Below are 62,047 nucleotides of genomic sequence, written 5' to 3'. Positions count from 1 at the left end.
AACATGAAAAACTCCGCAGACTTTCATCAACACAGTCTTCCCACCATCACGATGCACTCCTTCTTATGGAACCATGTTATTTGGAATTTAAAACTTCCCTTCTCAGAAAAGCCCCATTGCACAGTGCCATCTAGTGGTGGATAGATCCTGCAATTTCTTGGATAATACCATATTATCTCTGGTTTTTTTTTAAATGTGTGATTTCCAGGAGACAGTGCGGGAAACATCCTGGCTGTTGATGACGTAAGGTAACGGACTGTGAGTGGCTGAACACAAGCGTGCAATGAATCACTTGTTTAGAGAAACTCTGTCTCTTCCCTTCAACATACCAGCTTTTCATTGCTTTTGCACTGGGCTCATGAATTGCTGCCTTCTGACTGGTTGCCATTGTCCCTATTGTCTTGCAACTTGGGGTAGAACAGTTTACCAAAGAGGCTCCAGGGTATTTTGGATCAGCAAGGTATTTAGGAATGCTGTAAAGTATTAGGAGGGTATTAGGAACACTCTAGAGTCTACACAGTTACTTTAGAACAGCCTTCCTGAACCTGCCACCTTCCAGATGTGTGTGGACTACACCTCCCATGATCCCCTGCCACCATGAACATAGGCGATGCTGAACAGAAGATGATGGCAGCTGTAGTCCAACCCATCTGAAGGGCACCAGTTTGGGCGAAACTGCCTTAGATACCCACAAGAGTTTCTGAATAAGGAGGAAAGAGCCATCATGGATACATAGAAGGAGCCAAGACTCAGCATGTGCCATAATTTAGGCTGCCGCCGCTCTTTCTCTTAGAACAGGCTGAGGACTGACGGTGACTTCAACTTTGGTCCCAAAGCAGGGCAGCCAGGCTGCATCCAAGAGATTGCTCCAGCTTCAAAAGCTGTGATGAATCAGGAAGTGCAGGCATTCATCTGCCCCCACTACTTCCCAGCCCTTTTGTCTGAACCCCTCCAGCCCTTGCTGTGCAACATACCCAGCTGGAAGCAGGGTTGGCCTTTCCTGGCTTTTTTATTTATTTATTTACACAATTGTACCAAATCTCCCGCACTAAACAGAAGGAAAGTATCCATTCATTGCACTGCTCAATTCTGGACCCGATAGAGGCAGCTGCCTCTGGAGCCATTTCCTCTGCTACCGTCTCCTGGGGGACAGAACAGCAGCTCTAGGAAGCTTAGCAAGTCTAGTTGGGACAGCTGAGCTAGGATAAGATTGTCACCTGTTTATGGGCAGCGGCTCTGTGCCAGGGATACAGAACTTTTTTCAGCCTGAGGCCCAAATTCCATTTCAGAGCTCGAAGAGGGGGAGGTTCATCCCAGTGGTGGGTGGGGCCAAAATACCAAAAAAATACTAGTATGTGTAGCTTAAAACTCTTTCTGCCAATAACTGAGCCTTAGCAGAGGGATTTAGAAGGCAGGGGGAAGTGCACAAAAGCTAGGAAAGCACCAAATGAAGAGTGGGTGGTGGAAAGTGGGCGTGGCCAACCTGGGGAACTCCAGAGGGCTGGATTGGGACCCCAGGAAGCCCCTAGGCCTGAGGTTCTGCAAGCCTGCTTGAGAAATCATGGTGGGAGTGGGGATTCACATGTTGGTTTCTGCCTGTGGTGCTATTGCAAAAGGCCCAGAACCCATGTCAGTTGAAAAGGCTGCATCCCTAATAGGAAGGAAAGGACCTGTTCTAGTCAGTGCCTCAAAGGGAGACCACCAGGGAACGCCCTATATGCTGTCTTGAGTTCACGGGGGAAGAAAGGCAGAATATTTGGGTGGGTGGGTGGGTACCTTTAGTACCTCCTCTTATCTGCTACCTTCTTTCATGTCATTCCTCTATTAGACTCCCAGCATAACACACCCCTCAGCTCTTCAACCTACTCTTTTGGACAATCCATCCACATGTCTCAGAAATTTACCCTTTGAAATTTCAGGTGCTATTTACAATGGTCTCTAGTCATAAGAACGTAAGAAGTGCCATGCTGGATCAGACCGAGGGTCCATCTAGTCCAGCACTCTGGTTCTGCAATCCGGCTTTTAAAAAATCTCTATTGGCATCAACGGAAGCTTTTACAAAGCCTGATTGCAGCAAAGGAGAGGTGATCTTCCAGGGTGGGTTTTTGGGGGGGGGGGGCAACACTGGGAAGGGAAGGGCAACACTTTACCTTTCCAGCAGTGCTGTCCCCAAAATGTAGTGCAATTAGGCATTTAAAGGCTAAATGAAGTGCAGGGAGCAGAGAGTTCCCCATTTGGTAGAAAGGGGCATGGTCTGGGGAGAGGTGGAGTGGCCTGGGGAAAACATGGTAGGCCAGATGGGGAACCCTCCCCCTGCCCTATAGGTTTGTCAGGAAGCATGACGAGGACTTGTCCAGAACATGCTTGCAAAGAGAGAGAGAAAATAAAGCGAGCACAGCTCCTGGAGAAAGCCTTTTATTTGTTAATACAAGAATAGAAATTCTGCAATAAATACAATCTAATAAATAACATCTGAAAATAAATAAATATTAATACGGACAAACTGAGAATAACACAACCTGACAGTGGAGAGGAAAGGTGGAGTGGACGAGAGCGGAGAGGAGAGAGAACTGAGGATGGGGCCCACATGTGGGAAACTCCTCCCCTTCCTCCCTTGCTGGTGACAGTGTAAACCACACAGCCTCACCAGGCCCGCCTGCCACAGCGTGGAGGGAGAGGTACAGGCAGGCGGTGACCACTGTTGGGGCTGGCTTGGATGACGGCCCGACCTAACTCTGTTGGTGTAGCTGCTGGCTTGGATGAATGCGGCACGAGTGAAGGGTGGGTAGGGAAGACTTTTATTTGGCCACGGCAAAAAAAGAAAAGGAAAAAAGGGGGGCTGAAAACTTAGCACCGCTTGCGTTGAATCATGCCCTTTATGTTCAGAGTCCCATTTGCCCTTTCTGCTTAAGATTGTCCCTAGTGTTTATGGCCCAAGTTGGCTGATTGGCCACAAAACTGCAGGATCAGTAAAGCTCCTAAAAGAAAGAAAGAAAGAAAGAGAGGGGTGGGGGAGGGCAATTTAAGGAAATCAGAGTTGTGTCAGAGGTGTTGGGTTGCCAGATTTGCTGCCCTGCAGCCAGGGCTTTATTGCTCATCACTGAGGTGGGAGAGAACAGGGTTCTTCCTCTCCTTGTGGAAAATTAATGCCCCCCTCTGGGAAGAATAAGAGAAATATAGGAAACTAAGGAGGAGGAGGAGGGAGGGAGGGACGAAAGAGAGAAACAGATAGGTGGAAAAATAGGTGTGGGTTTTGCCCAGAGGCACTGCTTCGTAACAGAGAGCAGTGGAGCTGCACCATGAAGGTGTGGGGCCGGGGGAACATTGCTGAGGCGGGTCAGGAAGGCGCTGTGGAATCAAAGGCTTTGGAAATACTAAGGCCTCGAGATGGCAGGTCTGACGTCAGTGGATGAGGTGAAAGGAGAGAGAGAGGGGCTGCTTTTGAGCAGGGGTCAGAAGCCCCTGGTCTCGAGGTGCAGCACAACGGCAGAAGGCGGCACCCTCTTGCGTAGCCTGTTGAAGTCTTTGGCCGAGCGCCACAGCCAGGTCTGCAGCTCTTTGAGCAGCCAGAAGTCATCCATCTTGCGCAGGAAGTTGCCTCGAGGGGCGGGCGTCACAGGAGGCTCCGCTGTCGGAAGCGAGTAGCCCAGGGAAGCCATGATGCCGCCGATAGAGCCCAGCAGCCCTTGCAGGCTGGCACGGAAATGATCGAGGCTGTGGCGCAAAGCTGGCATGGCAGCTGGCACAGCTGCTCCATCCATGGTCCTCAGGTAGGTCAAGAGGTGGCTGTACGCCTGGTAATTGGCTGCTAGCCGTGCGTTGTCATTCAGGCTGTGCCACTCCTGAATGTCCACAGTGGCACTCGGCACAGCCTCCACCCCGATGATCCGGGGAGGGTCAAAGTCTGGCTCATTGAACGGTGGCCCCAAGTAGTTGAGCTGAGGAGGAAAGACAAGAGGCTGTTAAACTCACTGGTATAGGAGGAGCACATTTCCACATCCTCCTGCTCCCACTCACAGAGGCAGTGAGGTCTGACAGTACAGGAGCAAGCCATTTGAATTCCTTACAGATATGCAGCACAGCCGGTATGCTGACATCCTTGATTAGCATGAAGAGCTACACGGCACACGTCTTAGATGTGTACTGGGGCACAGAGGCGAAACGTGCACCAGCGGCTGACTTGCCCATGCCAAGGCGTGTGCAGACACGTCAGTCTGCATGCAAATATTCTTGCATGCAAATATCCACCAAGGTGATAATCATCTTTTTTTAAAAACCCGGCAACCTGATATACTGCAAGACATTGGCAGGTGCCTGCTGAGAGATCCCTGCTCCCCCCTGGACCTTTTGGTAGATGCGCGTGCAGACACACACTTTTTAAACACCCGCCTGCCCTGCTGAGCTGCGTTCCTGGGATTCCCCACCCACCCCCCTGCCAGCATTGGTGCCCTGCGGGACCGCAGGATTGCCCAGGCAGCAGGGTGAGCGGGCGGGGTGAAGCACAGAGCGGAAGGGAGGTGTGTCAGAGCCTACGGGTGTGTGAACAATCTGACAAGCTCAGGAGACAAATTAATTTCCTCTGTGTCGCCCGGGGGCCGGTAGAGACGGTTCTCCCCAAACACAACAACGCGCCAGCAGAAACCAACTAACAGGGCAGGCTGGGACGTGGCCAACGCCATGAGACTAGCAGGGGTGAGAGAAGCCAGGAGGGAGAAGGGGAACATGGGCTTTGCAGGCCACCAGGAGCAAGGAAGGGGGAGATGGTGCGAGGCAGCCAGATGGGAAGGTAGCTGATGATGTAGTGTTGGGGGGGGGGCTGCTGAAGGGTTGTGGGCCTCCAGCAAAAGGCTTCCCTTTCCCACTTTGCCCATTTTGTGGGGCTTTTTCGAGACAGCACCACTTCAGGCAAGCCCCCGACCCACATATGCCCCATTTCCATATAGGGGCTGTCTAAGAGCTGTAGTCATGTTGCTGACTCTCCCAAATGCTGCAGTTAATGACTTCCCCGTCTCATCACAAAATCACAAGGAAGTTTCAACATATTTAGGTTCTTTCCCTTTTGGAATTCTGAAAGCACAGGTTGCGGTCAAGCCCTATTTTTTTAATTATTATTTTAGGTGGTGGTGGGGTGGCAACTACAAACCTAGGCTGCTAAAACTAAACAAACGACCAACAATAGTGCATCCAGTTTATATATAGACACACAAATAGATCTTAAAATATGAAATGTTTCAGTATAAAACACCAGCTTCAGTAGTTGTTTGTGCATCGCATCACCTACATGTCAGTTTATCCCTAGGAAGGACAAAACAGGAATGGATCTGAAGAAGAGACTGAGTTCCCTAATGCTTCCCTGAGTATGAATAGCAAATGCTAAAAGTAAATCACGTGGCAGTTCCTGGCTGGAGTATCTGAGAGCTGCCCTTGAGGTGTAAGATGGGTAGAAGGAAGTGGGAGAGGTCAGAGGAGAAGAAAGCTAAGAAGAGCAGCAGTACTCAAAGGACTTCATGATAATGACCCAGTTCAGACGACACGCTAAACCTTGCTGGGCTAACCACGAGGGCTTAGTTTGTCATGTGCAAAGTGTTTGTGTAACCACAGTCACTGTATAACCACATTCTAACCATCTTCACTATGGCTCCATGGTTGTGTGCAACAGAACTACACATGGTTTGTGGTAACCAAAGTGTCGTCTGACTGAACAGGGTCTATGTTATCTTCTTGACACTGAAGCTTTACTATGTTTGAAAAGTTTATTGATACAGTGAGCAGTACTTTACACCCTGTGCTGATAGATAGATATAGATAGATAGATAGATAGATAGATAGATAGATAGATAGACAGACAGACAGATATCAACTCAGATTTTTACTCCAAGAAATGCTGAGATCATAGATCTGTATAAATTAGCCTTTTTACTGTTTACTGTTTCGGATAGTCAAGTGAAAAGATAAAAAAACTGCACAAAGCACTAAAGCCACAGATACCCAAATCAGATTACACTGGTTATAGGGCTGTTTGTGGTCCCAGGTAGAGGCTATAGGCTGCTCAGTGCTGGGAGCATGGGAAATGCCCTAGGAAACGGCAGCTATTTTTCCTCCTTTGGCGTGTCCTTGCTTAGGGTGACCATATGGAAAGGAGGACAGGGCTCCTGTATCTTTAACACTTGTATAGAAAAGGGAATTTCAGCAGGTGCTATTTGTATGCAGGCAGCACCTGGTGAAATTCCCTCATCACAACAGTTAAAGCTGCGAGTGCCCTGCCCTCCTTTGTATTTGGTCACGCCACAAAAGAGGGCAGGGCTACTGCAGTCTTAACTGTTGTGATGACACCTGCTGAAATTCCGTTTTCTATTCAACTGTTAAACATACAGGAGCCCTGTCCTCCTTTCCATATGGTCACCCTAACGCTTGCTCACCTCAGCTGTGCAGACGGCATCCCCTCTCCAGTTCCTCCCGTCCTCCCAGTTAGACTAGGGCAGAATCTACACTATTGCTTTACAGCGATATTGAAGTGCACTGACAACTGTTGGGGCCCATTGACACATTCCATTACCGTTTTCAAACCGCTTTCATAGTGTGATATCCTGCATGGTGTAGATCTGGCCTAGCGCAGTGGTGTCAAACCTCTTTCAGCCAGAGGGTTGGAATTCAGTTCTGGATAAGCTCTTGAGGGGAGGACATTCCATAGAACCGCCCAGAGAGCTCTGGCTATTGGGCGGTATAGAAATGTAATTAATAAATAATAATTAATAATAATAGATGTGCAGAGCCATAGGAATGGGCCTTACTGTCTGTAACTAAGCCTTAGAAGAGGCACATCAACCTTTTAGAATGGGAGGGGGGAACTATGCAAAAGCCAGGAAGCCCCCAAACCACTAGCGGTTGGGAAAAGGGGGAGGTACTGGGGGAAGGGGGCATGGCCATCTGGGCAACTCCAGAGGGCCGGATTTGACCTGTGGACCTCAGGTTGAGCACCCCGGACTAGTGGAATAGCAAGGAAGGAATGCTGTGGGTCTGTAGACTGCAGCGATTCAATGCACTTCAAACGACACAGCACCTTCTGCCCCCCTAAGTATGTCCCATGTGGATATGCCCCTTGTGCCCCTTAGCTGTCAAGATGTTTTATTTCATTTTTCCTGGCAGCTTGAATAACCTTCCCTATCCACAACTTACATGGCCAGATATGGGAGCAGCTTTGCTTCGATAGAAATCCCTTGGCAGAAATTTCACAACATCTCTCAAAGAGCAGCCAAGAAGGCAGCAGAATCAACTGGTTTCTATCCCTGTAAGATAGAGTCCCTGTGGCTATGTGGCAGCGTACAAGCATATACAAGCGCGGGTATCTTCTCTCTCCTGCTGAACCGCTCACTTGTTGCCAATCATTATGCATCAGTGAAGGCTAACTACTTAGGGGAAAGCAGCAGGTAAGGAGATACAGAGGCGTAAAAATGTAATGGCTGCACGTGTTACTATGGTGGGGTTACAGCACGAAACATTTTCAGGGGAAAGCGCTGGGCCTGTGTCAGTGAAGAAGGTCTGGCTTCCACTGGAAGTAACAGAACCTCCATAGAACCTCCAATCAGAGTCAGTGTCATGGGTAGGCATAATTGGGCACTTGGCAAGGACCCACACCCCAGCAAGGACCTACTGATGAGAACCCCCTGGACTTGCTCATCCTCTTCACCATTGCCACCTGCTTGTTCACCTTCCTTTTGTTCTAGCCCAGACAATGGTGGTGGCAAGAAGGAGGAGCACGAGGCACCACTGCCTACTTGTTCCCTGGCTCTCTGCCTGCCAAGCAAGCAGGTGGCAGCAACGATGAGAAACAGCAGGAGGAGCGATAGCAGCGGGTTACAATGGCGCTGAGAAGGTCGACTGACTGAAGGAGGTGCCCCATGGAGGGTGTCCTACCCAATGGCCCTCAGAAAACTGGAACCAGCACTGCCTCCAATAGGAGACGATGCAGTTTTCCCAATGCTTAACAGCAGCCACCTCAAGCCACCAGGTATACTGTACCCCTTTTTCACTGCCCAGGTTTCTCTACCACTCCTGTCAGTATTGAGCTGCCTCTCTTGGTTAACTTCTGACTTCTTCCAAAGAGAGGACAATTTCTAAAAGAAGAATGTGGTGAGGACAAGACAGAGCTGATCCAGTGTCCGACTTTGATCTGAATATATGTGTATGGCAAGTTCTGAAGAACCCACTGTCAGGTCTGTTAAGAATGTTATTTTATCTACAGAAAACTAGAGCTAATCCAGACATATCATTCTGGGGGCTGCTTCACATGCAATAAATCCATGCACAGATATTACCTGCATGTGAGAAATTGGATGCCCCCTATTGTACACCATTGTATGTTCTGAATGCATTCCATGTACACCCCAGGGGAACCCAATTGTATTTGGAGTAGTAAATACCTACAGTGAAATAAAAACATGTGCCTGCATCCTCTTGGCTTCATATCCCAGGGCAAGCCTTTATTGCATCTCCCCCTCCGCCATTCTATTTGCTAAAATGACCAGGAATCAGCGGTTAATATTAATGATCCAAGTATCAACATTTGGACAGTCCAGGCAATATCACCCTACACTACCACACGGAAGCCTTTCAATCCCTTATTTTAGCAACAGGATAAGGTGAAGATGGACACAGTGTGGCCCATAAGTGTTGGTTGCATGTCAGACGTGCATTCAGCTCCCACCCAGGAGCTCATGAAGTGAACTATTTATTACTTCTGACAGCCTACAGCCACTGCCATTTGAGAATGCAGCACAGTTCAAAGGCAAAGTTTATCATTAGTTAATACATACAGCGAACTCATAAAATGGACACAGGTTGCTGTATAATGACCCAGTTCTTCGTTTTCCAGACCGTGAGGATCTGGGCTTCTCAGCCTGTATTTTTGAAAAGGACGTTTCTGGAACCCAGATCTACGCTAACTAGAAAAGATGAGCTCTGGGGCCCAAATCAACCGAATCCCTTATTTTCACTTCCATGATTACTCGTGGCACTCTATGCCAGGAAGCCCAGCCAAGGGGCAGGGCTTGAAATGCCAGGTAGGCCAGGGAGCAGGGATACCGCGCAGATGGATGAGGGGGCTGCCCCCAGCCTCTGCTCTCCACGCAGCCGGGCGTTTCCCCGGCGAGTTCTGACAGACGAGGCCTCGCCTCACCTCGGCAGCAGGAGATGCACAACAGATTGTAAACAGGGAGACTCCACCGGTGCCTGGAGGCAGGGAGGGGGAAGCATGTAAGACACTCTGCCAAGCGAGAGAGAGCAGAAGTTTCGCTATTCGCCATGCATAAGGAAATTTCAGATGCTGGTGTGTGTGTGTGTGTGTGTGTGTGTAGTGCAGATGGTGTTGTCAGAGGGTGTTGCAAGCAGCTGAAAGCCTTCGCTTGTCTGCCTTCCCCAAATGCAGAGCAGACACACAGCCCCGGTCACCTTTTGATACCCTCGTCTTTGCACCGAGCCTTCAGGACTCAAGATGTGCGCGTGTGTGTGTGTGTGTCTGCGATTCATTGAGCTTTCAGCCCAGCCCCAGAGTACAGAGAGAAACACGGCCTGACCTCACCTTGCTACGCAGACATCAAAGCCGAGAGAGGCAGCGAGTCAAAGTTTGCAGAGCAGTTGGGGATTAGAGGCCGGGCAGGAAGCGGAAGAGGAGAGGGCACAAGGAAAGCAATGAGAGCCGGGGGAGAGGCAAAGGCGGTTTCTACTCAACTCAGTAGTCTCCAACTCTCCCAAAGCTTCTACACTCACATAAGTGGCCGCAAGCGTGTGCAGCTGGTGTTCCAGATAGCGAGTGAGGTCGTACATCTGCTGGATGGACTGTCTGGTGGTCACTTGGTCCGTGCTGTTCAGTGCAGGCACCACAGGCAGGTTCCAGAGCGTGGCACACAGGAAGGCAAGGATCCCCCACGAATCTCCTGCAGGGAGCACACTTGTAAGGAGCTGTGGGCGAAGGGAGCATTGTGACAGGGGGAGCAAAGCCGCATTGCCCGACCCCGACCCGCCGTCCCCAGGAAAAGCCTCACGAGCCAGGTGCGCCCAAAAACTGCTTCTACAGCCCTGGCCCATCACATACATACAAACATACATACATACATTTATCTCCCCACCCTCCAAAAAAACCATGACCTGATCCTGATCCTGTGTGGCTCAGAGCTCCGGGAACAGAACGAGAGACTTAGGTGAGAGTAGTCCAGGGTAGTAGTCTGATACTAGTCATCTTTTGAGGAACCACTGGGGCAAAGGGAAGGACAAAGCTACAGAAATAGTTTATCAAATGTCATTATCCCACCCCAGGGCTGCCACCACTGTAGTGCCAGGGCACTACCACCTTCTTCACTTCTTGCAAGCAAAATGTCTCTCACTGCCCTCTAACCGTTACCATCTAATCAGAACGTTTTCTCTTTTCCTCTGTTCCCCACTATCGGATCCTACCGAGGCTTGACATTAGAAATAACCAAGACCAGTGGAAGATTCCATCCCAATACAAACAACAGTTTTGGGGTGTGTACATTTTCATCAGGACCACAGCAGGGAGAGAAAGGGTTAAGTGTGCACTCCCCTCTCACAGCATGGATCTGCTCCATTTTGGGAATGTTAGCTGCTACTAACATTCCCCAAAAGGTACATGTTAATTGCATTCACGCAATTAATGTCACCTCTAGTTTAGTCTCAAAATGAAATGGAAACTGGAGATGGAGACCATCAACCAGACTGATCCCAGGAATAAAAGCTTTCACGTCATGATTTCTTTTCTTCACTGCCTCCTTCCCCCATGCTCTGCCATGCTGCTGATAGGTTGTGTGAGATCCTGGGGGAACATGGGGGTCTCTCTAAAGATCCCAACCAAATTCACGGTGACCTGGGTTGCATGACATGGCACCCCATTGTGGGGTAATTTACCCTTGATTTGCTCAGGAGCTTGACATGGCTTGTGTCATACAAACCCAGCTGGAGAGGGTTATTCAAGGGTTAAACAACTCTCACATAACCTATAGGCTGAGTTCAGATGACACACTAATCAACTGGGGGGGTTAATAGGAACAGAATGGGAAACAAACAACCGTTGATTAGTGTGTCATCCAAACTCAGCCATAGTCTCTTCTAGAGTTATGTAAGGATTGTTTAACCCTTGAATAATTCTCCCCAGCCAGGTTCACATGACGTAAGAAGCCACGGCAATCCCCGATTGGTGGTTGCATACCCATAGTGATGAATGGCACATGATGCCGCACCTCGAGGTAAATTGATCCACAATGGGCCATGTCGTCTGAACTGGCCCCCTGAGAATTTAGAGCTGGGGCAAAGGCCTGTGCTGCTGCTGTTTTTAGTTAAGGCTTGGTTTTAAGTTATGTCAGTCTGCCCCAAACTGGTGTGTTCCAAATGTGTTGGGCTTCAACTCTTACATGTTGTAAGCATGGCCATTTGCTTTACATAGATGGAATGGGCTGGTGGGAGATTTGGGGTCCATGGTTTAGGCTCATTGCTGTGCCCTTGATCTCTGACTGTCTGTTTAATAGATACAGCAGCTAATTGCTCATTATAGCAAGGAGGAGGAAGTTGGAGTATATTCAACATGTACCCAAAGCTGGATATTTTCTGCCAAACTTTAACTGTTTGTGCTGAAACAGTGCTACCAGTCTAACAGAGGAACTGGATTTCACAAGCGTTTCAGTGTGTCCTGAATTCTTTAATTCTAAATATTGTAGCATTTCAAGGGAGAGAGGTTGGATAACAGTGAATAAGGTATATATGACCATGGGTGCATAAGTATACAGCTAAACACACTCTGGGTTGCACAGAAATTGCATGTGTGGAAAGAATATTCATTGTCTGGATATTTCCACATTTCTCCGGAGGGCTTGCCACAAATGTGGCTTCTTCGTTTGGCTTGCTCTCTTGAACACGCTTCCTTCTGTCCAACACTGAAGCACCTCTGTGTATCTTCTGATTTCAGCACGCCAGGACTGGGGAGGCGGTCATGTCGGCATAGCCACCATTGAAGCCAACCCCGTTACTCATGCCAGTGCCTCCCACATGTGATGATTCACCCATGAAACACGCAGCCCGGCCCTGGCCGCTCGCGCTTCATTAAAGACTATCCCGCGGCATTTTCCTGTTCGCACCACGCCCAGGCCCAGCCCAGCCTGGATGATTCCCTCCTGCTTCAGTGCTTCCGCCTTTCTCCCCATCAGGGACAGGGCCCACCCATTCCCTCTCCTACACACTTTACACGATCTAATGTGTTTCTTCTGTACAGATTCCTTTCCAGATTTTAAGGGGAGGAGGAGAAATCAACAATAGGGCCTGAAAGGCCATGTACATCTAACCACTGCAGTGGGTGCTTTCACTTCCTGACGGGTGTCTGGTAAAAGAAAGAAAACCAGTGTCTTCTGCCTAATCATGGCTATTCTTTCCAGAATGAGTAAGGGAGGAATTGTCGGGGACTGCTATCTCCTACCCTTGTGGTTCTCAGTGGGAACACTTTGAGCCACAGTACAACCATATATTCCACAGTACAACCATAATACCCAGCTAATTTTCTGTCCTCCTATATTGTGGCTTAATAACAGGCCCAACCCCAAACATTTTCCTGCCTGAGGCAAAGGACACAATGCCCCCTCCATGCCATGTACTGAAGTCAACTGACTGACAATTAAATCTCAATTCAGTATAGCAATCTTTGTAAACTACCCAGAGAACCTCAGCTATGGGGTGGTACAGAGAGGAGGAGGATCTTCTACTGCATCTCAGGGAAGATTCTTAGGGAGCTAACTTAGGAGGTACAGTATAACATACAATGATGTCCTGCAAGCAACATGTTGCTGTCATTCCCCACCCCTCAGAATCTGCAGCTTGAGGTGGCTGCATCATTCTGCCTAATGGTAGGGCTGGCCCTCTGTAGTAACATTTTTCATCCTATTTGCAAGGTAAATTTTAGAACATAATAGTGGTTATAATAACATGATACCTGTATTTTGATTTTTCATTATATAGTTACATAGTTAATGTTAGGTTACTCTATACTGCATACAGTTTCTTTCAGGATTATATGAGCAATAACTAGTGTGGAGGCTCCAGTTTTTGTTTTATCAGGGACCCAAATAGTTGTTAATCTGCCCCCCATTAAAGACAAAGAAATCTATTATAATAAAGTGAGACCCTCTGAATAATTTAAGGTAGAGAGATTCACCCACTAGATAGGATGCTGCAGATTAATTAGAGAACCAAGCATCCTTGTTTCAATGACTCATACAATCTACTAGGCTGTACCTAAGGCTAATATCCTCATTGTTAAAGATTTGTGTTTATTTCTACCCTAATCTAAATATGCCTAGTTTTAGCTCTAAGCCTTTAATTATTCTGATATACATCAGTTGTCTGCTAGATTATATAATCATCAGAAATTTTCTCCATTCAGATATTGTATCTAGTGTACTTGTCCTTAAAATATATTTGTGGATGGGAAAAGACTGGAACCTAATCTACACGAAGCAGGTTATTGCACTATGAAAGTGCAATATAAAAGAGAGCTAGTTTGGTGTAGTGGCTAAGGTGTTGGACTGGGAGTCGGGAGATCCCATGGAAACCCACTATTTATTTATTACATTTTTATACCGCCCAATAGCCGAAGCTCTCTAGGTGGTTCATAAAGTCACTAGGTAACTTCGGGCCAGTCACATACTCTCAGCCCAACCTACCTCACAGGGTTGTTGTTGTGAGGATAACATGGAGAGGAGGAGGATTATGTATGCTGCCTTGGGTTCCTTGGAGGAAAAAAGATGGGATTTAAATGTAATTTTAAAAAGGCAGGAGCCACACTACTGTTTTATAGCGGTATTGAAGTGCACTAACAACTGTTGAAGTCCATTGACACATACCATATATTGCTTTTATAGTGCTATATCCTGCTTGGTGTGGCTCCTGCCTTTTATATACTGTTTTCATACCACTTTCATAGTGCGATATCCTGCTTGGTGTAGATTAGGCCTGGGACTTGATAATAGCAAATGATATGTCTATTGTCAGAAAATCATTTAGTTTTCTAATTCAGTCTTCCTGAAAACTTTGCATTGAATGTGATGTATAGGGAACTGACCAGGCACTTACAAGCAACTTCTAGAATTTCAGTCTTAAATGTTTCTTAGTAATAGAAAAGGTGATCCATTGAGTTGAATGCTCAAATGAGCAAAGGAAGAAAACACCATCTATTTAGAGTTGTGGTGGGAATGTTTGGAGTCTGCTGAGTATCTTGTCTTTTTCCACTAAACCAGAAAGATTTGAAATGTTTTTGAATATTTGAATTGAGAAACACATCCGACTTGCACTGTGCTTGTTTATATGTTACAAGTGCGAGTTGGATGTGTTTCTCAATGTTCTGATATACCGGATTGAAACTGCTAATAAATAGGTTATTTTTTAAAATCCTCCTTCGGTTGTTTCCTCTGGCAGATCACCAAGTTTCTTTTTAACCTTCCCTTGTGTAACTTAAACACATAAGTGCATTATCTTAAATTTTCACTATGAAATTTGTCATAGCATTTTGGGTTGTTATTGTAGCTCTTCTAATGGATAGTTCTGGTAGCATCTCTAGTTTTTCCCAGAATCTGTTTCGAAATGGGTAATTGTAGAGCGACATAGCATTCTAGTCATGGTCTCACCACTGCCCCATAGCAAAGAGGAAATTACGTTTGTTACTTGGCATCTTCTTGTGTACACAGCCAGGAATTACATTAGCCCTACAAGTCACAGCATCTTACTTGAAGGCCGCTATGAAATAAAGCTGCTTGCCTACCTATCTACTCTGGTTCTTAAATCCTTTTAGGTTTATTCCTTCCCGTCATCTAAAAGCACTTCCAGAGTCAGGTATAGGCAAGTGACAGCCATGCTGAATCAGAGCCCTTGGAACCTGCAAACCCAATCGGGGACTATGCCGATTGCCATGTTGATTACTGCTAGTCTACATCAGGCCAAAAACTCTCAGAATCAGCATGGGTGGCACAGCCCAAGGGCAGCACAAAACCTCCACACTAGTTGCTACCTCTTCATTGAGAAAGCTTTTCCCCACTTCTGGTTTGGTGTGGTTAGAGCACTAAATCAGCTGTGGTGAAAGCTGCCATCTGGACGCAGCCTCAAATGTGACCTACCGTCTTCACTTCTAGATAAATGATTTTCCATCAGGCCTTCTTGTTCAAATGGTCCCATTACACCGATTGATCACCATATATAACTGACTCTGGCCTTATTAATAATCACTACATTTATTTTCTTCTGCAAAAGATCCCCCCTACCCCTATTTCTAATTATATTTATTTTCTAGACCATTTGGCTGTTCCATGATCACAATTGCCCATTATGGCCTTTAAATCATAGAATACTTCAGGAGCCAACTAGAACTATATGGGATCCCCATGGCACGGGGCCAAGATTATTGACCTCATCACTAGTGTCAATATGAAGTTGCAGTGGACATGAGATACTCTGTATGATCTAATATGTGAAGTGAATATAGAACATTGTGAAATGGCATTTCTGCAATGCAAGGTCACATTCTGAAGCATTCCGACTTTAAATTCCTTAAAACCTAATGGAGAAGCTTCTTTTTTCCCTTTCAAAACAGAATTCATAGCAAATTGACACTGTAATCTCATTGTTTAAATAAAGATTATGAGCAGCTGTCCCTCTACAAAAAGTAATTGTGTGCCCATTTGTAGTTATAGCAATAATCAAATATAGGGATCAGCAACTGGGGGAGGGGCTGTAGCTCAGTGGTAGAACATGTGTTTTGCATAAAGAAGGTCCTAGGTTCAATCCCTGGCTTCTCCAGGTAGAGATAGGAAAGAATCCTACCTGAAACCTTAGAGAGCTGCTGCCAGTCAGTGTCGACAATACTGGGTTAGATGGACCAAGGGTCTGATAAGGCAGCTTCCTATGTTCCTCACTGGAGGCCCCAGGCTCAAATCTAGATCCCTGAGTATCATCAGCTTTCATACACATACACACACACACACACACACACAGAGAGAGAGAGAGAGAGAGAGAGAGAGAGAGAGAGAGATGCTAAACCAGACGCAAGAGAGTTGTGTGAGGGAGTGCCAGCTGTGGAAATGGAACTTCCTGGTAGTCCACTTTTGGGTTGGTTCACTACACTCCATCAACATGGTTATAGCTCAGTGGTAGAGCACATGCTCTGAATGCAGAAGGTTCAGGCTAAATCTCTGGCAACTTCACTTAAAGCAACCTCAAGGACCAAGGCTGGGAAAGGCCCTGTCTAAGAAGTTAGAATCTCCTGTCAGTCAAACTAGACAGTACTAATCTAGATAAACCAATGGTTTAACTTGGTATATGGCCACTTCATATGTTCATAGAAAAACAGTATTCTTACCAAGGCCTATTTATTTATTTTGCTTTAACGTTCCAGAAAAATTTGCCCTGTATTTAGATTATGCATTCTGGCATGTCTATATTTCACTTCCCAATTAATGAGAGGTGTTCTTTGTATTTTGGCTTGGCTTTTAATACTTTATCCCAGGTTTATATATTCCCATCACCTTCTCAGTCTGTTTCATGCGCCTGTTCAAGTACATTCTTGCCTATCAAAAGTCTTGAAACGATGAATTATGTTCTTAAAACCCGACAGAGCTGTCTATCTTTTTTCAAAACATCGGAGTTAGGAAGAAATTCTAATTTATGGATATTTGATTTACTTCACATTTGACCAAACAGGAGGCACAAGTCAAATACTCTATAAGGTCAATCCATTATAATAGTCAAGGTCTTATTTGGTGGGTGAGGAGATATCGGGGTTTGAACTAGAATCTAACTGGAAAAGAAGAGTTTGGGATGTATTTAAATCATTCTCAGAGAAAGAAAAATGCATTTACTCCATAAAAGCAGATCCAACATTTTACAGAGTGCCTTAAGATCCACAAGGGAGGGACACAGCGAAGCAAATGGCCTGTGAAAAACAGGAGGCTGTTCCTCTGGTCCTCAGCACCAATCATTCAATGCCAGAACATGCAGCAAGCACACTAGAGGTAAACACACACATATTCTTTTAAGCAATGGGCTGCTCTGGACATGTCCTCACAGTGTTCAGTCCAAAAAGTACCTTACTTCTCGAGGGACAGCTCTGGAGGGGAAAGTTTCTTTAAATTTGAAGCAGAAGCTGGCTGTGCTTGGAGCTGATTGGCTGGAACCCATGATGTCATCACTAAACTTGCCTGCTGCCCATACCTGGCACAGTTTTGCACTTTTAAAAAGCTTCCTTTTAAAATGATGAATGGCAATAATAAATGAATGAACTTTCATGTGGCGCTTTAGATAATATTTTAAAAAGCAGAGATGCCATGTCTGAAGTATGTGGGGAGGGACAAATAGTAACAACTAAGCCGGTGCCTGATTCATGGGTATGTTGAATGTCTGCCTTTTCAATTGGGAAGCTAGGAGGAAACCAGACTCATCCTACAGCTGAGTGAAGCACTATGAGTTCTCTTTTTAGATTACATCCATCTTCATCCTTAATCTCCTGGCCTAATCAAAGCACAAGGGAATGGGTCTAGGACAAAAAAATATTGAGAGCCATAGCTATAGAATAATAATGGTCATCCATACAGCCTAGAATTTTCAACTGGGAACAGTCTAGCAGCAGTTCAAATAGCAATGGTGTGTTTTTCCTAGAAGCCCAGTCCACCCTTGCATACAAATAACAAATCTATATCAATATTGATAACATCTATCTATATCTATATTTGTCAGGATCATGCTTGTTCTCCCTAGTGTGAAGCAAGGGCTTCAGGGAGTTAATCAGACTCAGAATCTGGAGGAGGAGGAGGAGGAGGAATTTACCATCCAACACAGGAAGCAGGGGAGGAGATTCTCCAAGACTCTTCAGGAGTCAAGGATGAATCTTCCCATAAGCTTATTGCGGAGAATGCAGACCATCCCCCCACCCCAGTCCTGAGAACTCAGCTTCTGTCTGAGGGGGAGGGGACATCAGAATTGACAGATCCCAGAGTCCACCACAGGATCAAGTGGGCAGAGTTGAGAGAAGGTGGGAGGTGATCCCTTAGGGTAGCAGTTTGTGAGAGGATCCTCCCAAAAGACCTTCCCTGAGCTAAAGTGCCTTTTGGACTGTAGGAAACACTCCTGCAATTGCCTAGTTTTGTTAGCCAAATTAAGCTTAGAAGATAGCTCTTAGCATTTATACTCCCTTCAGTTGTGAAGAGATGCTTATTTGTTGAATAAAGCTTTGTGGATTACACAACAGACGTCTTTATTGTCTTGCATCAGTGGGAGAGCTTGGAATTACGACATATATCTATCTATACATGCACGTGCGCACACACACACACACAGATTATTCAGCAAAGGGGGACAAAATTATAAATAAACGTAACTATACACTTCTCAGCCCTAATTTTAAGTACTTGTTACCAATTCCTGCAACTTAAAAAAAAAATTCTCAATAGATATTTCCCCCTGGTTATACTTTGGTAATTGTACTATTTCTACTGTGCAATATAAGGATATTGTACCACAAAACATTCCTGGATAGACCTCTTTTCTACATTATAATTGACAGCTTCCACACCATTATCCGGTAAAGAATCTATAACATTGTTACAGCTATGTTTTTTCACTGTAGAGTTAAACAATTTATGCGTGTGTTCCAAGATATTTCATTGATATTTATTAGTTACATTTATTAGTTATAATACTTTGGTTTTCCACCCACTGTTCCCCCCCTCTTTTTGTATTTAAAATGCTAATGACTGTTGATATTCCTAAAATATTTTTTTATGGAATTACTAAGCATGCACGTACATACACACCTCATTCACCTCTTAAAATAATTGTTTCTGTCTTTCTTGTTTTTAAATTTGGGGAAATGGCCCTTTTTATTATGAAATACGTGTTCTAATGATATGTACTAACCCCCTTTTGCATGATAATTGCTATTGGTATGGGAGCTCTTGCACCTAGGCAACCATCAATATTTATTTCCATGATCAACTTCATCTTTAGCCATCTAAATAAGATCTAATATAGATTTCAGAGCAGAGGAACATTAAATATGAGTCTTATGCATGCTAAACTTTTTTTCCCCTTTCCCAAGCTCTAACAAGCCAGGAAGTAGAGAGGTCAGACTCCTTGCTGATGTTGTCATACATTTGGCAAACTTATGTGGTATGCTACACTGCTACCTGTATTCATTAGTTAGCCCAACTCTATTCTAGATAAACAGATTCCAAAATCAAATAAAAAGTGGGGGGAAGGAAGGCAGAATAGACGCAGCCCGCATGTGGCAATGTAGCAAAAAAGACGGGTTAATAGAAAGCAGTTGGAATGAGATGAAATTAGTACATGAATAGTTTTGAATGCCAGACCCCTCAACTGAGTAAAATCTGCTTTGTCTTTCTCCTTCCCTTCATCACGGTTTCCCTTTGTGTCTTCTTGGGTTTCGGAATGTATCTTGACGGTGGAGGTGGGAATGATTAGCGATAAAGGGTAGTAGGTCTTAGTTCAGAATACCATATAACTGTGTGCCAGATGTAAGACAACATCAGCGTGACCCTCAACCGCAGATTTCCTGTCTTGTTCTACATCGGCAGAGGACAGATGCAGAAGACAGAAATTGTAATTCATGTTTTGTGCATTTCGCAAGGATGGACGTGCGCTTGATTCCCCGCCCCACCTGGCATTTTTAGGCTGCTCACAAAGGAGTAGTGCATGTGGCTGTTCACAAGCATCATATCCTCTTGCGAACGAGTTGTAGAGGGGAAAGTGTTTCCTGAAATATGCTGACACTCTGTTGGGGGAAATTCACTGCCGAATGATGCCATTGTAGACATGGAAAAGGTGTGCTTTGCTTAGTAGCCTAGAGTTGCAAACCACCATGCAGTTGGTGCTTGCTGGTGTCTATACAACTGCCATGTAAAACCCCAGTAAATTTGGCAGCTCAGAAAAATATTCAATTGCGCCTGCTACCACTTCAGTTAAAAGCTACATCCACAAACTTGTATAGCTCCTTTGCCACTGGTGTTATTAGAATCTATGTTGCATATTGGTCTTTTGCAGCTTTCCCAGAAACATACGCTAATTTTCCATTTGAAACTTGCACAGCATGTTTGCATTTTTGCATTAGGATTTCATGGATGTCAGTTGCCTAAAGCCTATGGGATTCAGCAGTAATAGACATTTGGAGGAGGAGGTAGCTTTTACCTTAAGGAAGATTAAAGGGTGTTTGGGTGCCATAAACAGAGATGCCATTAGTTATATTTAACGTATTTGTAGACCATGTTTCTTCTAAGGAATATCCCGTTTTATCCTTACAGCATCACTGAGATGTAATTGCATGGTATTATCTCCTTTGTCATACATTTCTCCCCCCTCTGCTAGGAATGAAAATGACATTCGTGAATTTAGTAGACGTTACAGCCAAATTTCACCATTGCAGAGGAATTCCTACCATATACCAAAAAAATAAATAGTCAAGCATTCACAACTCAGATCACTCTGAGAGGCATTTTAATATTTTACTAACTTAAGATGCAATTCTATGCATATTTAGACAGAAAAAAGTCCTACAACTCCCAGCATACCAGCTGGGGAATGCTGGGAGCTGTAGATTTTTTTCCCTGTCTAAACATGCATAGGATTGTGCTCTGACTAGCTATCAGTTGTTCATTATTACTATATTTTTGTGAATAATTTTTGTGAACCGCCCAGAGAGCTCCAGCTATTGGGCGGTATAGAAATGTAATAAATAAATAATAAATAAATAAATATATTGGTTTGATTACATATGTGTTTTAGTTTAGGAACATAGAAAGCTGCCTTACACTAAGACCATTGATCCATCAAGCTCAGTATTGCCAACACCGACTGGCAGCAGCTGTCCAGGGCTTCAGTCTTTTCCAGCCCTACTCGGAGATTCTGGGGATTGAACCTGGGACCTTCTGCATGCAAAGCTGCTGCTCTTCCACTGAGCTATGGCCCCTCCCCATAAACTGCTTAGAGTAGGGGTGGGCAACACATGGCTTAAGGGTGGCATGCGTCCTCCCCCTGCTGTGCGGCTGAATTTTAAAATATTATTTTAAAAAATGATATCTGGAGTGCTACAAAATGGGTCAAATTTTGCTTGCAAACTGGCAGAATTTGAATGTTTTAGCACCCCCTGGCGCAACAGATGCCATTTTTTGCCACCCTGTAGAGTGCATCCCACAGGTGATTCCAGGGGCTGAAAATGCCCTCCAGATCGCCTGCATTGCCCACTTGATGGTGACTATTTTTCTATCCAACCTCACCAGAGAAATAGCCAAGCAGCTAATAACTTTAAACCAATCAAATAGCATACAATCATTATTATTTATAATCGTCTATGTTTAACCAGATGGCACACAAAAAGACAGAAGTGGGGACAAGCAATAGGTATTTGGAATTCCTCAAGGGTGGGCTATAAACAGGGAGAGGAACACAATGGATCCACTGGCTTCATGTTCTGCAGCACACCATGAAATTAACCAGTCCAACAAAGTGAGAGGGATTAATTCGCTGTATAGTAGCTCAAGGATGGGCAGAAAGTAGATCTGGATTTACCATTGTAGATTCCTGGGTGATCTACAATGGTAGATTTGCAGTAGATCCATAAGGTTTTCTGGCTCTCTATTAAACAAATAGCAGTAACAAAATAACTCCCCACCCCCTCATTCAAATTATGCTGCTGAAAGGAAGAAAGCTTTGGGTGACCAAGAGTGAATTTTTGTATGGAAGAAGGAATGGGAGCATCATCCAGTTCTGCTACTCAAAACGAATTCCTATGCTCAGAATCCTTTAATTCTAATTGTATGTCTTGCATCAGGCTCAGGCTGGGGAAATCTTGGGGTAAATCTCACAAGAGATCCCACATCCTGAGGTCTGTCCACCCCTGCTATAGAATAAGGCACAGATTCTAAGGAGGGATATTTTGAGTAGTACATCCCACATTGTGAATTATATTATTTGACAAAGACTTGTCTTAACATGGACCACCATTCTGAGTTACCCTGTATCTGTCCATAAAGACTGTTATGATATTCAGAAAATTCAATGCATTTCCCACACTAAAAGAATCTCCTCATCATACTCAATAGGTTGAATAGATCAATGGACCAGGGGGCTGACACAACATAAAATAAGATTGATTTTCTGTCATGTGACGCAGCATATTAGAAAGTTCTGACATTAATTGTGGCTATTAGGTTGGGTGAAATATTGCTTCCATTTTCTGAACTAATAAGCATCAACAAAGATAGCATCAACAAAAATAGGTTCCTATATATGAACCAAATGGCCTGGTTCTCACATATTGCTAATCCATGTTTGATTTTTTGAATTCTGGGTTGTTGTGATGTGTGAATGGAGCAATGCTAGCAAACCACAGTTTGTTAACCAAGAACAACCCACAAAGAGAACCCATGGTTTGTTGGTGGATTATGAACTGTGGGTTGTTTAAACCATGGATTGTTATTATGTGCAAACCCAGAATCATAGGTCATTCACAGGTTGTTTGACCAGGCTACAGAGGTGGTAGGCAAGGGTGATTAAAAAAGAAACCAGCTGCTCTACACACTAGTATTACAGCACCGCAAAGGCATTTGGGATACAGGGAGAGAGTGGGTGAGGGAGGAGGGAAACAAACAACCCAGAGATTAAGAAAACAAGCCACAGTTTGTTCAATCGTCTGCCAGACAACCCTGGGTAGGTCAATAAACCATGGGTTAAATAAACCATAGGTTAATGTTATGTCCAAATCAGGCCATTATATAACACTGGTATCTCTTCCACCTTTCAGAAGCAAGTGGGGGAAAAGATCACCATTTGATTAGCTCTTCCATTCCTAAGGTGTGCTTAAACTGTATTGCTATGGGAAGTGACTTCTATGTATATGTTAATAAAATCATGAACATCTGGAACACATCATGGTAGCAGCCGTGATCAAACTCAATCTCTCTTGCTTCTAAAATTTTGGTCCCTGCCACTGCGCTACAGAAAAAACCTTAGTAGTGGTTGGGAGTGAGCAGCATGTGATATACAAAGCAGCAATCAGAGGCATATAAACACATAGCACATAGCTCTGCTTAGTGCTACAAGAACATGTTTTGCCTAGCCTTCCCCAACCTAGTGCCCTCCAGATGTGACATAGCAGCTAGGGGTGATGAGAATCGTAGTCAAACATATCTAGAGGACACCATGACAAATTAAGCAGTCATTGAGGCTGAAAAATTGCCCTACACTCCTTTCTCCAGTTGTTCAGGCCAAATTTACAAATTACTGTAGTTTTAACTTGGCTTATTTTCCACCATGTAGCTTCATTCCCCTACCCACATCCACTCTGAAAGATTAACTGCGAAAGTAAGCAGAAATACACAGGTATAGAATGCCAACAAAACGTTATGAAGTTCCAGGAAAAAAACTATTTCCAATCTTAAAACTGAGGTTAGAGTTTACTGTAACATTATGGAAGGCCTGGGTGGGATGCCATGTGATCAACCTGTGCTGTATTACTGCGCTTGCTCAACTTCAGCATATGGGAGTGGGCAACAGTAAAACCACTTGCCTGTCAAGAAATGGGCATAGGCAAAGGAGCAATGGTCTTTCCTTCTCCCCCTCCAGAAGAGTTGAAATAATTGAGTCACAGGAAACTTGAATCTGGGCCTTCTTGCTCCCCCAGAGGCATGGCTTGAGTGATACAGCTGCATGGATTTGATCCTACTCATCTGCCCCATTTTTTTTTTATGGGGCTCACCACCCATCCTGCAGAGGATAAACAGCTTCTGGGAAATAAGAGGATTTCCCCAGCACCTCTCACTGAGGATACTCCAAGCACATCTCTCCATGATGTTTATCAGGCTGTAAACATCCCTTTCAAAGGGAGAGAGCAGCCATTTCATCTTTGTTCCAGTAGCCTTTAATGCAACCTGAAATCTTATTTGCACTTTAGAACAGCCAATCTGCATAATGCCTCCAAAAATGTATCTTAAGGGTGCAATCCTATGCATGGTAGAGAGAAAGCAGTCTTACAACTCCCAGCATGCCACATACTGGGAATTGTAATACTTTCCCCCCTGCCTAAACATGTGTAGGATTGCATCCTAAGATTACTAGAAACTGCAGAAGATTTTTTTCCCATCATGTCCAGCAACATTCCCCCCTCTCCTCCTCCACTTTCCCCCCTTAGTTTGTTTAACACTCAGCCTCAAAAAAGACTTCTAGAGCTCCATCAGACGAGCGTTTTATTGCATGCTCATTACTGGGCATGGATTTTCACGGGTCCCTCTCACAAGGTTGTTTGCCTCCCGTGTGCCTCCTGCCCCTTTTAGCCTTCTTCAAGTTGCTGCTATCTCCCACTGTGGCGGAGAAGCAACGGTAAGGAAACACCCACCCCGTGTGATGACTCAATAGCCTGCTCACTACTTTGAGATCTCCTCATAGAGATATTCCTCTACTGTTACTTCAGGGGGTTTTCCCACTCATTGTTCAACATGTCTATACCTAATCTTCATCTCACAACTGTACTGTTCAGTGTTGTTTGCAAGACAATTGATGCTGAGTGATAAGGCATCAACACAACCAAATTGAAGGAAGAACACAGCAAAGACTCATGCTGTTGAAGAGTAGTAAGCTCATTGATATAAATAAATCAGTGAAGGTCTGTCCTCATCACCATCATTGGCATTACTGATTACGTAGCACCATCCATCCACGTGACACTTTACAAAGAATGAGAGGGCAAGTCCCAAAAATCTCTTGGCAATGTTTAAATTTGATCAGATATTCAGTGACGTGTATTTGCACCATTATTATTATTATTATTTGCACCCAAATAAATCTTTACCTGCATGTGTTACGAAGCATGCCAGGTTTCGGATAAATAGTTGCAAAAGGAGGTTTAATATGCACTTCCACAGAAGCAGCACATCAGCCCCAGAGAGGGTCACCATTTATTTAATTTTAACTGATCCTGCTTTTAAGAGACCTTATCATAATTTTGGCACAGAGAATTTTTTAGCAGGGGGAGCTTTTCCTGTCACTTGCTCCAAGACCCCTAACTATGTAAATTCCTATAGAAGTAGTGGACTTAGATCTATTCCATGTGAGTAGGTACCAATGCAATGCCATCATCCTTACTAGAGTATTAGAGTTAAAAGAATCTCATAAGTCTACATCCAGGAAGTCATTCACCCACGGACATAAATTCAGCAAATATAGGCTGCCTTGCTGAGTCCACAATCATATTCACGTTTACTTTGGAGAAGGTCGCTTTGAACTTAGTGAGATTTACTTCCAAGTAAACACAAATCAGGCTGCCCGAGACTTACTAATCACAGGGCTCCTTGTTAGGCAGCTCTGTTTGACAGTCAAAACCATCTTAAAAGTTGTTTACTGTGGATATGCATTAAGTGAGCACCGGGTCCCGCTGAAGATGCCACAGGCCCGCTCTTCATCCGCCTTAGGACTTTTATCCTTTTTAATCCTGGACTGTGCTCAAAAGGGGACGAGTTCGCCTACCGAACTTGCCCGCTTTTGCCACGCAGCCAGTAGGATGGCAACATGCAAATCCACGACGGCACTTTGAGGGTCGATTGGCTAAAAAAAAAAAAAAAAAAGGAAAAAGTTCTGAATTCTCTGACGTCACAAAACCCACGCCGTTAATTAAAAGTAGAACCGACGGGTGCGGCGGGACGGAGGCGGGGGGCGATTGAATGTGCTGGAGCGACAAGCGGCGGGAGGCGAAGAAGAGAAGGGCGACATTTCCCCCTCCGGTCTCTGCGCTACTCACTTGCCTTGCCGGCTCCTAATAGAAAGAGCGTGTCCAACTGGCAGGATTGCATTGGGAGAGCGAAGGGGAGAAGGATCGAGGCGGCGGGCTTCGCTTTGGCCCCTTCCTCATACACACACGCACCGGCTCGACCCATTTCATCCGCTTCCCAGTGCCCCGTCTCTCCATCCATCCATCCCCTCCACCGCAGCGGCTCCTCTGCCTCCCCCCGCGGCGAGCCTTCTGGTGACCCCTCCCTGCCGGCTTGGCCCCGGGCCGGAGCAGAGCTGGCCCTGATTCAGCGGAGGAAGCCGGCAGCCCATTAAAGCAGGTGTCACATGTTCCTTCACCTGGGTCACTTGGCATGTGAAGGCGCCACGATTTCCCTTTAAGAGCCCAGCCTGGAGAGGCGAGGGGGACCCTGGGGGCAGGATCCAAGGAGCAAAGAGCCATGGTTCCCACTGCAGGCCTGGACCCAGTCCTCCCCCCCCCCACACACACACATACACATCATATGGAGGGGCCCAAGCAGTGAAATCCATTATAATCCCACCCACTTATTTTCTTCACCACAGAACACAACAATAGCCAAATACAATCCTGTATTTTATATATATGAGTCCTACAACTATTGTTCCCCAAGCCACACACCTCCTGACCTGCAAATCAGCAAAACTGAAAGGGGCTAATGATGCCAAACCAACAGCAACAAAAATGAATCATTGGAATGAGCAAATCAAATCCCCAGCAGAGATGGGCTGCTTTTGATGCATCCCTAAGCAGAATCATTGTTTAAGTTATGGTGATTCCCACATGGTGCATCAGAAGGTGGGGTGGGGGGAAATTTTCTAGGAGGCCATCAAGCTGCCAGGATTTAAGAGGTTGGAACAGATATAGGAGTTGTGAATGAAGACCAGATTTTGTTGGTGTGCGTGTCCCCCTTAGCATTTGGGAAGCAGCAGGGTGCCTGACCTCACTTCAGTGAAACTGGCAAAACTGAGGCTGCAATCCTGAGCACACATGCTAGGGAGCAGGTCCCACTGTGGACATTTCACGGCAGTACAAGCTGACAACCAGAAGAATATAGAGTAGCAGTGGCCATAAATTAGAAGTGGGAACACTGAATCATAAAAGTGTCCAGATCTTAGAGGAACAACTGCGTAGCCAAAGCAAAGAGGCCACTATCAAAATTGGCTAGAATGTATGTACAAGTAAAAACACCTTTCTTCAATTAACGATATTCAAAAGTGACACATTCTAAAATTGAAGGCTTTTATAGTGTCACTGGTGAAAATATTCTACAACAGTGGAGATGCTTTCGAATTCTAGTTCCTCAAGGTGATGTGTGTAAACATCTAGAATAGGATTCACCAGAACCTCTTCTGAGTTGTGGTTCCAACCCTAGTATGGGGGTGGGGGTGGGGAGATCTCTGCTCTAAACTTGAGAGATGTTGAGTGCCATTTTTTGGGGCAGATACAAATGCTGAAAGTCAATAAATAATGAAGTTGGAGCTAAGATGTCCCACCACTCTGAGGCAGGGTCTACACTATTGCTTTATAGTGGTATTGAAGTGCACTGACAACTGTTGAGGCCCAGAACACATCTACAGCAAGCAGGATATAGCACTATGAAAGTGGTATGAAAGTGGTATACGGCATGTGTCATGGGCCCCAACGGTTGTCAGTGCACTTCAACACCGCTATAAAGCAGTAGTGTAGATCTTGCCTGAATATACCACTTTAATAGTGCTAAATCCTGCTTAGTGTAGAACTGGCCTTAATCCTAGGAAATGTTTTCTCCCAAACGATGAAGGGAAATTGTGCCTGATACTAGGGTGGCAAAAGATCCTTGTGGATTTTGCCCCATCATGGCAAATTACTTAGTGGGAGATTTTGACTGATTTAATACCATTTAATAAACCCTTTTGAGGGACCTGCTGCTGCTGGAACAGAGAATCGCTTTCTTTCCTAGCTTACAAAGCTGAGGTATAAAGCAGGGGGGGGGGGGGGACAGACTGCTAACATTAGATAGGTATCTGCAAAGAGATATCTCCAAACAGCACACATAGAATTTTAGAGTTCTCTTCCCTGAAGTGACTGGCACCTTGAATGGACCAAATCATAGAAATGTCATGTTAAAAGGGTGCCTGCCTCAGGCCATACAGACCCAGTTCACACGTCACAACAAGCTGTTGTAAATGAAGTGGGAGGAAGTGAGTGCGCTAGTTCATGCTACCCACTTGTGCCTGCTGCAGCTGGGCAGAGCTAACCAACCCAAGGACACTTCATCCTGGGTTGTTTAGTATGATGTCCAATCCTGGAATTGTGGGTTGTTGGGAGAGAGATAATCCAGACTCAGAACCTATGGTTTCTTCTTATGTTATAAACCTGGGTTGTCTCTCCCCCGGCAACCCAAAATTCCAGGTTCAGATGAATTGTCCCTGGATTGTTTAACTCAGCAGGAGTGGCCAGTTGGCCTGGAGCCAGCACACTCTCTGTCTCTCTCTCAATCCTGCTTGTTCATGATTGCCCAGCGTTTAGCTGTGACGCATGAACCGGATCACTGAGGAACAAAATTCAAACTGGAAATGTAGACTTAAATACTGTGCTATCCCAACTGCACCATTCATAATATTGTGCCTTCCACACACAAATATATACTGCACTGGCTCCCAGCATAATTCCAGACTCTATTCAGAATGCTCATTTTGACCTTTAAAGCTCTTCACAGCTTGGGACCAAGGACCTGAAGGCTTGCCTGTTTCCATATGTGCTGGTGTGTATACATAGACCTGGTCCACACATATCTATTTAACTTAAGAATTTTTGCCTAAATTCTTTTCCTTTTGTGCTGTGCCTTCTAGATTGTAAGCCTGTGGATAGAGACTGATTTATTTTATTGTTTGTATGTAAAGCCATTCTGGGAACCTTTTCAGCTAAAGCGTGGAATAAAAATGCTTATTTATTAAATAAATAAATGTAACTGAATTAATTAAATAAGGCGATATCTTTTCTTAGACCAACTTTTTATTTCTAATTCTTTGGGAGTGTGGCTATCCTCCCCTTTATTAAAGCAGAGCAAGAAACAGAACCAGGTAGGGAGAAAGAAGTATGAGACTGGCCTAATCTACACCAAGCAGGATATTGCACGATGAAAGAGGTATATAGTATGTGTCAATGGGCCCCAACAGTTGTCAGTGCACTTCAATACCACTATAAAGCAGTAGTGTGGCTCCTGCCTTTTATATACCACTTTCATACCGCAATATCCTGCTTGGCATAGATTAGGTGTTCCTTTAAAGGAAAGCCATGTTGGTGGGGTAATACTACAGGCACATTTAGGTAGAAAGGTGCGGCTCGTCATCGCTCCAATGTCGCTTCCTGAAAACAGGAAGCAACGACACCCATTCAGTCCGACAGGAGAGAGCAGCAACCGGAACTTTTCGGGGGGTGGGGGTGTTGCGGTGCAAGGAAGGCCAGAAGGGGCAGAAGACGCGAGAGAGGCAGACGACGTCATGTGAGCAATCCATGCGTGCCCAGTAACGAGCGTGCAGTAAAACGCTCATTGGATGGAGCTCTTACTTAGGGTGCAACGTTGAAATATCCATGGGATGGCTAGGTCTAAAAAAGGAGTTTTAGGCATTGCAAGTCAGGCATAACAGAACAGGGAAACTCAGAAGGGAGAAATAATGAGAAGTGTGAGAGAGATAAGGAGCAGAAGAGAAGTGTGTTGATAAGTGGAAAGATGTAAAAAGTGTTTTGGATCTCAAGACAGTAAATTGAAGGTTATCCATGTGCATTATTAATACCATGCCCTCTTGGCTTTAGGAGGCTGACATTTTGCTACCTTCAGTATTCTGGAAGAATATGAGTCAAGCCCAGCCAAACAGAACTTTATACAATTTCCGTTCTATGATTTTTGCTCTCCATGTGCAGCATTTTGTAACCTTGCTCCTTAACAAGAGACTTCCATTGCAAAACAGAATCCAAGATAAAGATGGCAAGCCGCTTGGTACAAAAGCCCTATAGAAATTATAGCAAATGCTGGGCATCTTATTATCACGGAGACAGCCCCAAAGGAATGAGCAATCCAGCTACTGCTAAAAAAAACACTGCTTCTTGTTCCTGGGTTTGGGGGAGACTAGGGCCGTTTCTACACCTCCCTTTTTTCCTGGGATTGTCCCGGGATCATCCTTGTGCATCCAAATGACACACCGGGGATCCCGGGGGCAGGCAGGGATGATCCCTCCATTTCCCATGGATAATCCTGAGGTGTAGAAAGGGCCTAGGAGAAAACCACAAGTCTCCCCTGCATGACAGAAATCCTCATGAGTATTGGAGATATCTTTTGTTTGTCATCCTGACAAAGTACATGACTGGTCATTCAGTTCTACTAAGCGTCATTCAGAGCTGCTGGAAGATTAATAACTGGGCTTATTGGTTTCCTGGCTGGTATCCCATACTTTGGGCTGCTACGCCTCCCTCAGTTGTGCCTGCCAGGCCTGTACTGTGCTGGGCTTCGTTCCCCAGCACAGCAGGCACTGTGACCTGACCCTGCTGGGGACTCAACGCTCGGTCCAGAACTGCTTTCCCTTACTCTGTAGCAAGTTGGGAAACAATCCTTTATATGGTCTGCAATCTGCAGGCTCACTGGACATCCACAAGGATATTTGGCTGTTTGAAGTCATTGACTATTAATGTTCTAGCGAGGAAAACGGGCTGCCTCCTTCCTCCAGCATTGTGCACTGCTGCCCTGCCCACACATCCCTCTCCCTCCCTGCAAATGAGCCACAACCCCAACTTGCTGACCAGCTTCTATTCCAGTTCAGGGCTCCCCATAAAAATAGTTCTGACTCCATTCTGTGATTCCACCCTCATCCTGCTATTCTAATCCTCAACTCCCTGTAAATAGCTCCATTTATGCCCCATGATTCCTGCAAACCTGTCCCTGGGATTACAGATGCAAATAACTCTACAATCCCCCCCCCCTCCACACCCAACCGATTCTCATCTTCAGGCCAGCCCTCAACAGTGTCAGCTCTAATGTCCCCAGAAAGAGCCCTGCCCATGGTTCCAGGGTTTTAGCTACAACAAATTTTAGCCTGCATTCTAGAGTTCTGTTATCTTTCCAACATGACCTGCTGCCTCCTATTTCAGGATACAAATACTGGGGGGGAAAGTTAAAATAAATAATATAACCCTTTGCAGCCTGGGGATGTCGGTGTTTTGTTATTTCTAAAATGAGAGAAGTGGGAGTCCAGGCCGGTCTGAAAATCCCACCTTCTTCTTGGAAACCTCCCTCATAAACCCAGATATGTGGTATGTTAAATCACAGGTTGCAGTTAAGTCACTGTGAGCAAAGGGAAGGTCACAGAATATATACTCTACATATGTTCAGATCTCTCTATGCTGTGCCATTGCAAACAGGCTGTAGAGCTTAGCCTTCCATTCTGTGTTGCAAAACGGATCACACACGAGCCTCCAGCAATGCCTCTTTGATTGCTAACAGTGCCTGCTGTTTTCAAGAGCATCTCAAACAAGCTTACTAATGCGTATCCATTTTTTAAAATTTGTATTTGGGAGAGAAAATTGATGAGAGGTAGTGAAGAATGTGCCAGTAATTTGTGGTATCTAAATGTAAACATCTGCTTTGTAGGTTGCAGGAAATTGCATATTTTGTTGTTACGAAGTAGGTAAGGCGATATCCTTTTCTGCCAGTGTAGGAGTTTGCAAGCTTTTGAGTTACACAGAATTTGCCATTAGGCAGAACGGAAAGGTACTGCCTATGCCAAAATATTCTGCAGCCAACATTTCAAAAACCTTCAAGAGGGGGGCATGCCTCATTCACTCAATCACTTTGACTGCTCATTACTGAACCATGAGTCACTGGCTCACATAACAAGAGTATACTTATGTTAATTTTTTCAATTGTTGTCAATGTCTTCTCCCATAACTTGGAAAGGAACTGAGGAAAGAGACCCTCACATGGGCTCCTGAGTGAATGGGCCCCTGTAAACTTTTTGCCCAAGCATGGTGTAAAAAGCAAGAGAAAGAAGGGAAAGAACAGGAGAGCATGATGGGGGATGGGACAAAGGAAGCTGTGCCTGGCAAGGCCCTGGGATAGATTGACCCTGACAGATGTTTACAGTGGTGCTGAGGAAGGGGGGTTATTATAGAGCCGCAGACTAAACAGACCTTGATGCAGGGAGGGGTTGATATCACTGCCCCCAGCCCCACCAAATCTCCATTGTAAAAGGGGGGCTGGTTCCAGGATGGGGCCCCATGGGTGAAGCAACCAAGGAGATGGGGAGTTTGAGGCTTAAGGATCCCATCCTTGCCACTAAATTTTGCCTCAGACTGTTTCTAAATTCAAGCTGCTACTAAAGAACTACGCAGTGGGGTTGAGATGTGGTGAGATTAGGGCGGGGAGAGATATCCGAAGGAGTATGCAGGGAGGCAGCAGTGACTCAGGGGAGAGAGAGGCTGGTAGTTGAAGGGAATTCCTTGAGGGGGAGAGAGGGAGCCAGGCCAGAACAATGCAGCGACCTTTCTGGCCTAGCAAAAAACCACGGAGGCTCCTGACGTCAGAGCCCATTACGAAAGTGCCTGTTCCTAACACAAGGAAAGGTCACAACTGATTCCAACACATTTCCATCCAACTGACATCTCTCTTGGCATGTAGTGGTGTGTATGCATGTGTGTGTCTGCGTGTAATGGGAGAGAGTGGGGGTGGAGGAAATACCATCACTTCCCAGAACTGGGAGCTCCCATCATGGTTCTTGTGCCAACAACTGTCCCTCATCTTGATTTGCTATTCCAGTTCTGGGGAGAATATTTCACCACTCGGGTCCAGCGATATCCTTCAAGCTCAGCGTGCAGTTTTAGTTTGCCCTTGCATTAAAGCACACACACACACACCTCGACACACATAAGTGTGCAAAAAAAAACCCGTTCACATCCATTTTTGTAATCAAAGATGTATTTGGACATTTGGAAGGAAACCTCACACCCACTGTATTTGTATTTATTTTTACATTTATACACCCGTGCCACCATTCTGGCACTCTATGGGCCATCAATAGTGTGTTGATAGCGGCTTCCAAGAACTCCCTCATATAAATCAGCTCCCAGAATTCCTTTCTTTTGATGCAATCTCTGATTGCCAATTGATGGGGACCCATAGTGGATGAAGGCAGTTGCCTTCATACCCTGCTTGTGGGTTTCCCAAAAGCATCTGGCTAGCTGCTGTTGGGAACTGGATAGTTGTCTATATGGATCTTTCATATTTATTTATATTTATTTCATTACGTTTCTACACCGCCAGCAGCCAAAGCTCTCTGAGTGGTTCACAAAACTTAAAACCATAAAATACAATAGCATGGTTTTTGTTCAACACAAAGCTTTTTTAAACTTTCTTCTTAAACCTTAATAGACAAACTTAGATTCTTGTCCATTAGCCTGAAGTATACTGTCCAGTTGTAGGTGTCACACTTTAAGAAGGATGTTGACAAATTGGAACAAGTTCAGTGGAGGACAACACAGATGGCCAGACATATGGGAAACAAGTCCTATGAGGAAAGTTTGAAGGAACTGGCAATGGTCATCCTGAAGAAAAGACTGAAGGAGTACACAGTAGAATTCTTCAAATATAGGAAGAGCTGTCACATAGACTTGTCCTCTGCTGCCCCATGGAGCAGGACTTGATCTAATGGGCTTAAGTTACAGGAGTGTAAATGTTGGATGACCATCATGGGATGCTTTTTTTACAATAAGAGCAGTTTGACAACGGAACCAATTCCGTAAGAGTAGATAGGTTCTCCCTCAACTTCAAGTAGAAGTTGGACAGCCGTCTGTTGGGGAGTGCTCTAGCTCTGGAATTCCTGCATTGAACAGTGGGTTGGACTAAGTTCCCTTACTCCAACTCGATGGTGATATGACTAGTGGAATGAGTGCACAACTATTAAGCCATTTTCTGCTTCAGTTGGCACAAAATAGGGGGAAATGTGAGAAAACAACTTGCATTTATGAGAGACTATATGTGAATTCCCATCATAATGTAATGAGGAAACTCTGATCTTGAAAGTGAAAACACAGATTGGAGAACCAGCATAGGACTAATGATGATGATGATTTATTGCATTTATTTCTCGCTTTTTTTTCCTCCAAGGAACCACAAGGTGGCATACAAAATCCTCCTCCTCTCCATTTTATCCTTGCAACATCAACCCTGTGACGTAGGTTGGGCTGAGAGTCTGTGACTGGCCCAAAGTCACCCAGTGGGTTTCCATGGCCGAATGGGGACTAGAACCTGGATCTCCCAACTCCAAGTCCAACACTTTAGCCACTACACCACACAGGAATGGGCAGTAAGAAATGATGGTCAAAAAAGCTTCAGACATTATAAATATGGAAGGGGGATATACCTGGTTCTCATTTTCTGGCTGTGTCCTTTACATATATACTTTGTCAATACATGCTATGTCTCAGGACCAGCTCAAGATGCTTTGCCATCTAAGGCAAAGGATAAAATGTTGTCCCTTCATATTCCACATACAGAAGTACAGTGAATCTTGCTTCAACAGTGCCAATGGGAAATGACCTCCACCATACTTGACTACAGCAAGCTAATTTAAGGGGTGCAGGACACACCCACAGCTCTAAACTTTAACACTTCGCTGCTACCTACCTGACCCCCAGTACCTGCCTCCTCGCATGGATGCTCACTCTGCCTAATAGTAGGGCCAGCCTGCCATGTGTATAAAAACATATCTGCTTTGATTGGAAATTTAAGTTTCTAAACACTTACATTCAGGAGAAAAGAAGCAAACAGCCCAGTAATCCAAGCGGGGTGGAAAACGTCTGAACAAAAACATCAACCAGTCACCCAGAACAAATCAACATCATGCTTCATGTGAATCCTATAGACCTGTCCTATACGTGTTTACCAATAAATAAGTCCCACTGAGTTCAATACACCTACTTTCAAGTAAATATCCATAGGACTGCAGCTTTAAATATTACGTCCATTTAATTAAATTAGCATGGCTGAATTCATTTTTATTGCATGGCTGGCTGGGGAATGCTGGGCGTTGTAGGATATATATTTTTCTGTCTGAACATGCATAGGATTGCACCTTTAATGGATCTTTTACTATCTGTCTTCTATTACAGCATACAGCTAAGTGACTATTCCTTGAAGATAGGAATGATTCGATTTAGTGTATTCGGTACTTTGATTATCCTATTCATAGGCCATTGTGCTTACCCTATTTTTATTTATTTATTTAGCCATGGATACAAAAATATTGACTACATGAGGAATAAGCTGCATTGGTTGGGACTTAATTTCAGAGTAAATATGCATTTGCATAAGCATCTTTTGAGTCTTTCTCATCCTCTTCCTCTGCGTGTGTGAATGTTCATAACGCAGGCTAAAAGGCAAAAAAGAACTATCTTTAAATAAATATGTATGTTAGCTAACGATGTTTTTATTTTTAAAAATCACATCACAAATGCAGGAAACGCAATTATGACTTTTAGTGTGATCCTATACCTGGAAGTAAGTTCTTTTGTATTCTGTGGAGCCTACTTCTTTGTGAGTGTTTAGGAATGCAGGCTAACAGCTCAACCCTATGCATGTCTACTCAGAAGTAAGTCCCATTGTGTTCAATAGGGCTTACTCTCAAGTAAAGCGAAGCCACAGTGTCCTGCATAAGTACGTCCCTAAAATGGGAACAAGGAAGTCTAAAAACCCTGTGTTCCGGGGGAGGGAGTGGAATACTAAAGTGAAAAAGAGGACAGCTTTGTTCTCCAAAGTTCACCTAATTCAAGAGGAGGCTCCTTTATTTCAAAGAGTCTCGAGATATTTCCATTTCTTATTTATTCTTAAATTTGATATCCAAAAGATGACATTGTAGAAAATCCGGTCACCAGTCCAGTGAGAAAGGCGCGAGCGAGAAAGGAAAAGAAAAGAAAATGCAGCAACTCATGACCCTGCGGTGAGAAGGCTGAGCCTAAGGTTGTCTTCACACCGCTTGGCCAGAGAGCGAGGCCTCGCTGGGTGAACGAAAAATGGACGGGTTGCGTGGCGTTGCACCGGGAAGGCATTGCTCGCTTGTGACTCACTGCCCCTTCTGTTTGGCTTGGCTTAGCCCCGCGGTGCCGTGAGCCCCCCACGCAGCTTTTTACAGTTTAGCCCCCCTACATGCTTTGGTGTGAGCGCCGGGGGCTTGTGCGGGGTGGAGGAGGAGGACGAGAGTCGAGTTTCCTTCCAGAGATGCAAACGATGCTGCTTCCAAAACAAACAACAGAGCTGTCCGTCGACTTGGATGCTGTAGGGGTGGGGGGAGCGGAAGGGGGCGAAGATGGCAGAATTTGGCCCCGAAGGCGGGAGCACTGGAAGAAATCGAAACATGGCGGGAAGGGGCCCGGCCGCATTTCTGCAACCTTGTGGTGCGCCATCACTAGAAAGGAGGTTCGGTGGCGTGGGGTGAAGACTTGGGATTCTCCTTTCCTCCCGCACGTACGCAGAGAAGATTCATCGAACGGGGTGATGCCGAGCTACTTGGGGCCTAGCGCTTTTCTTCAGCGTGCCGGGAGGAAGGCTGGTAAATGGAAAGGGGGATTCTGAACTTTTGCAGAATTAAAATGCATCGGTTGTGTTTTATTCATTTGATTTGTATCCCGCTTTTTCGCCGGAGTTCCCGAAGCGACTCTCAGCAATGATGAAAGCCTAAGAACGTGCCTAAAATCAATTCTACAGAGTGGCTCAAGCGTAACTCTGCACAGGATCGGCCTTTTAAGGGGTGTGTGCGTCTTTCTCGTCTTGTGATAGCCGAAAGCTGCCGGGGAAGGGCCTAGCTCAGGGACCCTCCCGATGTTTCGGACTCCCACTCCCACAATTCCTGAGCATCGGCCATGTTGGAAGCTGGAGTCCAAAATATCTGGAGAAGCCATTTCTTTACAGACTACTATTAGGTCAAGACGTGGTAAGGATGGTTCCGTCTTGTTTTGAAATCCAGTAAGAGCGGGTCCCTTTATGACCACGTGATAAGGAAGTTTTCCCTTGCCAAACTTCCTTGACTGAAAGCTACAAAGTAAAGCAAGCCACGTGAGTGGGTTCTCCTAGGCTGACAAGAGGGCAACCAGGGCACTTCCCCTTCTCCCCAGTTCCCATCCACCCACCCCCTAATGAAGGGAGCAAATGACCACCCTTCCATTTAGTAGGGAAGGGTTTCATCTAGAACAGAGGCTAGCCCTATGCAGATCTTACAAAATTGAAACCACAAAGGGGGCACATGCAACTGGCTGTGACTGGGAAAGAGAGGCTATCACTGCGTTCAGATGAACACAGTTACAGGTACAATCCTATGCACGTTTTATTAGGAAAATGCCCTTCAACTGCCAGCATGGTGGTCGTTCTCTAGCCTGATCCACCACCTCTGTGTAAGTATGGGAGGAAAAGGGAATTCTGACATATCACCCCACACCAAAGAACCTTTCTAGCGATGGCATATGAGGACTTTTTTCTGCCTAAGCATGCATAGGATTGAGTCCTACATGCAATCAGGAACTCTGATCATAGAGAGCTCCAGACTGTAACTTTTTCAAGCCAAATGGGTTTACAACCTCTCTTCAGACCTTCCTGGTCATTTTGCGGATGGAGAGGGAAGGGGAAGCCTGCATAGGGCTGTTCTCAAACTGCTCTGCAAGCTGCATTCAGATAAAAGGATGTGGAATAGTTGAAAATATCTGTTCTTGGCTTTGCCCATCATTTCCCCCCTCCCCCTTGACAACAGAGTTCTAGACTGTTTTGACCAGGGTTGAATTATTGAACAGGCTAAGAAAGCCCTGGCTTAGGGCCCATGATATTCTTAGTATGGTGCTAGTGCAGGCTACTAATTGTCCCTTAAAAGTTTAACACTTAAAGGTAACTTTACTGAACCTTACCTGTGGCTAAAACTGCCAAACATTATTAAAAAACAGTCACATCCATGGTAACTGGCTCCATCTCACGCATCAAAAATCTAGATGCCAACATTGTTCATTTTCTCCTGTCTCATATGAAAAGGGTCAATATATCTGTGAGCATCACCATGCTGTGGTGAAATGCACACCCAAGGCCTCAGAACTATGTTGTGAGTAGAATCTAGTGAAAAATCAACCTTGGGGAAGCACGTTGTACTTTGTTTGAATAACTCATCATGACTGCTTGATGTGAGATTTCTTTTTGGTGTGTGGAGGGAGCCAGAAGCCAGCACTACTTCTGAGAGCAAAATGCCTTCATAATCATTTTGCCTATGAGATGGGCCATTATTGTTCCCATTTCACAGAACTGAGTCGGAGAAAGCGAGTATCTTGCTCAAAATGATCTGGTGAACCTTTGGCTAACCCAGGTCTCCCATGCCTTTCATAAATTGTGAACCGCCCAGAGAGCTCTGGCTATTGGGCGGTATAGAAATGTAATAAATAAATAAATTGGACCTGGGTGGCCTGGAGTGATGTGGGTTGCATACCCTGCTTGTCCTTGCATCTGTTTGTTCCCTTAGGTGTGCTCTAGGCTGAGCAAATAGAGGAGTCTGGTGATGACACTGGGGAGCCCTGAGCAGCCGGCAGACTTGTTTGCATCAATAATGACAGAGTCAAGGCCGTGCAAAAAAACGGACAATGAAATTAACCAGACAATGGCTGTGCTTTGTAAGGATTTTTCCATCCTGAGGTAAGCCGCATCGCTCCGGGAGAGAGGAGTGTAGGGTGAAGTAGGGAGTGACAGGGAACAGGAAAAGTGTGAAATTGAGCAAGGCACAGAAGGAGATTCCTAAATGGATGGAAGATTCTCTGTAGGTTATATGGCCCACCGAGGAACATCCAGCTGTTTACAAGAGAAGACACAACTGAACATGTGCTAGAAGGCTGCTGTAGATAAGAAACTCTTCGTTGGGTCTTCCAACAGATTTTTTAACCATTCCTTGTCATCGCTAGAGCCTGATCTTAATCACACTTACTTCGGACTAAGCTCCAATGATTTCAGTGAGGGTTACTTCCAGGTAAGTATGTGTACGATTGCAACAACACTTTCTGAACATGATCCTGCCTACAACAAGTGAACAAATGGAGGACAGTCGGTGACCACCCAAGTTTACAGGCAACAGCAATGAATAATGAACAAGTGCAAAAGGGAGAACTGTGGCAAAGGACGTGGGGACAGATGAAGTCAGAGTGAAGAAAAACAGCTGAAAGGATAAGATTGGAAGCCTTGGTGCTGGGAAGGGGGAGTGGGCTGAGGAATCAGATACAAGGGGCGTAATTCAGAGGTTAGGTGCACAAGTTCCATTTGAAATCACTTAGCTGTGTGCTGAGCTCCCACTGATTTGCCTACAGAGCACTATGCAAAAGACATTGGCAGAAAATTTGATGGGCTGTTTAGTGAACTGGGATGCACTAAGGCTGTAAAAGCATGCTCTTAATGTTGTTCCCAGTGTGCCACGGAAAATGTGGACACTACATAAAGCTTCCTTGACGCTGAGAGAGAGAGACAGAAGTGGCACCAGACCAGATGGTAAAATGAGCTGCTTTCGGGCTAAGAGCCTGGTCTCTATAATAAAAACCAAACAAGTTGAGTGTTTGCCTAGGCCCGAAAGTTGTGAGCCGGGCCACCGAGTGTGCGTAGTGCCCCTGGAGGACAGTTGAAGAGATCATGTCTAGACTGCACAATGCAAAAATAATTTCAGATTTGGGCACAAGCCAAGGGTTTTGGCAGTTCCAACTCAACACAGAAAGTGCCAAACCCTGCACCTTTTGCTCCTCTCCTAGATCTATGCTAAAAGGATTTTGTGTTTGGGATAGTAAATACCTGAGATTATAAGAACATCACTGCCTGGCCCTCTCGGAACACAGAAGGCAGTAGCCTAGGTGTATTCCCTACGATCTGGAATGGAAATATGATTAACAGGCCAGGCTTATTGTTTGTATGCTCAGGAGTAAGTCCTATTGAATTCAATGGAACACCGTGCAAGCCTTTGCACATTTACTTGGAAGTAAGTTCTACCTGATTCAGTGGGGCTAGCCTTTGGGGAAACGTGCCTAGGACTGCAGCTCCACTTCCACTAGGCTTGTTGAGCGTTGCTGTCTTAGTATAACAAGAGGCTTCCTGCGGTGTGACATATGATAGATTTCCATGGAGGGAAAGCAACTGTATCAGTGGAAAGACCTCAGGCATGCCGAGAACAAGGGAAGTGTTGAAATGCTGCAAGGAAATGCTTTATTTCAATTGCTGCATGTGGTGAGGTGTTAGTTGGCACCAGATTTTATAGCAGGACATTCTTAAGAGTGAAGTATTGATCGGGAGGACTGACTGATAGCAACAGATAGGCCATTTCAGAGACTGGATTCGTAACAGAGAAGCTTTTGAGGATATACAGACGTTCCTTTGAAGCATTCTGAGAATGCAGCCTTGGGTTTATTTAAATGTCACTCCGATGCACACTTACTTGGGAGTAAGCTCCATTGAATAAACATGCAATAGGATAGGCCTACGTGACCTCAAAACTGTACCCTAAACCAGTAAGATACTGGTGGCTGTATTTGGTTGACAGTAGAGGGTTTCTTACAGAGGGGCTCTTTCAGTGGGTTCCCTACAGTTAAACACAGGAGCAAGCAAAGCTGAAGTAAACATTGAGCTGAGCTCTGCTGAAACTAAATCTGACCATCTTAGTTTGAAACCGCAGGGTGATGTGAGCTTACAAGAGTGTCAAGGCTGCAAGGCGGGGCGATAGGAAAAGCCCAAACTTCTTAAAGGCAAATTGGGGGGAGGGAGGGGCAGAAGTCATATTGAGAGAAAATTGCTGCATACAATGGGATTCTATACACAAGCCATCATGTATTAATACGACGTGGAATGGAGATTACTAAGCATAATTCCTAGTGCCCATCTGGTTATTGAGACATGTAAGAACAGAGCCCGCAATGTCCTATCCTGGCCAGGCATGAACAGCACAATACTTAGCCAGGCTCAAGTATCCAGCTGTGAAATCTGCAAGGAACAGAAGGCAAAACCCCTGGAATGATTTGCCTGAGGGATGTGGCACTTTCTTTTGTCACTGAAACTCCAGAGGCACTTTCTGGCTTTTCACAATAAGGAAAACGCTCCAGGGTTGCCGGCCACCCCTACGCTGCAAGGCTAAGGCAGGCTGGGTTGTGAGCATTTCTCATCACAGCAGGCTCCTCTGGAAAAATCAAGCTCTTGGCAGGCGTATGCGGCAGGTGGTTCCCTGTGGAACTTCGAAGCACTTGGGGCAGAGAATTGCCTCGTGGATTGTGAGTGCTTCATTTCAACCCTGATTTGGGAATTCTTAATTTGAGTCCTTCCTGTCTGAGACAGGGGTTGGCAGAGGATGTGGTATTCTTGAGCCTTACTGGGATGGCACAGTTTGATTTGTAAGAGAACCCCAAGGGCCCTGAAGAGTCTCGTGGGCAGAAGGATGAAGAGCCAGCCTTGCGCATTGGATTCAGCCAAAGACCATTAGCCCAAGGAGCTGTACGCTAGAACACAACGATGCACTTGGGATAGTTGCGATAAACAGTGCCTCCACTGAGTTTTCTGGAAGCTCAATGAGAAGTCACCGTAGTCTGCTCAGGAACTGTCCATGCCAAGAGAATGATAATCACTGTTTATTAGGTTAGGGGGGTGGGAGGGGAGCATGGGGCTCCTGTCTCTGTGGACAGCAAAGAGTCCTTGCAGGCCAGGGTCAGATGCTGTGGCCAAAGCTTCCACAAGAAAGTGTGATCATGGAAGCACAGCCTGTTTTCATGTCCCTGCTGCTGTCTCACAGACTCTGCTATCACAGCTCTCCTCCTCGTTTCACAGTCCTGTTCCTCTCATGAAAATGCTCAGGCATCACTTTCTTTTCTTTCTCTGCTCATTGTTCATAAAGACTACAGCCCCGATCTAGAGTACTCCCCAAACCCGCAGACATGACCCCTCCAATCACCTCTTCCTCAGCAACAACGCTCTGCTCTTGAAGATCTGCGGTCTCTTGTGGCTGCATCCTGCCCCCCCCCCTTCGATCAGTCTGGATCTCTCCTTCACGACCACATTTTCAATTCCTCCCCGATTTTGTACGAGGGATGTTAGGCACTGAGAGATCCTGCCACTTGCATGGCGGGTGTTTTTGTTTTTTGCTGTTGGCTTTACATCCATGCATCATGAGCCTGTCCTTCTGAGTGGCCTGAAATTCAGTGTGGTTGGAACAGACTTTGATTTTCCCATATATAGTCAGGGTACCACGATAGCCTTTTGCTCAGCCCTGTCTCAAGACCTCAAGCATCCCTCTGTGACTAAGTTCTAGTGACTAAGTCCTCTGCGGCCTCTGGGCTAGCATCCAATGCTCTTGCCCGTGGTCCAGATTATTAGTCTTGCCTCCTCTACCTGTGACACGTGTGTTCCCCTCCCGCTCTCCCCATCCTTGCCTGGTGATCCAAGGCCCGTAATTCCGACTCCTTTGCCTTGCTTTGGTGGATCTGCTTCTCTCTCACTGTGAAGACTTTGCAAGATCAGTTTAGCGTTGTTCTCATCCTGAGGCTGATCCTATTCCTGATGTTAGCCTGTTTCTTCCTAGGCTACACATTAGCTCATCTATCACTTTATTTCTTTTGAAAATGCACCTTTTGTAACAGGGGTGTAGAACGTCTTTCAGCTTGGGGGCTAAATTCCATTTCGGAAATGTTTTTTGGGGGGCCACCTATCCCCGGGCTGGGTGGGACCAAAAGCAGAAGAGGTGGTACCAAAGTCAAAAGGTGCAGGGGCAGAATTCCAACGTATTTAAGCATAAAGCTCTTACTGCCACTAACTAGGCTTTAGGAGAGGCATTTCAACCTTTTAGAATGGGGAAAATGCACAAAAGCTGGGAAACCACAAAATGATCGGGGATGATCAGGCCTGGGGAAGGGGGCATAGCTATCTGGGGAATCCTGAAGGGTTGGTTTGGGACCTGAGGAGTGCCGGATTTGGCCCCTAGGCCTGAGGTTTTGCACCCATGTTTCATAGCTTTCTGGGGAAACCAACTGACAGACCACCTCCCCAAGCAGCCCTTGCCATAAGTTACCTGTGGTTGTTGTGATCGTGCACTTATATGCTTTGCATACCTGAACGGCAGCTAGTCCAACAAGCAGGACCAGAGGTTTCAAAGAAAAGTGTCCAATGAAGGACACCTCCCTCTTTCACACCCCAGGGGAAAGAACCACCATGACGGGAGAATGTGGATAGGGAGACATTTTTCTCCCTCTCTCAAAATACTAGAACCTGGGGTCATCCCATGAAGCTGATTGGTGGGAGATCCAGGACAAATAAGAGGAAGTACTTCTTCGCACAGCACATAGTTAAATTATGGAACTCACTACCCCAAGATGTAGTGATGGCCACCAATTTGGATGGCTTTAAAAGAGGGTTGGATAAATTCCTGGAGCCAAGGGCTATCAATGGCTGCTAGCCCTGATGGTTGTGTGCTGTCTCCAGTATTCGAGGCAGTAGGCCTATGTGCACCAGTTTCTGGGGAACATGGGTGGGAGGGTGCTGTTGCACCATGTCCTGCTTGTCCATCCCTGGCCGATGGCTGGTTGGCCACTGTGTGAACAGAGTGCTGGACTAGATGGACCCTTGGTCTGATCCAGCAGGGCTCTTCTTATGTCTCTCATTTGTTTCCCTATTTCTTTGACCTTGCTATCTGTAGGACAGGTGGCAGAGGGCTCCACAGGCAAATTCTGCTGGCCTTCAGGATTCAAACACTAGTCATTAGCGTGTATTTCTGAACAAAGCCTTTTCATTCCTAGATTTGGAATGGGCAGTAGCAGGGCAGGGCAGGTTATCTTAGCAGCAGTGACCCCCTGCATTGAGCAGGGGGTTGGACTTGATGGCCTTATAAGTCCCTTCCAATTCTACTATTCTATGATTCTAGTCTTGACTTTCTTAGACAGGCTAAAGTTGCTTGCTGGAAGCGGGTGTCCCTCCCATCCAGCTTGGAATTTATCCTATCTTCCAGTTGTCTAGAAAGTCTTCAGGTCACGTAGTCTAAAGGAACATCTGGATGGCTCTAATTCAGAGAGCTGGACATGCTAAATGGAAATCCCACTGTGGCCTTTCCGACCATGTTGGTCACCTGCCTGTCTACACAACTGACAGCAACCTGCGTGGGATCAGTGCAGTTCACAGGCTGACCTCCCAGAAAGCACATGGGTGGCCTGAGGTGGAGGGTTGGGGAAAAGGGAGAAGGCATTTGTCTCTTCCCAGGATGCACCTAGTTGCATGTCAGACCTGGCCCACAAAACCATTTTATCACAGCCCTACCAAATTTTAACCATGTGGTATACATTTTGCCCAGAGTTTCATATGTAAGCAGAGGAAATTTGCTTTCAAACTTTGCAAAATACATGAGTTATTCCATACGTTAAATGTTATTTCTTCCTTTCGGGTTTCTTTGTGCAGTGCCCCAGCCGATCGCTGTGCAGAGACTGTATTCTAAAGCCTGGCCACCTGCAAAGAAGTCGGGCTGTGCATCAAACTATACTTCTGGTTTCCGGACCTCTGCTTGGAGAATTGATTGGTCCCTGAGAAGACAGAACTTGGCCATCCCTGTGCTACAGTACTGAACCGGGAGTGTGGGAAAGGGCTGTTGGTATGTGCCCCTAAAACTGAAGCCTCTCTCAAAATGTCTTGTTTGAGCCTCATGTGCATCGCTCCCCTTCTACACCAGTGCAAGGCTGTCCTGTCACAATAGCGCGGCACCTTCAAACCATTCCTATAACTTTTCCCGTTCCCCTCTTTAATTTCCTGGCTGCAGGCTTAGGATCAGCAAACCTAAACCAGCAGCAAACTTAATGAGGAGCATCTGTAGGGAAAGGGCACGCACGTGGAAAAGAGTGTGTGTGTGTGTGTGTGCTTGCGTGCACAGATGTGCGCAAGCACAAGGGGTTGGGCAGCAGGAGGACTACCTGTTGGAACTGAGACGCTTCCTCAGATACATGTTCTCACGGGGGAGGGTAGGAGAGCCAGTGAAAAAAGAGGGCAGGAAACAGGGAATTTACTGGACATGTTGTGATGCTTCTCTGATCAGGGTTTCGTTTCTCCTGAGGATCCTTGTCCCCTGGATAGGTGTGGGGCATCCCTAATGGCATCAGAACATCAGAACAGCCCTGCTGGATCAGACCAAGGGTCCATCTAGTCCAGCGTTCTATTCACACAATGGCCAACCAGCTGCCCATGGGAAACCCACAAGCAGGACACGAGTGTAACAGCACCCTCGTGCCCATGTTCCCCAGGAACTGGTGTACATAAGTGTACTGCCTCCGGTACTGGAAGCAGCATATAGCCATCAAGACTAGTAGCCATTGATAGTCTTCTCCTCCATGAATTTGTCCAACCCCCTTTAAAAGTTATCCAAACTGGTGGCCAGTACTTCATCTTCCTTTTATCTGTCCTTTAGCTTCAGGGGATGATGCTGGGTTCTAATATAATGAGAGAAGGAGAAAACTGTTTCCCTGTCCACATTCTCCACACCATGCATAATTTTGTACACCTCTTTCATGTCTTCGCTCCTCTCCTTTTCTCTAAGCTAAACCATCCCAGGTGCAACTTTTCCTCAAAGGGGAGTTGCTCCAGCCCCTTGATCATCTTATAGTTGCTCTTTTCTGCCCCTTTTCTAATTCTACAATATCCTTTTTTAGGTGCAATGGCCCCAAGCGTACACAGTATTCCAAGAGTGGTCGCATCGTGGTTTTGTATAAGGGCAGTATGATATTGCCAGTTTTATTTTTGATTCCTTTCCTCATTATGCCTAACGTGGAGTTTGCCTTTTTCACAGCAGCCATACACTGGGAGGTGGGGCAGTGACGAAGGTGTGGCGGTCTGTCTGCACCACACTGGGTAGCCAGGGCTCCAACTGGCTTGGCAGTGCCATGGTTCTTCCTCCAGAAGAACGGGCCTCAGGTGGCACATGCATCCTTCTCAGAAGGCTAAGGTTGCAACTTCCAGGCAGTCCTCCATCCTGGCCTCCTCCCTTTTAGGTATGAAACAAGGTGTGTGTCAGAGCGTATGCTTCTTGACAAAATTGTGGGGGGATTGCCTGCGTAAGGTCTGTGTATGCGTGCGGGCACAGGACGGGCAGTGTGAATTAGTGCCCATCCTGTCAAACACCTGCCCGTCCTAATACCCACTGTTTACATTCGGTCCCCTTGTGTGTTATAAATAGCCACATGGAGACTCAGGGCTGCAGGGAGAGAGAAGCCACTGTCCTGAACAAGGCTTGGTCTCGCACAGATTTCTATCCTGCTCACACACAACAATTCTTTCCCCCACTCTTGTTCTGAGCATGATCAGACCTCAGCCAGATGCGTCAAAGGGACATCCTTAAACGCCCAACCATACATGCACATTTTCAAACACACCTGCCAAGGCATCCCACCAAGCCAATACAGGTCAGTACAACAAAACACTGCGGTCCCTTAGAAGAAGACATCCTCCGCGCACAATAATGATCTCTCTGTGTATCACCCATTCAACATTAAACCAGTTGGGGGCTCCCAGCCTCTTTGCCAAATTGGTGGACAGATGGACATGGAAAATAAGCCAACAGTAAAGGATCCCCACCCTAACACCTCTGAGCAGCAAGCTTAATGAGGAGCATCTGCGGGGAATATGGTCTGCCAGTGCATACAGATGCATGGCTGTTTGGAGCACAAGGAGTATATGTATTCCTGAACTAGATTGGACGCATGCCAACAAAGATGTGGCTCAGTAACCTACCTTGATAGTCTCCCTGGGCTAGCCCCCCGCCTCTCTTTTGAGATGCTCCCATCCTAACAGGAAGCTGCTCACCCATGCACCTTGTTATACTTGCATCTATGCTAGGGTTGGCCTTTGTCTGGATCTCCAGGCATAGTGTTCCACCATGAAGGCACTTCCCAGGTGGGACTGTTAGTTGTCTCTTTGAAGGAAGGGCTCCCGCGGCTCCTTTGCACACAATGTCTTGCCCGTTGCTCATCAGCCTGCGTTAGCCAAATTAGGGAGCGAGCAAACAAGGTTGTACTAGTTGCCAAAAGCTGAAGGTATCGCTCGTCTAGCTGGTCTCATGTTTGTTTGCAAGGCCATAGGGGGGGGGTGCGCGCATGCACACGCTGCTTGTGCGGACAAGCTCGCCTGCATGCACTAATAATTGCCTTGTGCATGCATGCAGGTAAAGAAAAGGTGTCGTTAATGGAAAGCATGCCATTTCCTGGTATACCCTCTCCCTTTTGGCCCATGTTCTCTTGGGATCATCTCTTGCACAAGATCGCTTTATTGCTCTCCTGCCTTTGCTGTACCCAGCATCTGAGAGGCTTTCGAGCTTAAAGCGAAAGTAGCCTACAGGTGGCATGCCAGAGGCCGGCTATCCCAATGTGTTGTGGGGGAGCATTTCTAATTCGGTCTTCCCCCCATGCTTTATTCCAAGTTGCTAGCTGCAGTTGCTGGATGGGGGCTGATAAAACCAGATGCACTTCTGTTCCTGTTCTTTCTTTTTCCCTTCCTCAGTTTCTCTTACCGCCTGAGCCGAGGAGCGGAACCAGCTGGCTCTCCAGAAACCCAAACCGACAGAGCACATCTTTCCCCATCAGACCGAGCCGTAAGAATCTGGACTCTTGTTCATTGGAGACATGAAAGAGCAAGTTTTGTGTATGCCTGTCTGCTCCTAGAGGGATGAATAGGGCTGGTCTCCCCGGCCTCATGTTTTCCGGCGTATCCCCCTCCACTTTCCCTGCTCTGCCTTCTCCAGTATCCAGAGTGAAAAATCCCAAAGATCTTTGTTTTGTTTTTGTTTTGTGTTTTCCCTTTGTTTGTTTGTTCTGCCTTTTTAAATAGCTGACTCTGTGAGAGCAAGAGACTCCCCTCTTCCCAAACGGCGTGATTGTCAAAAGAGCCAGTCCAGGAAACAAACCACTTTTGACCTTTTAAGGCTTGTTTTTACATTTTTATTTTATTTTAAACACAAGCCCTCTCCCAGAAAGCCTGGGGTGTTGTCTGCAAAACACAAAACCCCCATTGCTTATAAAAATTACACCCTGCAGGAAAAAGCATTCTCACTCCAAGCAATCCCCCCCCCCTCCAATCTTCTCAAAGTAGCAGCAAGAAAAGTTTTACTAACTAGGCTGCAAATGTTAAAACTCTGAGGAGTAACAAAACAAAGCAAGAAACAAACAAGCCCTCAGATTACTTAGGGAGGCTCAGACACTTCCTAGGGTTTTGTCCGTTCCCCCCCCCCCCCAACTTCCATCCGCCCCAGAGAAGGACATTTCCTCATTCTGGCAAAAAAAACCTTGTTTTAGAGTGGTTTTTTCTTTCCCTTCTCCTGTTCTTTGTTTAACAAACAAACAAACAAACTATCCTTTAATTTTAGTAACCAAACTTTCTTTCCATGTCGGGACAGCACTTAATTCAAGTTATGGGGTTGGGGTGGGAAACCTTTTTAGCCCTTGTCTAAAATGCTGGTGACTTTGATTTTCCTCTGTCAGTTTTGGATGTTGTTCTTGTGCTAAGCAGCGCCTCTCCCCCCCCCCCCAGTAATCACAAACATGCATGAAAAAGAGAGAAGGGGGGGCAGAGGGAAAGTCTTAAATCAGTCCCAAAGCCAGACAGACGTTTTAATCAAATCAAATTAGAATCAGCAGCGGTTTGGGGAAAAAGACGAGGCGCACGGCAAGACCCCTGCCCCATCCCCCCCCTCTCAAAACTGAATGAGATGCGAGCCCTTACCTGAAAACCCCCCAGCAACACATAGCATAGTAGACTCAGAGTGTGGGCTGGGGGCGACGCGGCGGGTTAGCAGACAAACGGTTTTGTTCCGAATGATCGCTGCAGATCCCCGGCACGGAGTGAAAAAAAAATGCCTTTCTCCCCGGCTGGCTCTGCCCCGGGTTCCGTTCCTTTCCTTTCCTCTTTTTTTTCCCCTTCTCTATTTGTTTTGGTTTGTGTTTGCTGGGTGTTAGGTGGGAAAAGCTGTACTTTTTTTTTTTTTTTTGTATGTGCGCAAAGTTTTCACCACGCTCTCTCTCTCTTTCTCTCTCTCCTCTCTTCCACCTCCCGTGATTTGCTCTTTTGATTGGTGTCCAGGAATGTAAGAATATAAAAAAAAAGAAAAGAAAAGAAAAAGTGCATACACCCTCTCTCGAAGCGGCTGCCTTTTTTTTTCTCCTTTTTTTTAAAAATTCAAGTGTTAAGCAGAACCAGGTTGCTTTCAAGAATGTATTTGATGCAGTTGTATACAAGCGCAGGCTCATTCATTTCTCTGCCCCCCCCCCGCCCTCCGTTTGCCACCCACCCCAACATACCCCATTTCAGCTCTTCATAGTTCGGGGGAGGGAGGGGCAAGAGAAAGGTAAAGGAGCGAGCAAAGAGGGGTTTTCTCCAAGTCAAGAAGGAAGGGGGAAGAGGACTTTTTTTGGAGGGGGGGTTGTTTTTGAAAAAGAACGATCCAGAGGAAATGCCAACCCACCATACCCCCCTCCCCATCCCGCTCTCTGGATGCTGCCAAGTTTTACCAGTGGCATTTTTTTTAAAGGGGGGCTTCCAGCAAATGCTGGAAGAAATCGTAAAGTGCTTGCGAGGGCTCGTTTGGGGTTCTGAGCGAGGAGGAGAGAGGTGGGCCGGCTTCCCTCTGGAGGAGGGACGGCTGGAGAAAAGGACCAAGGGCTCCTACCTGCTCTGAACTCCATCTGGTTCAAGCCCCAGTCCGGTGCAGCCCTTGAAGGTAGGTGTGTGACTGAATGCTTCCTTTCGCCGAGGGGTCTGCATGGAGACTGCTGCCTCCTTTATTCTGGGCCAGGATTAATAATCCCATTTGCCAATCCCACTCACTAGGGTTTGGTTGTGGGTTTGGTTTTTTTGTTTTGTGTGTTTTTTTTTAATGTGCGTGTATGAGTGCGTGTGTGTGTGTGTGTGTGTGTTTTAATTTGGTGAAGAGATTCGTGAAACCGTCTTCTCTTCTAACCACCCTCCTCCTCCTCTCTGACGTGTAAAGCTTTAACCACAAAGCAAAGCCCAGTCCCAGAGGGTGGGAGGGTGTGTGGGTGGGTGTGTGGGGGGCATGGGGGAGGAGAGGTACCGCAGATTGGCTCCTCTCCCCTACAAAGAGACAAGGCGAGGTGAGTGTGTGAAACCACCCTGTCTCAGGCTGAAATGCCAGATTTGGGAAGGGAGGTGGAGGGAGAAAAAAGCGGGGGGGGGGTGGAAGAGGAGAAAAAGGGGGTGGGGATAGAGGGAAGAAACTGACCCATTCTCTTTCTCCAGTCCTTTCGCCTTTCCTCACGCTTCCCGTTCTAACTGTCTCGTTCCATTTCCCTGCCTTAAGAATCCCTCGGCCCAGACTTTTGGCCTGGACAGCGGAGGGCTTTCGCATGACACCCCAGCCCGAGTGCCAGGCGCTTGGGACAGTGCTGCCTTCCCACTGCCCTTTTGCAGGAAACAAAACACAATGGCTTGCTGGTGGGTTGCTGTCGGATGCTTGTCCCATTCTCACAATCGGAGTGGCCTTTAGTCATCGGCAGGTGACTAACCCGCCAGGCGACAGATGTCATGAAAGGCTGATGTAGGAGTGAGTGCCGATAGTTCACTCAGCGGCCAGTCAAGGGCATTGGTGTGTGTTTGTGTGTGTGGGTTCTTTGTCTCTCCTTCCTCCCCCAGCCCAAATCAGGCACATTTGTCTCTCAATCATCCCAGCCTTCGTCTTCCCTTCCGTCCTTTGTGCATGTGTGAGAATATCCATGGGTTTTCCGATTAGAATCCATTAATCAGCAAAAGGCTTCCCAGTCCTGTTTTGACACAAGGCTTGTGACTCAGCACTCTGCTTTCCAACGTTAGGGGCAACCTCCTTGACGCGGGATGGACTCACTGGAAAGGGAACTTTGAGGAGGAAACGTTGGAGGCTGCAAAAGTGTTCAGGCGGTTGCATAAAGGGAAGGAAATAAAATCAGGTTTGATGCAGAGGAAGGATGTCTTTTTTAAAAAAATAATCACCAGCCTGCCCTGCAAGTATATTTTGTATGGGAGATTAAAATTTGACTATTGAGTTAATAGATATACATTACTTACTGAAAATGAGTATTGCATCATTTACACAGTCCTTGCAATTTTATCATAGCTCGCCGTGCCCACCCACCTCCATTGTTCTGAGCATCGGTTTCCATGTACACATTTGTGTCCCTTCAGTATGCATTGTTATGCCCAGGTAAGCCCCACTGAATTCAACAGGATTGGCACACATATAACGGTGTGCAAGCAATCACATTTCGGACAGGCCTCAGTTCTGCAGTGCTGGCACATGCAACGTCTCCCTTAAGAAATTAGCCGGGTAGGTGTTTCTGACCCATCAAACTTCCATTGCAACAAGAACCACTTTAGTTTTGGTGTTTCTTTCCACTAAATCCCTTTTGAAGAATAGGGCTTTGAGATCTATGTAGAAGTTCTTTTTTGTTAGGGTTTTGGACAGCATTGAAATGGTTTTGGCTTTGTTTTATTTTTTTACTATGCTGTTTAAAAAGTTATCTGATCCCCCCCCAAAAAGAAAAACCCACCCCACCTATTTTTGAATCTCAATAGCTAAGAAATTGTTTGTTTTCAATTACTCTCCTTTGATTAGGACCGACTTTGCTGATGGGAGTCTTTCTAACTAGTCGAGGACTTTGGAAATAAACTTCACATTTAAAATAAACTATCAAATGTTATTAAAGCTGGCATGTCAGGTATATGGTAAAAGTTGGGGGGGAAACCAAACCCTGTTTATCCACACTACTAAATATTTACATACTTTGCAAACAAGAAAAGCAAGGAGGAGAAGGGTTTTGTGTTGTACAAGGAAATCCAATCACTTCATCCAAAATTAATTGCATTTGTGAATATGTTTTTTCATTGTTAAAACCTGACTCGTTATTTACATGGAAAAACTATTATGAGGCTTTGAACTTTAGGGAGGAAGAGGGGGGGAAATGTATTCCTTTTTTCCCCTTGCAGGCTTTCGCGTAATGCTTTGTGTAAAAACAAAGGCACTCACAGACACAACTAATTTTAGCTTTTTTTTCCTCCTTTCCAAAAAAAGCGCCTTTTCGTCTCCAAAAGGTAACATTCAGAATCCATCTCAAATGCAATCTGAGTTTAAACCACTCAACATTTTAAATCTTATAAAATGTTTAAAGCCATGAGTTCCCCATAAGTTGGACTTCCAGTTCTTTATTTAAAACACCTATATTAACTGTATCAGATTCCTATTTATTTTTAAGTGCGAATAAAGATTTATGTTGCTCAGGCTTGGCTGAAGTGAGCTGAGATTTAATTTGTGTACAAAATAAATAAATTTATGGTAAGTGGCAGCAGCTCAATTTATATATTTACAAGAGATGGAGCCCTGCACAAAGCGCTGCTTTTCTTTTTGTCTAGACAAACATTTACGTGTTCGTAAAATGTGCAGTGCTTTGGGGGCACATAGCTTCCTAGTTCTTCCATGCTGTGTTTTGAGTCTGCTGCAAGGGAATACGAAATTAGCTGAAATGGGCTTTTGGAGGCACAGGGTGGGGGTAGTGAAGGCATATCTTGAGTTGTGAGCTTTTAGTTCTTGACCTAAAGAGGAGATACTTCTTTTTTTAAGAAAAAAACCTTCTGCTTTCCAGCAGATATAACATTGAAGCTAGAGCTATCAGAGTCATTTAATTATTTTTCCTTTCATTTTTTTTACGAAGGGACGCTTGGGGAGTTCTGGATATAAAAGACCCATTATGTTTTATGGATCTGTGAAAAATGTGTGACCTTTGTTTTGCCTATAGAATTCCGCATGTTCTAGAGCAAGAGACAACCCTTGAAATAAGGGGCATCCCATAAAACAAATATGGCTGGCAATCATAGATAGAATTGATGTTACACAATGTATATGGTAAGACGCAGATGCAGCCTAGGAAAATCCACAAAAGGTTTGAAAAATGGTGATGCAGAAGTGTGCAGTGTGGACGTTCTTCAGTCTAGACAAGCTCAGTCCTTCTTGTTGGTAGTCCATTAAATGTGGTGGCATGGAGGCCTAAATCTAGATCCCAGTTCATCAGCCACCCATCCCTGAAAGCAGTCATGGACAAGGAGCTGGGCCCAGAAGTGTGGGTGAAGGACATGTTGGGAATCACAGACTGTGAACTGTTGTAAGCAACCTTGTTTATGATATACAATTTGCCTCCTTTGGGTCATAATGGGTTTTGCAATTAATACTTCAATACTGCTCAAGAGGTCAGAACCTGTTGGAGGTCCATTCTGGATAGGAAAAAGGACACATGTACCTTAAGAAGTTTAAATTCCAGAGGGATAACTGCCCATTTGGAAACTGCAACAGAAAAAAGGACTGTGTCATTTAAAAGTTGCCACATTTGCCTTTAGGCATTCACTCCAGCCTTTGTAGAGACCAGCTCCAAGGTAATATGTGCTTTTTACATGGGCAGTTTCCTTCTTGACTAAAATGATCGAAATTCCTTCTCTGCCATCATCCAAAATGGGTTTGGACGTACTTTGTATGATGATACCTGTATACATTGTCTGTTCCTACCAAGTGTAAGTTTTGCACCAATCGGCTCCTTGTACCTGTAATATACTAAGAAGCCTTGCTCCAGGGGTTTCTCTTATCTCCCCCCCACACACACACACCAAAAAAATTAACCTTACAAGACCCGGTGTCATTTGCAGGGGTGCTTTTCCACCTGCAACCTGCTTTTCCACATCAACCCTACTTTTTAATGTATTTGGTTGTTGAAGAAGTCTCACAAAAGACTACATTTTCGTCCCCTGCTGGAACCTATATCGTTCACGTTCCCTTGTGACAGCCAGCAGTTCAGAGTAGGCTAGAAAGCTCATCCACTGGGAGGTTGCCATGTGCCTTGACAGAGTGCCTATTCGTACAGCATCCTCCATGTACTGTACTCGGGTTGTGTTCTTACACTAATGAGCTTGTAGTAAATGCCATCCCCGGTTTTCTGTCACCACATTCTCAGGATCACTTAATGTGAAAACCCATAAAAGATTTGAAAAACATGCTTGAGCGTGCTTTAAGGTGTAACCTATCTGCATTAGAAGTTCCTGCAAGTGTCTCCCTAAATCTATTGAATTGGCGCCATCTTGGATCTGACAGATATAAGTTCTGTTCACTTTCCAGTGCTCCTTTCCCTCAGGCAGTGTTCTGTCTCCTCAACTTTTCTGAGACCATGTTCATACAAACAATTCAGTTTAATAAGCAAAATATGTGCTTAATGTTCTCTAACTCCTTTACTGAGAAAGGAGTTAAAATGAAGGAGTAGGTGTACTGATTCCTCTTTGATCCCATAATTCCTGTTCTGTATATCTGTTTGTGTAGAACAAATAGAAGTAGAACCTACATTTCCCCCTTCACAGGGTGCCTCTGACAAGTACAGGAATTATGACCTAATTACTCTTTAGGAAGTGCAGCTAGAAGGAATTCTGGGATACCTCCACATTATATCACTGAATTGGATCTCCCAGGGCATTATGTCATTAGTTTCTTAAAATGTATATGAACTGTATAGAAGTAAAGCACGGCTCCTGCAGAAGTATCGAATGCTGTTTTTGTGAAGTTCATGTGAATGCTACCAAGAACAGGGAAGAAACAATTTTGAGTCTCTCCAAAGAAAAGAACTGTGGCCAGTTTTGCCTGAATGCCCCCAAATATTCCCTTTCTGATGAGGATGGTTATGGTGGCCTTTCAGGTGAAGGCCGCCTTCTCTGGCAAGTTCCATAAGCCACAGGGATTTCAGTCTCCAGAAAGTGGAGGATGTCTGGACCTTCTTATTCTTGTGACTGGACACCTTTCACAACTGCCTTTAGCTTTCAGAGCTTTGGCTTTTGCCTTGTCTTACCCGGGACAGCCGCCTCCTCCTTTCAGTGCTACTTTGGTGAGGCAGGAAAAGAGGTTCTGTAAACCAACCAAGCATCCTGCTGCTATCTTGGAGCAATCCCAGGGCTGCTTTCAGATGAAACTACAGCACCCCACTGAACTCCTTTCTGCTCCTTTTATTTGGTTTTGGTTTTTTTGTCTCTTCAGCCACTTTCCTGTTGGTAGTTCATGGATTGTATTTTGTCTTATTACTATGGATTTGTCCTCACAAGACTCCTGTGCTAGCTCCCTGTTTCAGAGACCAGACATAGGTCAGGAAGGGACTTGCCCAAGGTGGCTCAGGAAATACGTGTCAGAGCAAAGATTGGGGTCCACATCTTCCAGGTGTTGGGAACAGCTGCTCCAGCCTTTGAGAGGTCCTTTCAGAGCAGAGCCAGCAACATGTCCTTCAGCCAACCTTCTGATTGCTTCTGGTAGGCATGAGGTGCTTACCGGGAATGGCAGGGTTCACCATAGAGTTGTCTCTAAGGCAATGCCTTCTCACAGGGAGGTAGGCCTCTGCGAATAACTCTTACCCTAGCAGCATCCCTGGCCTAGGGCTGAGACCCTTCCCTACAAGGGTGCAAGGGGCACCTCCTGGCCTGCGCAGCCTTGGCAGGCTGCCCAGCTCTGCCATCCACAGCCCTGCCTTGCCCACTTCTTCTCCACCCCCCTTCAGCCCGTACTCACAGGAAGCGCTGTGGGTGGCTGAGCTCACCAGAGAAGAGTGAGTCGCTCCCTCACCCTCCAGCGGCGCCAGCCCCAGCGGAGCCTCCCACTGACGACCTTTGACTGGGCTCCTTCCCAGCCTCTCTTCTCTCCACCCGCATTGCTATTCTGTGCGGCTCTTTCTTTTCTTTTTTCTTTTCTTTTTTGGCAGAGGTTTAAATAAGGGCAGTGGGACATGAGAACCCTAGACGGTTCTGGCTCTTCCGCCTGTAGTGATATCACGAGGAAGATCCCACAGGCATCAGGCTGCAGTCCTAGCCATTAGTTAATGTAAACCCCACTGACGGCTGTTTACTCTCTTCTCAGTGCCGTAACTTTAGGCTGCTGTCACAGAAAGATGGTGCTCTCTGCCCTCTCAGATCTTTCCTCCTGTCTCTCGCTCTCCCTCCACCACATGCCTGCGCGGTCTTCTGCCGCCGTTCCCACAGCTGCGCTTTTCAAGTTCATAACCCGCATGCTGGAGGTTCCCCTCTTACCTGTTTCCCATCCGCTTGCTAAAGGGATTGGCGAACTAGCTAACTCCATGACAGGGAAATGACATCATTGGATTTTTAAGGCTGACATTCCAGTGCGATGAATGGGGCTGGCTGCTCCATATCATCAGACGTGTCATTTCGGGCTCATTGATCCCGGGGCAGACTTCACTCACTGTATTGGTCACGCTTGTGGTGTGCGAGACGTTTTGCTCTACAGCCACCAGAAGTAAAAACACACAGTATGAATAGTAAAAGAACACCACTGGAGGCTTTTACATGTATGCTTTACCTCCACCATACATTCTGTGGTATCTCCTGTGGCGGCTGCTTCTGCATCCGTTCAGCCCACATGGCATACCTGCTCCCAGTTCTGGCCTCACTAGCAGCATCCTTAATTTTTCCTCAACTGGGAGAATTACCGTAGAGAAAATCAGCATACTCTGTGGCCAAAATAGGAATTTGCTTGGCCCCTTTTGTCGAGTACTGTAGCATAATGTTTAATCCACCATTACTGGTGGTAAAGTAGAAACACAATCCACTTGAGGCTTTTCTTTAAAACTGCAATGGTCAAGTAGTTACTGCTTCTAAAGGAGTTGGACACTGCGGTGTTTCTGCCATTTTGATTCCCAGCTATCTATCTGTGTCTAAAAACAAAAGATGGCCAGAATAAAATTTCAGAAGTGAGAGGCACTTTGGAGCTATTGTGATGGATCTTCAGAGTGCAAATAAGCTCAAATCTGTTTTGTCCCCCAAATAAGGTATATCGTGTTTGTTCTGTAGAGCAGCAATATGAACAACAGTAATTTGAAATTAAGTGGTACAGAATAACAGGAGGCCCATAACAATACACGACAGTAACAAGAGATCCTCTTTTTAAGGGTGCATCCGCATAGCCTTTTCCTGACTTTAAGCTCAGATAATACAGCGCAGCTGCTTGGGCCTGAAAAACATTTTGGGCCAGTCATGAAGGGCAGGGTATTTAGGGCCAAAACACCAGAAGTCTGTGGCTTGTGCATAAAGAATTGGATGAAACAGTGCCTGAAATCACCCTCCCCATGCACTGCACCACATGAGCACATATTTTTCAATAGGGGCTCTGGTTCATTTAACAGAGGGGTGGGCAGAGAGTACATCGCCGGATATTTTGGACTTCAGTGCCCAGCATTCCTGACCATTGCCCATGCTGGCAGGGGCGTCTGGGTGTGGAAGTTCAAAACAACTGGAGATCTACCTTCTGCTTACCCCTGATAAGTAGTGCTTATTGAACTGGTTGGGCTGCGGGGTTTCTGGCTGAGAAAGAAAATACTTTGTTTCATGTGGGCATTTCCACAAAGATCACAAACTTTTCAGGTAACGATAACAAAATTAAGATGGTATACATTTTTGCTTCTTTTTTGAAAAGTTGAATAGATCTTGGTTGTTTCAAGAAGCTAAAAAGTCAAAATGGAAAAAGTCCAGCAGCAGATGAAAGTGGGGGAAACACTGGCAATGTGGCGGTGATTTTTTTTTTTTTTACCACACACTCAAAAGTGCCTTACTTTTCAACTCATTTTCCCATTTATTTATTCCACCCGAAGCAAACAAATTTAGGAAAGCCTTTGCTTTATTTTTAACCAAAGGCTATTTGAGGAGAAAGGGGTTTTGTCTGAAATATTTCATTCCGTTCTGGTAACTTCCCTCTTTCGTGTCACATTCATCATTCATTCTGTAGCCCTGGGCTTTGTTTACCGCAACCATTAAACGCTGCGCTGACTAGAGAATTACTCATTTTTCCTCAGGGTGTCCCACATCACTCCTCCTTGTAGCCTCTTTATCAACACATGTCTTTTATCTTCACAACATCTTGATTAGGTATACTTTATAATGATGAAAGTTCCCTTTTGAGTTGGGGTGCCCTCTTTAAGATGCATGTCCTGATAAGAAGTAGTACTTACACAGCATTGCCTACCTTCAAAGCTGGGAATTCCCTTACTGCACCCTAGGTCAAGGGTGGGGAACCATTTTTTTCCTGTCAAGGGCCATATTCCCCCCTGGGTAATCTGATGGGAGCTGCATGCCAGCGGAGGGCAGGGCCGCCACCCCTTCTTGCTCTCCCCCCTCTCTTCAAGCAGGTTGCCATGGGAGGAACAGATTGCTCTTGTGAGAGGTCTGAACTGATCGCTTGCAAGGGGCTGTCGAAATTATGCAAACAAACACAGGTTGCCCACTCCTGCCCTAGGCTCTCAAACAGTGAAGCCGACCTCTTCTGGATGTAAGAAACCTGCAGAGAGGTGGGAAGAGTTGCAGACCCTCCGGGAGAGTGGGTGATGTTCACCCTTTACCTGACCTCAGTTCCTATCCAGGCCAGCTTTGTGCACTCACTATATCCCAAGCCTGACCCAAGATATAGTGCTTTCCTCAGTTAGTGTTTTGAACAACAATAATAAAAAAGGTGGACAATGCCACCTGAAGCATGGAGAAAGACCTGAATAATATAGCACTGTTAGAACGAGATGCAAATACACCTGTCATTTGCACTGCAAAGATGGGGAAAAACCTGGCTGGGGACAACAAACACGAGTGACTCCTGTTTGAGGTATGTCTGTATATAATTCCATGCTAGTTTTTCCATGGGAAGCCCGACACATTTAGTACCTTCCACATTGATCTTGCACTCAGAACAAATCTGGTTTGTTTAAGCCCTCGGCCTCATTTGTTAGCAAAACTAGAAAGCTTGCTGTGAATAGGAGACAGAAAAAGTAAGGAAGATGTTAATCATAGTGTACATTGCTAAAAACTCCCAAGAGAAATGCATTTTGATTTTGCCATGCAGTTGATATGCAGTCAAATTATCTAGCTATATAATCTAGCTGTGCAAGGTAGCGGTTCTCAAGCTTTGAATGCAGCCACTCCTAAACTTCTGCCACCATCATTCCAAGCAAGCCAGTGTCAGGATCTGTTTGGAAGATAGGCACAGATGTGGGTTTTTGCACAGCTGTATATGCAGAGCTACATAAGACGATCTGCAGTATGGGATGTGAGGATATTAAAGGTTGCAAGCGCAAATGTGTTTAATAAGAACATTTCTTCCTTCCCCGTGCTCCACTCCCAAAATACTGTGAGGGACCTCCCTTGGGAGCCCCACTCCTGTTTTCAGGTACATCTTGACGTAGTTTGTGTAATCTCAATATATATTGACAAGGAGGTGGAGTTAACACTACACCAGGAGTCCGGCGTTGCCAACTCATTGACGATGTGAGTAGGCAAGATGATTTCAGAAGAAGAGCATTTTAATACAATTTTATTTTTTATTATTTTAAAAAGACATTCTGGGGAATCATACTGATTCCTCACAACTGTCATCATTTGGGCTTGAAGCAGTATTTCAATCCCTTGAAAGACATGTGTTTTAATGCTGCTCTAGGTAGTCAAGTTTGACCTTGAGGGCAGGCCATGGCCCAGAGATAGAACACATGCCAAAGGGTCCAGGTCAACTCCTGGCATTTTTGTTTTAAAAGGATTTCAAGAAGAAGGCCCTGGAAAGACGTCTCCCCAAGCCCCTGGAGACCTATTGCAGTGGTCTAGATATTAACCAAAGGTCCAGCACTTACTTTTTGTTTTGTTTTGTTTAAATGATTTATATTCCACCTTTCGGAATAAACAACTTTCTGAAGCAGTTTACAAATAAGACACATTAATAAAATCAGCGGAGGCCAGTGGCTCTGATTTCAGTGGAGACATGAATCCATTCTGGGTTTCAGTTAGAACCAGCCAGGACTCTGGAGAAGCTATCCAGGGTGCTGAACCCATTTGGGGGTTAGGGTTCAGCACTTTAGATAGCTCCTTTAGAGTTCGATCTGGTTCTGACTGACTGTCAGAACAGTCAGTCAGAACCAGGGGCTTGAGGTGGTCTTCGCCTGTCTGCTTCTCTCTCCTGGTATCTCCATATAAACCAGCTTCACATGTTTGCCTCCCTGAGCAAATACTGGAGTGGAGAGACCCACACAACCAAGTTGGCGTGCTCAGAATATAAACTGTGGAGAAGCAGTGATGAGATTTCTTGAGCATGCATGGTGGAGCTTGTGACTCACCCATATTATACCATGCCACTGCAAAATTGCTCAAAGTGGATTGAGCAGCAACACAGTAAATGTGGGGAAGGTTGGGTGCTTGACCAATAAAGCAAACACAACATGGATTCACTCAACCTACACATATGCCAAATTAGGACTCAATCCTATGCATGTTTAGACAGGAAGAAGTCCTACAACTTCCTTGCTGGGAGCTGTAGGGCTTTTTTCTGTCTAAACATGCATAGGATTGTGCCTTTAGCCATGCAAATTAACACCAAGATACTTATGCCTTCAGGCAGTGTTTTAATGGTTTTTGTAACGATTTGGAAATCAAGAATTTCCTTTTATATTCTGGAGGGTCAAGTTTGATTCCAGACTACAGTCCTTTAGCGCTATTCAAGCAATAGTTTGCCGCAGATAGCTGGAAGCCAACTTCCATTTTAAGTGCTATACAAGCACTATAATTTCCAGCAATTCCATTCCCCAGGGGCAAGGTCCCACTATATTTGCTTATAAGTAAATCCTATTCCGAAAATGTTTCTAGCAATGTTAATCAACAACGCAATCCTATACATGTGTACTCAGAAGTTCCACCAAGTACAGTGAGACTCAGTCCCTGAGTAGGCATAGGACTGCAGCCTATGTTTCTTATTTGCAAGTCTTGGTCATTTTATGGCTTGCTGCTGAGTAGCAGCTGAAGCAAGAGTTGAATTTGAATAGTCTCTCTTAACTACCCCACTGTCAGTTTCTGTAAGGAATGGGACGCTTTAATTATGGATGTCCTTTTTTATATTATTTTTTACAGTGAACCAGTGCTACTTCACTATTAAAAAATGAAAGGATAAAAATCTTGTGTTGGTGTCTCCATTACCTACTTCTGCTACTGCATATTTAGAATAAGGGGCAATTTGTCATTAATCCCCTGGCCATGATCAACAGGGAGCCATAAAACAGAACCTGCAAACAGGAAACTTTAAAGGCACAGGAGCCCATAAAAACAAAAGAAATTGCTACAAGTCTTGCCTGAGAAAATATGGGAAGACAACCCAGAAAATCACTGGTATGCAATGAGCCAATAATGACATCTGGATACTACACAAAAAGTAAATAAAAGCAATTCTAGAGGAAAGCTCTAGTGTGCAAGCAACCCAGGTTCTCCCATGGTTTCAGAACATTCTTAACCAATATTTCAATGTTTATTACTTTTTCCTCAAACTTTTCTCTGTCCATTTTTATTCTATGAGCACAGCATATCTAGATCTAAAGATAAGGAGATGCTAAAAGTTCTAGCTTATTCGGGGTTTTAATGGCTTATTTATTTATTGCATTTATATCCCTCCTTTTTTTCCCCTTCAAGGAACCTAAGCTGGCATACGTAATCCTCCTCTCCGTTTTATCCTCACAACAACAACCCTGTGAGGTAGATTGGGCTGAGCGTATGTACCGCCCCCCAAAGTCACCCAGTGGGTTTCCATAGCTGAGTGAGGACTAGAACTCAGATCTCCTGACTCCCATTCCAACACTTTAACCACTACACCACACTGGTTTATCATAATGACATGATGGAAATGTACATTGGTATATGCTTCTATTTTTGCAGCTATTGAGAAAGAAATAAAGTAATGCCTTATTCTAATTTCACTTGCTCTTGCTCATGTGATTTCTTCTTGGAGCTAATTCAACTTTTTATCTGGTGATTATAATTGCTTAGAGGCCACTCATCATACTAAAGACCATCTTCAGTTATCTTATACAAGACCAGCTGGTAATCAGAACCATTATCTCAAAGGAGTTGCTGCAATTGGAGCCATAAGGAAATTCAGCAGAAGCAGGCCAGTAGACTGATGAAAGTAACCCAAGTATAGTGTAAGGCAGACTTCTCCAACCTGGTGCCCTCCAGATATGTCAGACTACAACACCCATCATCCCCAGCCAGATGGACTGATGCAATGGCTATACATCATTTGCAACCAAACTTCCCTGCATTGGTGTGATGAAACTGGAAGCACAGCCGTGGAAAACAGAAAGACCCGCAGGACA

The 62,047-nt window shown here is 45.4% G+C and overlaps 1 protein-coding gene across 1 annotated transcript; it reads right to left on the bottom strand.

Annotated features, from left to right (window-relative positions):
• Nucleotides 1-3,427: 3,427 nt before the first annotated feature.
• Nucleotides 3,428-51,022, bottom strand: CLCF1 (cardiotrophin like cytokine factor 1). Its single transcript, XM_063118345.1, has 4 exons — nt 50,995-51,022; nt 48,594-48,640; nt 9,766-9,957; nt 3,428-3,938 (listed from the first exon to the last, which is right to left on the bottom strand). Exons 1-4 carry the CDS (start codon nt 51,020-51,022, stop codon nt 3,453-3,455), a joined length of 753 nt encoding a protein of 250 aa, XP_062974415.1. The 3' UTR covers nt 3,428-3,452.
• Between the last annotated feature and the right edge of the window lie 11,025 nt (nt 51,023-62,047).

This window comes from Elgaria multicarinata, chromosome 2 (assembly GCF_023053635.1).
Source record: "Elgaria multicarinata webbii isolate HBS135686 ecotype San Diego chromosome 2, rElgMul1.1.pri, whole genome shotgun sequence".
In the NCBI taxonomy this organism is placed as follows: domain Eukaryota; kingdom Metazoa; phylum Chordata; class Lepidosauria; order Squamata; family Anguidae; genus Elgaria; species Elgaria multicarinata.
This window is presented reverse-complemented; position numbering and strand designations above follow the sequence as displayed.

Coding starts and splice junctions, on each gene's coding strand:
- CLCF1 (XM_063118345.1), bottom strand. CDS start 51,022: ATGGAAACCGATGCTCAGAACAATGGAG. Junction 48,641..50,994: donor CGATGCTCAGAACAATGGAG/GTGGGTGGGCAC, acceptor CGTCGCCCCCAG/CCCACACTCTGAGTCTACTA. Junction 3,939..9,765: donor ACACGCTTGCGGCCACTTAT/GTGAGTGTAGAA, acceptor TTTCCTCCTCAG/CTCAACTACTTGGGGCCACC.